This window comes from Xenopus tropicalis, chromosome 1 (genome assembly GCF_000004195.4).
Source record: "Xenopus tropicalis strain Nigerian chromosome 1, UCB_Xtro_10.0, whole genome shotgun sequence".
In the NCBI taxonomy this organism is placed as follows: domain Eukaryota; kingdom Metazoa; phylum Chordata; class Amphibia; order Anura; family Pipidae; genus Xenopus; species Xenopus tropicalis.
The window spans coordinates 98,416,932-98,489,020 of NC_030677.2; the positions used below are offsets into that span (position 1 = coordinate 98,416,932).

At 38.4% G+C, this 72,089-nt stretch overlaps 1 protein-coding gene across 1 annotated transcript; it reads right to left on the minus strand.

Annotated features, from left to right (window-relative positions):
- Positions 1-472: 472 nt before the first annotated feature.
- On the minus strand, positions 473-44,858 carry onecut3 (one cut homeobox 3). The gene is made up of 2 exons (XM_002938821.5): positions 43,347-44,858; positions 473-1,367 (listed from the first exon to the last, which is right to left on the minus strand). Exons 1-2 carry the CDS (start codon positions 44,371-44,373, stop codon positions 1,075-1,077), a joined length of 1,320 nt encoding a protein of 439 aa, XP_002938867.1. The 5' UTR covers positions 44,374-44,858; the 3' UTR covers positions 473-1,074.
- Positions 44,859-72,089: the final 27,231 nt, after the last annotated feature.

The window sequence follows — 72,089 nt, forward strand, 5'->3', positions numbered from 1 at the left end:
CGCCCTAAAGTAAATTGAAGCCATTTTTTAAAACATACAACAGTGATGGTACAGTTATATATATATATATATTTACCCGCATCATTTTGATAAAGTTCATTAACCTCTTGACCACCATCACCTTCCCATTTTAGACAGATTTGAATGTTCTGCCTCCTACAACTAAAATGGGGCAGGTATGTTTTGAAATGTTGTCTTCTTCGGGAACAAAGAATCCTAAAGAGCTCTCCAGTATTAATGAGGTTCAAAAGAGTATGAAGTCTTTTTTTTACATGTCACACTTAGGAGACACCTTGGAAATGTTAGTTTATCTTTGGTATAGTACCATCTCCTATAGACAGCATTAAGGCAGTTGTTATTGGCACTAAAAACTGACCATCCTATTGGAATAAACTCCACTAGTTGTTTCCCCTTCAAACTTGCACAAAGTCTGTTTTGTTGATAATGTACATGATATTTTCTTTTTTTGTCAAATACTTTAATAATGAAATAGTGTTTAAACAAATTCCTCTGTTGTAGATCTGTGTTGTGATGCTTTCTGAGGTGGTTTGAAGTACTATGGATCTAAATTATAGCAGTTTGGCCACTTTCTCCATAAAAATTAACTTAAAAGTCAATAACAGGAAGCTTGTCTTATCCGGTTAAAATGTGCTTGTAGAATCTCTAGTTTTAGCTGTCCTCTTATTATTTATTGTTCAATTTCCTTATAGATCGTAGACGACTAATACTTTTTTATATTTATAAAGTATAAGGAAGTCATGACAGCCACTTTTGTTAATGAAAATTATGAATGAATTTTCTGTTTTAAAAATTGCATATTTTGAGTCCAGCACATTTTTTCCACCATAATTCATAATGTTGTATTGATTCTCTCCATTTTACAACTCCCTTAACCTTATTTTATAGGGAGCTATGTTGCGCCTTGATTTTGTCTTCTGCAGCAGTTTTATTTCCTTTCCTTTTTAAGTAGATGTTCTTTGGTTCTTTCTTTAGAGGAATTATTTACTGTTTTATTTGTTATTTTCTCAAAGTTTTGTCTGATGCAACTGGGGATTTCCTAGAAAAGATGACAACTCATGCTTTGGAGAAAGTGCTTGTGGATGCAGAAGGTATTCCAGGATTTGACCCTGGGTCTTCTTGCCACCGGTTCATGCACCTTCGACGTGCATTCATGAAGAAGTTACTGACCGTGTTAAGCTCCAGGCCTAGCTGCTGAGAGATGGTAATCTGCATTTCTTTGGATGGACGCTTATTTTCTTTGAAAATCGCAATCAGGGTCCGTCTCTGAAGGTCGGTGAAGACCAGCCTTTGCTTTTTTGGCTGAAGGTTGCGGTCCTTTTGCTGTTCTTGTTCTTTGCGTTTACAAGCTATAGCAATAAGAGATAAATAAGAAGTTCTGTTAGATTTACAAAGTAAACTTATCCCGTTATAAAGCACCATACACAAGATTTTTGAAGGTGGTAAGGCTTATTTATGGACTTTGAACAAAAATGCCCCAGTGCAGTAACCAATAGCAACCAGTAGTTAAATAGCTCTGATCATTTTAAGCCGCATGGAATAATGAAAGAAGATACCTGATTTGGAGCAAATCTGCACAGTGTTAATATCAGAGTCCCAGCTATTTTTGTATAGAAAATCAAGTTGTATTAATTTTTTAGTAGAGGTAAATGCCTACTGTATTTTAAACAACAGAAGAACACTGTCAGGTGAAAACAATTATTCTGCAAGAATAAATTTCAGCTTCCTAACTGGGATTCTTTATATTCCTGAATGTATATACATAAAAGGAAAAGAAAGAGAAAGAATCCCCTGCATCACTGGAGCTACACTGAAACGAGGAAATAAGATACAAAAGCCTTTATTGAATCATCATACAAAACCATAAAAACATACCTTCAAAATAGAACACACAGTGCAAAATATGGATTCTATTGTTACTCAGGAAAAATCATGGGGCCTAATGACCTGAAGCATAGGGAAGCAGGGCATGACAGGGCAAGGAGGGCAGCCCCCCTTCCCCCCCCCTTTTATACTGTTTCAGATGGCAAGCCAATGGGTGATCAGGAAGATTCCCTGGCAAAGGGGATGGTCTAACAACGGACGCCATCTTACCTCAGTTGGATCCAGACTCATTGGTGTTTTTAAAATTAATGATTGTATAAATACAGATGCACTGCTTAACCTACACTATTCAGTATTACTTAAACTAGGCCAGTGCTGTCCAACTTCTGTGGTGCTGAGGGCCGGAATTTCTCTAGCATACATGGTGGAGGGCCGATAATGGAAGCCAGTTTTGACCACTTCCCCTTTTTAAACCACACCCACTTCAAACCACACCTATTTCATCACAATGGTGGTAGTGCAGCAAAAACCCAAATGCTTGGTCCTCACTATGGGGATATCAACCGTTATTCATATATGAAATAATTATATTTTGTCATATTAAGACACACACTTAAATCCATATGCCGCCACCTCCTCCTCACCTGTGGATAGCACAGCAACCCCAGCACATAATTACACACCTTAGGGGGCGATTTAATGGCTATTTCCAACTGCTAACAAAACAAACCCCTGCCAGGTTCACCTCCCACAGGCAGCATAGGGCAGGTAGAGTATGGCACACGCAGGCAGCACTCTGCCTGGCCTATGCTGCCTGTGTGTGCCAACTCTGCCTGGCCTATGATGCCTGTGTGTGCCATACTCTGCATGCCCTATGCTACCTATGTGCCATACTTCACCTGGCTTATGTTGCCTGTGTGCCATACTCTGCCTTCCCTATGCAGCCTAGCAGCACACAGGCAGCATAGGCCAGGCAGTACATACAATGTCTGAGGTGTGAACAGGTGAACAATGTGGGTGATTACAGCCTGAACCTGAGGTGTCAACACTGCAGGGGGTGGACAATGCAGAAACTAAAAGGTCTGAACAACACAGGGGATTACATTTTTAAACAATACAGGGGGATTACAGCCTGAGTACTGATACCATTTAAAGCTTACACAAAGGTAAGCCATCAAAGCAGCCAGACAGGTGGGGGACCACACAGAGGGGAGTCAGTTGGATAGCACTGAACTAGGCAGTCTGTTGGGCTATTTAATCAATTTTAACCAAACTGACCAACCATCTTTCTATTTTACCAGTTGGGAAGAAAGATAGGCCAATGTGTGATCCCATCAGTACGTCAGTGAGTTCTTCAGTGATACCTCACAAGTAAGACCCACCTATACCCTCTTTTCTCCAGCTCTGCTGAATGAGAGGATCAGAGCAATTTGACAATCACAAGAAAATCAAACAGTTATATGTAGAAACCAAATGATAATTATTCAACAGCATAAGCCTCTAAAGCCATTGTGTGGTTAACATTATGAGGCTGAACAAGTGTTTTCAGTGGTTTTTAAGGAATATTTTTATGAACACTCTGTCCCCATTCTTGCTCAGTTTTATCATGCACTAGCAAAATATGAAGGTAACACAATTTTGACTGCACTTCATATGGTTTCCCCCCTCCTGCTTTGCATATCCTAGTGAGAGATGTAAGATGCCATAAACATTGCTCTTTTTGAAAGCAAAATAAAAGCTAGAACACACAAGCAAAAGGCTCCTTTGTTGATCAGTCATTGTTTCTGCATTTTGCTGACAATGCACAACCTAGTTCTCCCTCGATCCGTCTTATTACTGCTGCATGCAAAGAAAATCAATCAAAACTCCGGCCACATATACTTACAGCTGAATGTGAAACTTTCACATGTATATACTATTTACAAGAGAAAAGAACAACCTTAATAGAAATAGCCTTTAAAGGGCCTGTAGGACAAAAAAAGAAAGAATATCGTATGCATTTACTGTAAATATAATTTACTGGTGACCTTTACTGGTTGAAGTGGTGTATTAGCTTATGGAGCTTCTACTGTGTATGCCCAGGGGCTAAAATTCAACCTCAAACAGTGTGAAGTGCCCTACACTCCAGCCAGTTCTCACTTGCATATCTAAATTATGCACAAGCTAAAAGGCATGAGCAGGGAAACATACTTACCTTCTTCTGCCCTTATGAACACATTGCTGCTGAATAAAAGCAGCACAGTATTCATGGGCCAACACAGGTCTGTCATGTATAGGACAGGGCACCATGTTGGATTGCACCTGTGTTTTGCATGTTGCGCCCTGCCTGCCCCGCAGGTGTCCAGTAAAAGCTTCTGCTTCCTTCTTATTGGTTGCAAACTTTAATTACATCTCCCCAATAGTGTCTACATGGAACCATTAACATAGATACAGTAAGCCAAGGTTCCACAAGATCTCAGCAAACCAGGCATGTTTTATTATCATCATTGTGCTGTATCTTTTACATCAGTTTATTAGCACACCTTTCAAGTTCCAAGTGAATGTTGTCAGAAAAGTACAATGGTACAATGGTACAAACTTGTTCATTTACCACACATACTTTAACCACTTGGTTGCTGAGATCTTTCTATAGTTCTATGTTCAGCCTATCTGCAAGTTAATTGCACAAATTGGGCATTGCCAGCTTATATCTGCGTTACCATGCCTATAACCAATCTTTTAAAAAATAGTTTGGTAGCTGGTAATTTTAAATCCTTAACAGAAAAACTGTTTTGTGTTCACAATAGCTGATGACAATACAGTGTGTTAAATAAGCAACCGAGCTCCCATCCTCTGTGACAAAAGGATTTTAATTTACCACGGCTTATTACACAGTTGTGCACTTATTTAAGAGTTCTTGAAAATAGAAGTCAACGATTCGTGAAGATGAAGAGCTCCTTCACAGTAATAGGTAAGTAAATGGTCCTGTAACTCCCATAGACAAATTGGACCACCCATAGAGAGATCTCTGGGCCATTTTAAAATGACCTGATGCCTTTGTATACTGTCCCTTGCCGATTCTTGATGTCATTTTTATATTCACAAGCCCTCCTTTTATTCTGTTTATTAAACCTTTGCAATTGTCCTCCTCCATTTGTCTGTAATATAACCTGCAATTTTCAACACATTTTAGTTAAATGCAAGTTATTTGCTGAAAATACAAAAGGCTTCACAACAATTCTGACAAAAGATTATCTGCTGCCCTTAAGTGGGTCGTTTAACCACTCCAGCCTATTCATAAGGACATATACACAAAGAGGTGTTTTCCTTCCAAGGATTCTATCCAGGCCCTCATTTATTTGCCTTTTAAATATATTGATTTTGTTTTTATTTCTTCCAGTGCACAGGGTTGGATTCTTCATTCTGCCTTATTTCAGTGCAGCCAAGTCATTTTGATATTTTGGGTAAGGGAGGAAAATTATATCTAAATGTGCAAGGAATAATAATTTTTTTCTTGCATATACAATCAAATATTTTTATGAAAAAGTGTATTCTTTTCCACTGTAAAGAATCAATTAAACACTGTCAGAGGCCACCAGACTACCACTATATCATTCCTACACACCACCACCAACTACCACCCCTCACACACAATTATACTGAATATTTTTGGCAGGTATGCATATACTTCTTTATCACAGTTACTGGGCATACTTTTCTGCTGGGGAACATAGCACTGCAGTGATATTTTTTTTTTCAGAGGGCAATTTATTATCATGGAAGCTCCCCATTATCTGCATAAAACAGCTCTGCTCCCATCTCGCCTTACTTTGACTTTAGATCCTAAGGATTTTCTTCATGCTGCCTCAAGTGTCTTTGTGCTGCTTGCACAGGTACATTTGTTTGCGAAATAGTTTTCAACATCTTCCACTCCCGAAAAGGAATTTGAAAAGGACTTTTATGATCCAGCTTTTTATGTTTGGGTGACAGGACCTCTTTAAAGCAAGGAGGGTGATTTATCAATGTTTGAGTTTGATTTTTTTTCACAATTCGGGTTTTTTTTTCTCTAAAAAAGATTGATCTCAAATTAAGGTTCAAAAACTCATATGTCTGGTATATATTAATTGCAAAAAACTCGAATGTAAAAATTTGCTATCTAAAAGTTAATAAAGGAAGTAGTCAGGCATAGGAACCAGGTGCTCAAACATCAGCTAAAAACTCACATTCGATTTATTTGAAGTAAATCAGAACCAGCAAGACTGATATAGCGACTTGTTAGTTTGCCCCAAAACAGTGTTTCTGTTGTATATTTATACTTCATGGCTAAGTTTGATAAAGTTTATGTCTTTACTTGTCAATAGGAGGTATGTGTATGCTAGGGCATTCGCAAAGTTACTCAATTAACATACAAGAATTAGAGAGTTAATGTAGTTCTTATGGGCATTTTTTGAAAGATGTGTTGCATCACTTCTTCTAAGAGACAGATCCAGCTGTACTGTCTATTCCCATAGGATCGTCTCCGCTGAATGAAGTCTTTGTTGTCATTATTTTTTGCCTGAATATGAATTAATCAGTGGCAGCAATATACCATTCATTACAACAAGACAATAGTCATATACCTACAAGGATTGACATGCTGATTGCTACCTTTAGGCAGATCATACTATATTTTAGCTTTAGGGAAAACTAAAACACAATTTACAGTATACATAAATGTTTTAATATTTATGTTTGTATTCATAATATGTTCGTTCTATTTTAATAAAGCATAATAATTCATATTTTTTTATGACTGAGTGGAAATGATCTTCTTTTGAACATGTAACCTCTTTATAAAATGGGTTCTGCAACATCCTGCAAGAGCCCCAGTGTTGGTTGGCTAGGAGCTAAGTGGACTTAGTATTGTTTGCTGTTGGTCAACAATGGCCAGTGAAATTTTTCAGCTAGCATTTATTATTATTGCTGTTTACAATTAAAACAATTCCTCAGCTCTACCTATGACAGCCTGCAAAATAATCTTGTTTTTTCAAATTGTTCTGAGCCTTATGCAGTTGGACAATGGGTATAAAGGTTACATACCCCCAGATTGCAGGCAGAAGAAGTTTGTCTGAGTGGGCAAAGTGTGCTAAGGGGGCATATGTTTTAATGCCTGGTCAGAAGCAGGTTTTACAGGGCTCCCTTGCATCATTTCATATGTTGTGCCTTGCACCTAGCACATCATTTACATTGATGGGTACAACAGATTTCAACACTAACTACTCAGTCAGTGCTCTATAATTATTATAAAATAAATATACACTAAGCTCTGCTAATAAAAAGTGGTTGTGCTTCATTTATGGTCTGTAAGTTTTATAATAAAAATGAAATAGCACTTTGCCTTGGTTGACTGACAATATTTAGTACAGTACTATTTAATATTGGTGATGCGCTTATCACGTCCAAAGAAAAAATGTAAATGCAATATTACAGCTTTCAAATGCTGATGTTGATATTGCAGCTTGGGTATTTTTTGTTGGAAAAAAGACCCTCTGCATCAACAATTTATTTTTCTTTCCTTCTCTACAACTCATTGACTACAGCAAGGGCTTTATATCTCTAGAGAATGATTTTCAAATGATGGCGAAGAATTTGCCTGCTATGCAACTGTGGCGTCTTCCTAAAGATCCATTTTATCGACAGGCTCTTGCACCCACTCAGCCATGTGTGTGACAATAGATTTTTCTGTCCTACTCAACTGGTTCGTATACAAAAGTTCTCAGATTTCCTGCTGGGGACTGCTTTTGGTCTATGACATAACTCATTGTGTGCAGACAACCCTGAGATTTAATACAGTGTTCTCCACTCATCCTTTTCATGTATGCCTTGCTCTATATGCAAGACTTCCAGTCAACCTTCTTGAGGAAAATCAATAATACAGTTCTTGAAAGAGCCGTTTATATTCATTTGGGAAAAAAATAATGCACAAAACTATAAATAAACCTGTGGAGCACCCAGGTTTACCAAATATCTACACAATAAATGCACAATGTTGCTTTATATATGTACTGCGTGTGTGTTGGCATGTGTGCATCTATATATCTATATATAATGTCCAATTTTGGTTGCACACGAAATGCATACAGTATTAGCTGGGTTCCAGCGTAGAACTACACTTCACAACCCCAAGTGACAGCACTAACAAACGTTGCAGGTGCTCTAGACAGGGTAATGTTGGGAATTTAAATTCACTGCATGCAAGAACCCCAATATATCATAAGTTTCAACCTATCCACACACCTATGCTATCTATGTGGACTCAACTCAATAGTGTGGTAGCCTCGGCCCTACATGACCACAGCCTAGGATGTACTACTACTTGCATCCAGTTCACTGGGCACAACTGTAGGAACACTAGACATACTGCCAGGTCCACAGAGGTAGTAGCTCCAGGTTTCCCCAGTACAGTATGCACTGATCACAATTCCCAAGACCCTTTATGAATTACATATATATATGTGCACACTTGATCTATTTGCACACTCCATTGCATCCATTTTTGAGCAACCTTATTTTGGGTTGCTTTTTATACAGTGGCATAACTATAGGCAAAGCAGACTGGCCTGCAGTTGTAGAAACTATAGTACTCAACAACCCACCCTGCTTACAACACATGTTCTTCAGCTGCTCTCCTACCTAAAAGCTAGTGGGCTTGAGCAGGTGGGGAGCCAAGTATGTGAGTGGGGCAGTCAGCCAGTTATGGGGGACGGGTTTCTTTTGCTGTGCGTGCTGAGCCCCTCAGCTCATTAGATAGATACTTTTGGTAACTTAGCTAAGAAAATATGTTTAGGTTCTAACACAAAGAACGCTTGTCTCTTAACGTTGATATAATTGTGATCTCAGTTCAATACAGCTAACCATATCCTACTAATAAAAACCTTTATAAGTTGCCTTAGCTATCATTATTCTAACTCACTTTAAACAATATGCATTTACTGAACAGAATGTGTAAATATATCACTAGCTAAAGCCATCTTTACACCTTATTATTCCAGTACTCCACAATCTTCTTTTGAATGGGATCAATACCTAACCATTGTTACTGCATGATTAATAGAAATATTTTCACAAAGGGAGTGTCTTGCTTGGCACCTGATTTAGGGACCGAGAATTTCCAGTGGGTTCAATTTATTAGTTACTGGTTTGAGAATCTGTAGCTTCCTGTGGAATAAAGATAAAGACACACATAACTTGCAATCAAAATCATAATCATACAAATATAGAAGTCATTTCTTTGGGGCAGGAACCTCTTGTCTTTTAATGTTTAGGATTTCATCTTGGATGTAACTGTATTTTTATTCTTTAATTATATGTACGTATGTATGCATATTTTATTTATTTAGCACTACTTAACACGCAGTGCTGTACAACAATAAATGAATACAGCAGTGGGTCATTACAATAATAGATAAATAAATAGATAAAAAGTACAAGGATGAATACAAATAAAAAAAGCACAGTTGCAAATAAGTTGCGTGTTTTTTGGTTAGATATTTTATAATTGCATTGGTCCTGGTCTGTTTTGTTACTGTAGTGTTTTCATGTACAATGCTGAAAAATACTGCATATACAAGTAGTGCTATGCAGTACATATAAAAACATACATATAAGTAAACATAAAAGATCTAACTGCAAACATTTGCTCTTGCAACTAAACTTTATGGATTCAAATCAGTGGCAAAATAATCCTATTGGGTTTATTCATGTTTACATTTGTTTAGTAGGCTAAAGTATGGTGGTTCAAAATATTCAAAGATCTCTTATCCAGAAACCCCTATGTCCCAAGCATTCTGGATAACAGATCCAATACCTAGGAGAGATTTTAAAAGGAGAAGTTGAGATAATTTCTAAAGCATTATAGCTAGAAAACAAAAGCTGTGCTAAATTTAAGAGAGCTACCACTTTGCTGCCATTTGTCAGTAACAGAATCGATATGTTCAGAATAAATTCTCTATGCCAGCACAACTATTGGAATGGGTGCCTGTTTCATTATGACAGCAGTGTACAGAAACAGCTAAGTGCACTGCCCATCTGCCAGTAATAAGCATCTAAAAACCTTTTGTTTATACCTAACATTTCCCTTGTACATTATAGTTTAGGTTGGTTGCTGTTTAAATTTAAATGAAAATAGTGCAAAACATGTTGTTAAAATTCATACCCACCGAAATAGAGATGTTGTTTTGGCACAAGAGCGTGATCCAGCCCAACATGGGTATGGTTAGGAAATGAAAGAATACTGCAATATACTTCACTATGAATACTGTATATATAGTGGCATATACATCATAATGTGTTTGAGAGTAGGGACCAAATAGAGGGGGTGTCATTGTAAAGCACCCTGAAAAATGAATACTAAAATGACTACCAAATTCCATGAATATTTTAAACCCTCAACAACTTTACAGTTTAGCTTTTTGTACTTTTAAATAAAGGTGTTTCATGGTTTCTTTATTCTGTATTTGCAAAAGGTGCCTACTCGAAATTTGACATATATATATTAAGAGCAAGGGTAATAATACAGGTATGGGATCCATTATCCGGAAACCCGGTATCCAGAAAGCTCCGAATTACAGAAAGCCCGCCTCCCTTAGACTCCATTTTAATCAAATAATTTAGGTTTTAAAACTGATTTCCTTTCTGTCTGTAGTAATAAAACAGTACCTTGTACTTGATCCCAACTAAGATAGAATTAATCCTTATTGGAGGCAAAACAATACTGTTGTGTTTAATTAATGTTTTATTGATTTTTTAGTAGACTTAAGGCATGAAGAGTCAAATTAAGGAAAGACCCCATATCCGGAATGCCCTTGGTCTCGAGCATTCTGGATAATAGGTCCTATACCTGTAACATAATTCCACCATATAATATACGTAATAACAGTTAGTACCTGCATACCCATTTTAAACCCCCAGTGAAAGCAATTCTTAATACTATCCCCAACAAATTATTCAGTAAAAGAAATAGCACATTATACAGTCAGAGCAACAGGTGATAGAATCCAAAGCTATATAATGAGTGCGGTGAGTAATGCAATAGCAAGACCGAGCACATAATAAAGTAAAAGCAATTAGGAATGTCATCCCAAGTTTATTATAGAACGAGCGAAATAGAAAATGGCATAACCATACAATGGCAGCAGCTGGCTAGGCACCCCAAGAACAATGAATGCAGTAAACTGACCTAAGCAATTTAAAAACTTTGAAGAAGTGGGCATAGCAACCCAAAGTAAATTATATTATGAGAAGCAGCCCATTATAGAGTGAAAGGCAGTGGATACTGGCAATACAAGCAAATGATACACTGAGAGCATTTACATGACAACACATTATACAATCAGAAACAGTGAGACAGGCTCTAAAAGCCCAAGAACATTATATGCAGTGAAAGGCAGTGTGAACTTGTACCCAAGCACATTACACTTTAAAAATCAGTGGCACCCCTGCAGGCACATTATACAGAAAGAGTAACACTACAGAAGGAAACTTGGCAGTCTATTGTACACCACAGCTTTCTAAGTATGTAAATCACTTTATGCCAATTTAACATCAGATGTAATGGGAAACCATCCATCACAATTCTCGCCATTTTGTCTAAGGGACTGATTTATACATATATATAACAGTAAATATTTGACAAGTGGCACAACCTGTAAAATTATCACAAGTTTATTGCGAACACATTGTATAAAATATCCAATGTTAAGGACCTTTTTTCAACAGTCATTTCCTTGAGAAAGGTCCCGTTGAGGACCGAAACGTTGGATTTTTTATGTGTTCGCAATAAACTTGTGATAATTTTACAGGGTGTGCCAGTCGTCAAATATTTACTGTTAAATAATCAACTTTGTCTGTGCACCCTGCGAGATATAACATTTTTGCATCAGAGTGCAGACACTGCAAGGACTGGTATATATATATATATATATATACACACACACACAGGCATTTGCAGAGATAATTAAAAAGATTACATTTTGATGATCTGCAAGTAAGTCACCAAAGTAAAAGGATAGCAAACATTGTAGAGTATATAACAGAGAAGGTTTCTAATTTCTTAAAATCAAATTCTCTGAAATCTGAAACTGGAAATATGAAACTGTGATCTCTTTCCAACATATGTCAGCAGGGTAAAGGCAATAGAATGCAAGCAGGATTGGAAGACTTTATAAATAAAGATTAACGGCACAAAAAAAAAAAACCCATACAAAACAGTAATGAAACATACCATGAAAATGACCAGGGTGGATCTAAAACTCTTTTACATATTTTTTGGGGCTCTTCTCAGCTACCTGAAACTTAAACAGCAGCTCACCATATGCAGAGTATGGTCTATTGCCAACAACACTGTTTAGTGCAAAGTGGACTGAGCTGTTTATTTATTGGAAGGCTGCAGAAATAAACTATGACCATTAACATAAATAGAAGGAACTGCAGTGGGAATCCAGTTTAACCACTGAACTTCTGGAAACATCAGTATCAGGGTAGAAAGCTGTAATGATTTGTGAGACAACCAACCAGTATTTCTGTGACTGTGCCAAACTGTAGAAACCCAGAGCAAAACACTATTAATTAAATCATGGATCAATACTATTTTATTATTTACAAACAGCTGAGACTGTAGGCTACGCATTAAAAATGAGAGTTATTAGTTTACTGAAACTCTGCAAGGCTGACAGTGTCACATGTACGGCTGCTTAAATGTTCTGGTAGGCTTTACAGGTCTGTATTAAGTGTATCTGTATAAAACAGTGCATCCACACACATGTGCATTCAATTCTGTAAATATTTTCTGCAGTTTTAAATCATTCGGTTTTCATGGAACATGCTGGGTATTTAGTAAACTTGTCTAGTTTTAGTAATTTAGTAATAACTGTAAGGTGTAACTATTTAGGGTGTAATCACAGGGGCCCAAGAAAGCAAACAAACTTTCCCATTACAGGTTTAGGTAAATTTAATTAAAGGTTCAAAAGGTAATGATACATGGAGGTGTTTGGGATGAAGGTAGGGAAAAGGCTTGAGATTAAACTGATAATGATATGGATGGGGGAATTAACGGCAGCAAAAGGAAGACCAGGTCCAAATCTTGCAGTGGGACCAATGGGCATTAATTGTGCCACTGTACCAAATTAACAAAAGCAGCACACAACTGGGTTACCTTATGTAGCGCTACTTAGAAAACAATGCTCTGCATTTGCATCATAATCATTCCCTTTGCAGGGCTAGCTTTCTTCTCAGCTGCTCAGAGAGATTTTTTTTTCAGCTGTGAACTTGTTACCATGGTGAAAGGTTTGCAAAAAAATCAATAAATATATTACATTTTTATTAATGCAACCAATCTGCAGTTTACTGATATCTGCAAATTTTTCCCACATGGCAGCTAATAACAGTGTTATCTTTACACCCAGACCTGAAGCTGATTAGGGGAATCCCAAAGTTGAGATTAGAGATTTATTAATCTGATTTAGAAATGCGTGGGGGGAATTAACATTTTAGAGGCTGGTCAGGCTAAAGGTTCTAGGATACAAACATTTGTACTAATTACAGTACAAGGTAGATGCAGAGAGCAACCTCCCTCAAGAGATGAAAATCATCTATCTACTTTAACAGCTTATTATTAATGCCAACAATACCTCTATGCCAGTTGTGGCCTTCATGATATTTAAATGACCCAGTTTCCAATGCGCAGTTATATGTTCCAAATTGCAATTAGTCATTTGTAAAGGGGAACTGACTAATTTGTGATGTGCAGCATTAAAATTTAGTACACTGGGCTTAATATAATATGATTTATTTCTGATAAAGATACAGGTTTTGTAGAGGAATGCTTATCAATCACATAATCGTAACCAGGTGTCTTTCTCTTTTCTGCCTTTATGAACAGTGTGTTCATATAATATATGTCTGAAAATGAGAAATTTCTCTGCAGAAGTGTCTTGGTTGAGTCTCTGGCAGAAGGAGGGAGGGGACGAGAGAAACACAGAGAGGAGCAAGGAGAATCAATATTGCCTAGGCCTGTCAATTTTATTGATACCCCCTGGAGAAGCGTTAACTACATGTTTGATATTACTGGCACACTGGTCTGATAATTACGTGTCTTGGGGTTGTTAAGACTTGGCCAGAGATAATGAGATATGGGGAGTCAGCCGCTCACACAGGGAGGAAGCTGTTATGGAGGCGGAGAGATTTTAGCTTTATTTCTGTGCTAGTATTCATCTTACAGCCTTCTTTATCTTCCACTCAAGTCACCGGCAGAAGCAGCTCCAGCATTTCCCGGCAAGACTTTATAAAAATGAATGGCTCAAGAGGCCTTCTGAGATGAAGAAGTCTCTACAATTCCCATAACTTCCCTTTCAGGTACATCAGAGTACTGGAGATTATCTATGAAAAATAAAGTGATGCTAACATAACAAACCTTTTAAGAGCCATCTACCTGTACTGGGAATACCCACTAAAAATGCACTGTTCTCCTGAGAGCATCTTGGATGTAGTTACCGAAAAACACTGCGGCTCGTAAATTATGTGCTGTAGAAGCACAGGTCAAAGTGGTATGGCTTTCTTTAGGTGAAAAGCTTTCCCCACACTTTGTAACCTTCCATAGCAGATTCCAATTCAGCGCAGAAAAGAAAAGCAAGCTGCTGCCCACTGCCTAAAAAGAAGGCATTTTCCTTGGCAATCCAAAATTAGGTGAGGTATGGGGTGTAGTTCCATATTAAGGAGGAAATGGGTTTTGCATGCCTTTAAAATGCTGCCTCTTTGTTATCCAACAATTAGTTTGTTTACCAATGGTAAAAATAATATCAACAGGTGTATGAAGTTTTTCATTCAGGTAATGACATACAGTATCTGGTAATTCTGCATTTAGAACAACGTATCTAAGAGGGTTCTGTGGAAGTTTTTTTCAGGCAGGTGCTAGCTGAGGTGTAAAATGCTGTAATGTTGAAAATACATTTTCTCTTTCACATCTGTTATGCATTCTGATAAGGATCCAAATTCGAATAAAAATATTGGTATTGTTTCTTGTTGATATATAAAATATAACAGCAGTTTACTGTGCATACTTTTGTATATTTATTATTAATTATCTGTTAATGAGTGGGGAAGGTAAGTGGGGAGGATCACTTCACTCTCAATACAGTACGGCATTGCATGTCTGTGCTTTTTTGGGTGTAGTAGTTTCTACTTGGTACTCTGACAAATTGCAGGGGCTTATGGGAGAGTTACAAGCAAATTTTAGTGTGTGCCCCTTAGTGCTTATTTACAGCAATAGCAGTTGTTGCTTTCTGCACGAAACACTGGACTGAAACCCGGCACCTGTGGATAAAGCAGAGTCTCCTGCTCCTACGTTTGAATAACCCGTAAGTTAGGGGCAGGAGGGACAGTCGCCTGCCTCTTTAGAATGGAGCTCTGCCTAATGCAAGCAGCACTCAATTATATGCACACACCACAGGTCTTTGTGGTCTGAAACATAGTACAGAGGTCTGTGGCTATTGCACAATGCCCTAGGGCCTAGGCAGTGGACAAAGTGTAAAAAAAGGACAATTTTAGCCTTCTTTTGCACTTTGCAAAACTGTACTGTATGTTAACATTCATGGAAATGCATGCCCAATGCAAATATTTGGTTTAAGAGTTAAAATTTGCTAGAAAACATTAGAAAAATGTTGCCTCAATCACCCAATAATAAAAGAACAACAAGGGACTTATGGAAAACATAAACTTATTTTGAAATGTTCTGGGGAGTGGTTGGGAGCACCCTATTTTATCATCCCGTGTCTGCGGTGCTTCAAATAAAAAATAAGATGCTAACTCATATTCATGTAGTAGATATTATCATGATGAGATATTATGTTAAAAACCAATAAATGGATGTGATAACAGGGATGATATTGATGCAAAACTCACAATTGCCTGCATTTAATAAAAAAATTAATACCAATTAACACAATTGGCTAGAATGTAATTACATTTTTATCTCTGAAATCATCAAGGCAATACTGCTAGAAAACAATGCATGCCTTTTTACCAAGGATGGGATACCACTTTACAGTCATTTCATTTTCAAGATTATGGTGAGTAATATCAAATATGTGAAAATTGAACTTTTATGAATCAAGGTTGCTATCTGCATTTTGGCTTGCATTTTCATTTCTAGTTTATGTTTATTTCGACCCAAGGATTAATTATATTGCTTTTTGCAACCATATTTTTATCAGGCTTGTAATAGCTAACTCTAGTATAGACAATAATTTAAGTGCATATTTTCATTTTAATAGCTGCTAGGAAAAATCTAATGTAGTTATCTTGCACTGCCTAAAACCTGAATACAGAGGCAAAACAACTTTCTTGTGCTACCTTTAAATTTAACCATAAGGATAGTTTTAAGATGTAGCAAATTCATTGTTTGATAATAAGGTAGTTATACTAAAGTGGGATAATGATCTCACCAGAAACCTCTAAATATGCACTTTATTCAATGCACAATAGGTTCTTTGGAAGGGCTGATCCTATAGGGGCAGATTTATCAAATGCATAAAAAATCACCCACAGTCTTTACATTCCTATGGGATTTTTAGAAGCCTATTTATCAGTGGTTAAAAAACTCACCATTTGATAAATACACCCTAAAAAGCCCATAGGAATGAATAAAACTTGCTTTTTTACATATTTAGCTCTAAACTCTAAACATTTTGGTAAATCTGTAGGTGATTTGGAATGGCCAGGAATGGATTCATGGGGAATTTCCGTGTTTTGCCACTGGAAGACTTTTCCGCGAAATGAATGCAAAAATTTGCCGTTTCACAAATTTTTTGATAGTTTTGTGAATTTTTTTTCAAAGCAAAATGGTACAGATTCACTTATAACTATAAATCAGCCTTATAATGTCCATTTACATGGAATACCCTTGAGACCAAACCTAAACCAATAGGTTTTAAGCACAGTCAGGGCAGTATGCTAATTGGATTTGCAAATGCAGCCAATTTTTGCCCTCATTGGTGTTCATCAGTGCAATGTAGGGATTTACTATATGTATAGCCAGGGAAGTGAATGCACTAGAAAAGCTATTTGGATGAAGTACGACATCCTCATTTGTCGAAACTCCTTATGAATTTCTACTCTTCACTTAGGAAAGCTGCTCATTGCAGTGTCCACATTGATTAGAATGTCTGCCTATAGTTCCCTGTGGGTATCATGAAAAAAGGAATAATATATATAATAATAAATATATATAATCACAGACAAAGAGAGGATAAAACTTAAATCGGCTAGAACACTACCCAGTAACTATCCCATCCCAAATTCAGGAAAAGATAAGTTACACAACTTAGTAACCCATTTAAGAGGATCATGAATTGTCATAAATAGGGCTTGGGCTGAATATACTTTATGCCTATTAAAAAAATATATACTTTTTTGGGATTTTTTGCAATAAAAAGTAAAATGAAACTAAAATAAAGTCACATTCTTTTTCCTGTCCTTATGAGCAAGGACATAACAAATCAGCAGTCCACTGAGAAGCCTCTATGTAATGGGCTGCTTTTTATCTCACAGCCTGACAGGCTGCAGGGGGGTTATTTATACAGAGGGCTTCTCAGTGGACTGCTGAGTTGTTTTGACCTTGCTCGTAGGGACTAGTTGTAGAATTTAGTTTCATAAATAGATTTTGCACTGTTTTGTGCAAAAAATAACAATAACAATCAGCACCAGCCCTATTCTTTGTTGGAAATGGGAATATACTGTCCCTTTCAGTGCTTTTCCTTTACTTTGCATTTTCTTTGATACAGGGTGAAGTAATGTTAAATTCAAAGGCAGAGTCAGTTTAGCTGTAACCTGTTGCCATACCAATCACAAAAATACTAAAATATATATATATACCCTAGGAGGTGCAGAACTACTTCTGTGATCTAGTCTCTGATGACACTTGAAGTATGAAGTATGAAGTATTTTGTAATTACTGATTCATTCAACTTATATCTTAAAACTTTAAATAGGCTATGTTGCCTTCCACTGCATCAACTAGATACAAAAAAATAATTAAATAGTTGACTTGTTAACTATGGTATTTTCAGTTGTAACTACTATCGAAACTATACTAACGGTGTATAGACTTTATTCATTGTTTGCTGGCTTTCTCAGGCTGACCAATCAAATACTATAATAACTAAAATAGTAATGTAATTATAGATGAGAGAGAAAGACTGAACTAACCACATTAGGTTAAACATGTACAGGGGTATTTCTGGCCCAAGAGCCACCCTGAAGTGGCTGCTGCAATGCCTCCCCTCGCTCCCTGTGTTTTCTTGTGCAGGAGGGGGTCCAGGAGGGGCCACATAACTAGCAATTGTGCGCTTTGCGCTAGCAGGGCTGAATTTCTGGTTTAAAAGCCAGGAATTTGGCTCTTAAAGCTGCCAGGAACAACTGCATTAGATACTATTTTAATTTGTATTTAACCAAGATATGAATGAGAAAACATTATCCTTAGTAGAAATATAGTTTCTATAAAAATCCTACTTGTAGCATCTTGATACTTCTAAGTAAATAATTATTTTAAACGTGCAGGCATTTTCCTTCCTATCTCCCTTTCTCTCTAAATTATGAAGTCCAATAATGCATAATATAATGCAGTCCAATAATGTTGGTGTGTCATAACTGCACTTTATAGCCATGTTGGTCTGCCAGTGTCCTCCTATGTAGACATTCAAAAGTCATAGAAGAAGCGCCTCCTCCTAGTTCGGTTAAGACTAATGGCATTCCAAAATTGTAAGGAACTGCTTACAGGTTACATAAAACAAAGGCGGAGAAAAAGGTAATTGTCTCCCATACAGCCTGTGGTTTCAACCCAGACACAAGCTGTAATTACATGAGCTAGAAAAAGACACGGTAAGAGTACAGTTTCATGATATCTGGTGTAACCTTATCAGCTTAGAGACTATCTAGATGACTAAAGGCTCATTATAGTGCAGGAGTAATGAATATTCTGTAAATTACATCCTATAAATATTATGCAGTTGTAACTGTGCATCTATTCTGGTGAAATGTTGGACTGTATATACAGTATAAACTGTTGGGTCTGTATTTGTCAAGGTAAAGTGATGTGGGAAGAGATGGCACTGTATAAATAATGCTAATAAATTAAAATAAGATACATGTGATTTTTTTTTCACCTAATTGCAGGGAAAAGCCTCTGTATAATGGGCTGCAAAATATATTGTTCATATATAAAAAAGGATGATAATAAAAGTAAATAATAATAATCAGCAGCAGCATAGCACCAATATGCCCTTAATCCACCCTGGCCACACACAGTTATACTCAGTTAAGCACCTCTTCACCAAAATACTGCTCAGGTTATTACAATGTACTGACAGTCCATTTTGTGGTTGTTGCCAAGGCCTGTCCAAACAAGTTTGGGTTTAATCTAGATATTTACGTGATTGAACCCTTTGTGAAAAAACTTGAATTTAAAAAAAAAAAAACAACAGAATTTTTTAAGCTTTCTTCTGTGCATACATATACAAAGCATGTTTACAATTTGTTTTTTACCATGTCCATCTGGTGGTTTTTCTATGTTGACTGTCAATTATATACTGAACTGACTGTTACCCCTGTAAAAATCTCTTTATAGTGTATGGCCACCTTTAGGGCTCTGGCACACGGGGAGATTAGTCGCCCGCGACAAATCTCCCTGTTTGCGACTAATCTCCTCGAAATACCATCCCACTGGTGAAAATGTAAATCGCCGGTGGAATGGCATACGCGCCGCCACGATTTCCCTGAAATCCTCGAAGTTTCCGCTCAAGAGCAACTAATCTCCCCGTGTGCCAGAGCCCTTAGGGGGTTACCCACAGGACATTAGCATTCATAAAATGTACCACGTTTTTACTCGTCTGCCACAAAAAGTGACATGATTGCTCAAAGAATAAATAATATTCATGTTTGATATAAGGGTCATTAAAGGTTAGCAAACTGTTTCCTGTTCACTAACATATAAATTAAAGTGCTTTTCTCTAACGAAAAGGGAGCCAGAGGTGACTGAGTCATGACCTCCAACTCAATGAATCTATACATTTATTGTTTGTTTGGTGTTTGCTTGCATTTTACTTTTAAAGCAACTGGAGCCAGAGGTTATTTTATTCTTTCATGATCTCCCAGTAATTAATTGTTGGTACATTTGCTACCAAGGCTGTCACCATTTAGAAAAAACTTAAGAGAGCCTCATATACTAGGATGTAAATACTGCAACCTGCAAGAGACGTTACATATATGATAGAAAATCATATGCATACAAGAACTGAAATATAATATGGTCAATAAATTTGCAGGAAATCTTACTGGAAACCACTGAGAAAATCCATAATATGTCTATTTACATTAAAATATGTACTAATACATTTTCCTGGCAGCACATCATGCAAAAATAGATGTTGCATACACAAGCTGACTGGGTTTAATACAAAGTACTGGAAAACTGCTGAACAAAGAGCTAAATAATTTAAATACCGCAAATAAAAATTGAAGACCAACTGCAAACTGTCTCAGAATATCACTCCACACATCAAACTAAATGTTAATTTAAAGGTGAAAAACCCCTTTAAGTCTATTTTAAAATATAAACAATGCAATTAGTCCTTCAATGTTTGAAGTCATTAAGTTGAATTACGGCACCATCGTGCCTTCACCATGACTATCTATGACTAGATAGATAGATATTAGATAGATAACTAGATAGAAGATAGATAAATGATAGATAGATAGTCAGATATCAGATAGATAGACAGACAGACAGACAGACAGACAGACAGATAGATAGATAGATAGATAGATAGATAGATAGATAGATACAGTAGATAGTCAGATAACAGATAGATAGATAGATAGATAGATAGATAAATGATAGATAGATAGATAGTCAGATAACAGATAGATAGATAGATAGATAGATAGATAGATAAATGATAGATAGATAGATAGTCAGATAGATAGATAGATAGATAGATAGATAACAGATAGATATTAGATAGATAACATAGAAAGAAGATAGACAGATAAATGATAGATAGATAGATAGATAGATAGATAGATAGATATTAAAGTGCCCTTGTAGAGTGAGTGATTACTATCATTAATTCAAGTGATTTCTGACAGCTTCACCTTTCAGTGTGAAACTGCTCTGTCTGTGGGTAGAAGACAGATGATCAATGTTATCCAAGATATAGGCAGATTTTAAACAACTGGCGATACATTTTATCCATCAGAGCAAGCTAACTCTAGCTAATGTATTCAAAACAGTTGCTAAATATAGTGATCCAGTTTGAGGAAAAAATGGATTTTAGTCCTATCCTGCTAAAAATAAAATCTTTAACAATATGTGTTTTTTAATTGTTGTTTAGCAATTAATGGCAGGTAAAGTTAAGCTTAACAGCCTTTAACAACATATCAGCCTATGTATCCTATCAGTAAACGTGTCACCATTGGGAATAAGAATCATGCACTCCAGCTCTTTTATATAGCTTTTACCTCTCGAATGTATGTTGTGAGGCACCACTCGTGCTTTGGTTCCTGGAGTTTTAGCATTTTATTTAGCAATGCCATACCAAGTGGTGTTATGAAAAGAGGACTAGGTTCTAGCTGTCTTTATAGAGTTTTTTTTTTTTTTTACATTGTTCTTTTCAGCCAATCTATATGGAACAAGAAGTGGAGTTTTCTATTTGCTAGTTCTATTGACAACATACGGCCCACAAGCCATTGCTACAGAATAGATTTCCTGACTGTATTTGGAAGTGTCTCTGATAGGGCTCTGTCTGTTCTATATGACTGAGTATGATTTTTTTGTTTATTAATGGAGAAGGAAAGGTAAAAACTAAGTAAGCTTTATCAGAAAGGTCTATAAAAATTCAGCTTTAAGCAAAAGAAGCAGGATTTCTTGTCTTTGTTTTCCTCTGCCAGCGTCTGTGTAGCTCTCTCCTCTCTACCCTCTCCTTCTCCCCCCTCTCTCAAGAATGCTAGGAACTCCCCCCCCCCTTAGGGATGTGTGATCTGAGCCAATCAGCAGGAAGCTTCTTCATAGACCTACTAACTTTGCATGTACACCGATCTTGGTCTCGGTGCAGGAGCAAGGCATTATGGGAACTTTCTTTACAGAGCTCAGCATTTTTTTTCCTATGAGGCTTCTGATCATCTGAACAGGAGAAATATGGGGAGACTTAAGGGCACTATTGAGAGAACTGAAGGTATGCCTGCATCTTGAGATTAACTCTTTATTAGCCTTTCCTTCTCCTTTAAAGATGAATTTTTCAAAAACCAATATTTTCCTATAAAGCATTCCAAATACAGTTTTACCATTTCCCGGTAGTGTATGTGCAAGTCCACTGCAATGTACTAAATGAGCCCTTAGGGTTTGTCATTTTAAACATATTGCTGAGGCTAATAAACCCACTTTGTGTCTTCTTTTGTGGTTTAGATGTCATTTGGGTAACATGTAGATACTGATGCTAACAAAAGTATTTTGTATAAAATTTTAAATCTACTTGTAAGTGCATACCTGCAGCTAAATTTCCACGAATAATGAACTTTTTTTGTATCAAAGGGGATCATTTACTCTAACAACATAACTCTTATTTAAGATTAGGTTGTTGAGTGCATAACTTAAGAGTCACTTACAAACACAACTGTGTATGTAAGCTGCTAAAACTGATAGAAATGTTGCACTTCTTGACACCAGTGGCATTCATTAAAGGTATTTAGTCTGAACCTGCTCCTGTATGGCTGCACTAAGTGCCATTGACCCTGGACGTGGTTGTAATTCCAAGGTTCCCATAGCATGTTGTGTCAATGAGTAAAACAGACTTGTACTACAAGAATCATGTGTCATGCTATTGTTATGTTGTTTGCTAAAAATGACGCAATCGCCACTTTTACAATTTTGACCACAACTTTTGCTCGATTCTCAAAAACGTAAACTTGAGATTCTGTCCATTTTAGCGCATCAGCTCAGGTGCAAATAAGCACACAGATACAATGGCGCTGGAATTGTGGGAAATTGTTGCATTGAGGGTAAAAAACATTTTATTTACAAAAATTGCACTTTACACACTACATTGTGTTTGTAAACTACCCTCCCAATGTCTTTTTATATGAATATGCGCAGGAAACAGGTTTCTTTCCAAAATAGAACAACATCATAATTCTGCCATCCGTCTATACATGTATATCTCTTAGGTAGCACTCCTTATTGCATGCATTATAAGTTCCTTCCTTAGACTGCATATGCCATTGAGGCAGGGACTAATGTGAATTATAATGTAATGTCTTTGAAGTATATACGTAAAAATATAAACCATCGTGTAATTTGGAGCTTTTGGATAAAGTTTTTGGAATCCAAAACCTGTGCCTGCAGCAATAGCCACTAACCAACACATCAACAATCAATAATTTACCAAGTCTAATAGCTGCGCAGAATAAGCGAGAAAGAAAAGTATTATAAAATAACTGTTGTTCAACCAAATATTGTTTATTTTATTTTTACATGACGGAAATCAATAGCCACGTGTTTCCAGGTTACTTCCTCTGGTGCATCTACTGCTTTTACTGTTACACTGTTATTCTATGAAACAACAAACATATAGAATGTTCCTACTGCAAAAGAATCTGTTATCGAATTGATTCCCAATGGAAGACTATAGTTTTTACTGCCTGTGGTATTCAATCAAATAACCTCAATGCCTAGTTTATACAGGAAAATGGGTTTGATTCATATTATCATTATCAGTTTTGAATTACAGTGAAACCTCTTTTTTACATACCCTGATTTTAAGTTTTCCCAGATTTTACACCATTTTGTGGATGTCCTGAAATAATTTAAAATGGGGGTTCTACTGTAAATTATTCTGCAGTGCTTTACAGAGATTTTTTTTACTATTTACATGATTCCCTGCCCAAGTGGAGCATAGGTCCCTGTCACATTCACACATAGTAGGCTTAATCAGGAGCCACACTTTTTGGAGTGTTGAAGGAAAATCAGGAAGACATGGGAAAAAATGACAAATTCTCTTCTGCTACTGCTGCTGCTCAAGATGGAATTGGATAGGAGTCAAGGAAGTTTTGGGGCAGGAGGGATGTGTGTTTAACCTGGGCCTCAATATGAATGTGCATCTCATACAAAAGACTAGCTGAAGTAGGGGGATCTCGGTTTTATTGTTTGTATTTTTTTTCTACACATAGGGGCAAATTTATTAAATGTGAGTTTAGAGTTTAATACATAAAAACTCACCCACATTCTATTCATTCCTATGGGAATGTAATAAGCGTATTTATCAATTGGTGAACTCTAATTTTCAACCATTAATAAATTTGCTTCTAAAAATCCCATAGGAATTAATAAAATGGGGGTAAATTTTTATGTATTAAGGTCTAAACTCACATTTTAATAAATCTGCCTCTAAGTGCCTCTTCCTCTAATCTTGCCCTGCAAGAAGGATCCTAAAGGGGAACTTTTTTGAAAATAAACATTTAGGGACAGATCAAAGTGTAAAATAGAGCTCACCACAGAAAAATTCACCCACTCACAATTTATTCCTTTGGGATTTTTATGAATGGGTAAAAATTAAAGTTCTTGAGTTGGTAAATGTACTTTTAAAAATTAATTAATTATATAGATTAAATAGAAAGTTGGTGAAATGTTGATATGATGAGCTCTAGCTCTCACCCTTTGATAAGTCTGCCCCTTAATATAAGCTTCATCTCAAAAAAATAAAATACTTTCTGAAACTAGGATGTTACTCTTCACTGTTCCTCTCAGCATCTGTATCTCTTGATTCTCTCTTCATGCAGGGGTCAGAGACAGACTTTGATTGACAGTAAGGTTTAATTCCTTTTACCTAGAAGATGTTCAAAATTAGCAGAAATACTTTTTTTCTCTTGATGCAGGTATGTGCCAGAATCGGTTATGTTGTCATTTGTTTTTGCTGGAGTCAGTTATCTATGTGAGATCTAACACATGTTCTAGAAGGGGAAACCCCCCTAAAAAATGTATTAGACCTACCTGATCAAAATCTGACCCTGCATAAAGAGAGACAGATTGTTGAGGAAGGTATAGTAAAGAGAACTTGAATTTGTTAGAAACGGGACGGCATTTCTAATTTATTATTTTTAGAAATATTCCTATTTCCATGAGATGATGTTTATATTAAATTTCAATTTTTGGTATAGTTCCCCTTTAAGAATATCTGCATGACAGCACCCAAAAATCCACAGTAATGAGAGATAAATATTAACAATGCTAGTCAAGTTGATGCTTTCTTTTTTTGTGTGTTACATTTTTGAAGATTGACAACAGACAACTAGGTACATGGATGGACCCCAGTGATTTAATTTGGCATGAAGAGTGTTTAGCTGAAGTAAATCATGTAGGCACTGAATCCCTGTCTCAGGTCATTCATAGCATCTTAATGATTTAAGGGAGAGAATAGTGCAGACCAACTTGTGGAGATATACTTATTCTATTTATACATTATAGAACAGTGTGTACTGTATACGCAAGTTGGGTCTGCTACCAAAACATGACTGTTTTACACTTGTACAACACTGAATAAGGCAAACTTTTACACAGTTTCTAATTCTGCATTGCTCACTTTTAGCACTCAGCCAGAGGTGCCCTGTCTCACTTAAATGCAAGTTTCCAAATCTTCCAGGTATGTTGGGTTAGTGCCCTCTTAGTTTAATTGCTATTTTATATAAATAGGAATCACCTCAGCAATTTTGCCAATGTCTGAAGCTTCATGTCTGCTACACAGTGATCAAAAATAGTCAAGTGGATAATAATATTGCAAGACAAGTGTACTCAGATCAATAACTCTCCTTCTAAACGTCCACTCCCTCTCATTTTTTCTTTTCTGTCTTTTCTCTTTTCATGCTCATTTTCTGCAGCTTGATATTCATAAGAAAGCTAATTTTTAAGTTTGTGCCAAACGCAACTTAAAAAATCACAATTTGCTATATTTTTACCCACAGTGGAACATTCTTACTAGGGGGCAAAACTTGTTCTTATTTAATAAATAGGGTGTAAACTGTACTGTTATTGATGTGGAAGTTCCAGAAGAGGCAGCATTGTGTGCATTTAACTTGCACTGAGAGCTATACTTACCATCTGTCCAGATCAGGGATATAGTACAAGACTCCTATTGTGGCAGAGTGCATGTTTATAGAGCACAGCAGACACAACTGACAGCATTAGTACAAAGGAGTGCATATATAAGGGAAAGCACTTTAATGGAAGGCATTTTGTTGATTGGATAAATTCTACACCCATTTAAAAACCAAGTGCTGCATCTATTACCTTAGTGGACTAGTGACCTGTGCATAGCAGCATTTTCACAACAGAATTTCTTAACCTATCTTCCCAGTTATGTCACTTTCTTACAGATGGCACACTGACAGTTTGTTTTACAGTGTCACGGTCACTAGTAAGGCTGCAAGCCTATCTTATTTCTCTGCTGAATCTGCCTGAACCCTAGTGCAAGAGAATTCTGTAGGTCTTTAATGAGTCAACTGGATAGGTCTATCAATCGCCCACTTCCCTCCTCCCCACCACCCTTATTTTGATGTACTGCACATCCTTAGCTGCTGTGTAATAACATTTTTCAAGAGGTGGTTGGGGAGTTGAGTTTGCTTGATCACAGTTGAGGCTGGGGCCATGCTGGTTTGTGAGTGAGGACAGAGAGGGGGTGGGCTCCTGTTTCTGCATTGCTTTGGCAGAAATCAATACAGATTCAGTTCAAACCAGCTATAGATCAGGTCTCTGAGCAGCTGGCTGTATATAACACAAACAGCAGAAAATAAATCAGAGATCAACATATCCAGGCTTGGCAAAACACTTTCCACTCACCCTTACTTGACAAACCTTGCACATAGTTTTCAGTGGGTGTAAACCAGATAAGCAATGGGCGAGACCTTAAAATAATTTGGTTCATTTCTATATAATAGCCCCTGGCAAATAACTGTTTTACAGGCACTGCCCTGTCAAGCAGTACAGAAAAGGAGTTAATAAATATTTGTATTCCATTGCACTGCAAAATATACATCATTTATCCACACACGCATATATATATATATATATATATATATATATATATATATATATATGTATATACACACACACATTTTTACAGCTTCCCTTGTGTAGAATATTTTATTACATTTATATATTTTATACTACTGTGGCAGTGTTGTTAACAGTATTAATCAGGCATCTTATTAAATAGAGCTTATAGTTTATGTTTCTGGACCCTAAAATCCAGGGGAATTAAATAAGTTGCTCAAAATTTGTGTTTTAAGGTTATAAAGAAACCTTACATAAACCTAGAATTATTTTAGTATCACTGCATTTTTTCATAGCAAAATAACACAGCAGTGTTTTCTTATTGATTTTTCTGCATGAGCAATGGCCTGGCTGCTTTATGTTAAAATATGAAACAGAAAGTAAAATACGATTATTTAAAAAAAAATCCTCTACACAATTTAACTTAATAAGCAACAACAAACATTGGTCATTTAAGTAAACTGCTTTTTTTTAAAATAATCATGCTATTTAAATCTATATAGGTTTAATATGAAAGAGCATAAATATGGGAAATATTGTTTAAAACCTAATTAACGTTCAAATACATTTATTTCAGTATCTCTAATACTGTAACTGTCAAAATATAATATACTATTAATAGTGATGATTTAATCTGTCCCATTTTGCTTTGGCAAACAATTTTCCAAATGGTCCACTAAATCCACTAAGTCCACTAAATGCATCTTTTTTTTGCAGCCTCTTTCTGTGTGTCATGTTTTTGCCTTTTCTGAGCAAATGCATTGGAGACAATGGGCATTTTTTTACTTTTTTAATTTGTTTTCTTAAATGTAAATATGTAAATAATATTAATTTTTAATTAATAATTGATTTAGAATTCACCTTAAACTAATGGAAAATAAGCTATTTGCCTTAATCTAAAAATTCCAAAAAACAGCTATTCACATTCGACTACCACACAGCAGTCACTCCCTATCAATTATGAGAGGTCCTTGCATTCTCTGTCTGTATTACAACACCACATTGAAATAAAAGTAAAATATTGTGTGGTGTTTTATTCTCTTTTATACCAAGGGAAAATACAACGGTACTATCGGTATTCATTCATTAATACTGTTTTAAAACATCATTAGGGCAGCCCATACTGCAAAACAATTTTAGTTTTGCAAAGGCCTCAGCACATTCCTCAGGAAAGCAAACGCCTCCCCATTTTCAGATACTTTATGATTGACTCTATGCTGCATTAAATATGCAATTTTGAGAATCATATTAAAGAAAGAGGCAGGATAAAACTGTATGCAAAACCCAAATTTCAGTATTTTATGTACTGTATTGCTTTTAGCATTTTCCTATAAGTCAAATTTAGTTGCAGAATTAACTCTGTATCTGTGGAATATGTAAAAACATGCAAACTTTATCTTAAGAGAAAATGAAAAGGGCATTGCTAATAAAGAGTAAATCAAATACCATGTTAAAAAAAAATATATATAGTAAAAAATAAAGCAAGAGATCATTGTAATCAGGGCCAGGAAAGGAAGATAGCAGAGGTTTCAAAACTGTTCTCCTGTTTACACAACAGAGAAACCAATTAATGGACAAATCCCTCATTAGGGTTTAGATGAGGGCAGGGAGGTTGTGGAAGGCCCAGCTGGTAAATGTTGTGGTGGCAAACTTACAGTAATCTCCAGAGCAACATACAGAGTATGTATGTATGTATATATATCTAGACAGAGAGAGAGGAAGACAAAAAGCACTGCATTGCACAGGTTCAGTTGAAGCCTATTTATATGAGTACTCATGCTCTCTCTAGTTGCCTTAAGGGGTAGATGAATTAGATGATTTAAACCTTCCCATAAGTTCTCAACAGAGCGACTTATGATACAGTTCTTGCAAAACGAAGAACTTTTTATTATTTTCACTTTTTCTTTGGATAACATCTGAAAGTAGCCTGACTCTTTAGAATTTTTCATACTCATAAAGTATAGCTCTTGGCTATGTTAGTGAATACTTTTCCATAAAAGTTATTTATTGATTTCCAAAATGACTTCTTTACTGGACACCCCTGAAACAGGTGCTTAAAGGTCCATTTTGCTTCCAGCCTTCTGTTCGTGCATCTGTGCAGCCCTGTGGTATTCACATCAGTTTAGGTAATAAAAAGACTGGCTAAGGAACCATATAAAGATATCTCCCTTCAATGCAAAAACAGCTCTAGTTAGACCTGCTAAAATCCCACATTATAATGAATAATAAAATGCTTATAGCATGTTGTGCTTAATGTTCACAGCATGTGCAAAAAACCCATCCAGCTCAGTCCAAGCTTGTGCATTCTTACACAGACAATCTCGCAAACATTCATTTAACTACCATATTGATAACTGGATAAATCTATCCTTTATAATACACAGGATTTCTTTTAAAAATATTTAGTACACAAATTAAGGACAAGTAGGTCACTGGGCCCCAAGCAATAGTAGGGTCACATTACACAGGTTCCAAACTCCACATCTAAAAGCAAAAGGATACTGATATTTTACCATAGATTACGGTAAAGCAGTTAACAGATTACAGGAGGGTGCTATATTTTAAAGGGGGGCCTGAATTAAAACAAATCAGGATGGCAAAATGCATCTTCATTCATAACACTCATAAATATTATTAAGAAGGCTTTACTAAAGGCATGGAAATGTAAGAAGAGCAGTTATTAACTGAAAGGATGAGCTCAGATAACACTATTTAATCCTGAATCCTTAAACTATAGGGACCTTCTAACTCAAAGCCTGAGGAACACTTGGGTGATGCACAGCTCACGATTTCCGAGAAAGCACAGGCCAGATTCTTTTTATCTGCATAGTATGGTGCACGCTGTGTGTGATGCATTTTATGTCTTGCGTGGAAAATGCAAATCAAATGATGGGAAGAAGATCCCCTGGGAGCGACTGCGGTATAGAAGTTCTGCTCAGAGGCAACTGAGCTTTCTGGAAATCCTGTAAAACTTTCCGCTCAGGGAATAGCAATGGAAGACATTTCAAGGTTATGGACAATCGGTAGAATCAGGGAGAAGGAATAGAATCGGGGTTAAAAATGAGCCTAGGAAAGGTAATTGATTTTCTTTTTCTTTATATATTTTTAGATAAATTCAGTGGCATTATTCTCCAGTAGACTGGGAAATCTTTTTTTTAACCCTTTTAACACACACCAGGCATGTGATTATTATTATAATCTTAGAATTATCTTTTTAGTATAAGTATTATCTTTGCTTTATTGTTTCTGAAGCAAGAATTATTTTTTTCCTAGGAATTATACCTTTTTGTGTATTTTACTTAAACTGTAATGTATACCTTATTTGACATTGTTGTTTATACTTTTGGCCGCAGTTGATTCTGCGTTTTTAGAATGTAGGGAACAAATGACATTAAAACAGACAAGACTGCATATTTATTTTTCAGTATCTCAAAAGTAAGTATAATTATTTTGGCTACTATTCTCCCATTACGGCCTATTATTCAGTATGTTTCTGTTTTCCCTCTTAGTCAATGCTACTGGGACACTGTGTCATGCAATCATCGCACAATGAACTGGAAGAGCAGGAACATCTGCTTAGACCTGAACAAAGAAGTATTGGATGGCAGGAGTATAATGTCATGCCTTGTAGACCCCTGCACATTTGAAGAAGCAGGTTGTGAGGCAGGACCATGTGGCTCTTTGCACTCTTACTCTCCCTTGATATTACTCTCACCCAAGTCAACAGAAGGAACTGCCCCTAGGCATTCCAACTTCCCCAGTCTAAAAAGGCAAACAGATTGTAAGCCATTCAGTAAAAAAGTTTTTTTTTTATCACTGACATTGACATGGCTCTCAAATTATATTACCTGCTAAAGATTATGGAGTTGTACTATTACATGATAAAAATCTTCTCATACCTCATACTTTAAACAGGAAGCATTAAGACTTTCTGGTTTTCTGGGTTTGAGCCCCTATTTCAGGTCAACATATATTTATGCCCCCCAACCCTGTAGGTCAAAACAAAGCACTATATAAAATATGGTGACTACTGTGACCTTGCTATCTAGAAATATCTAGAAACACAAAATAGCATTAATCCATCTATTAATGCCATGCAAGATGGACACCCTATTATTATTAAATAATAATCACCTTTATATTAACTTTCAGTATGTTATAGAAGGGCCTGTTTTGCAACTTTGCAAGTGGTTGCCATTACTTGTATTTTATAATTTTTTGCGCTTCTCTTCTGACTTTTTCCAGCTTCCAATTGGGGGTCACTGACCCCAGCAGCCAAAAAACTATTGAGCTGTGAGGCTACAATTTCATTGCTGTTATTACTTTTTATTACTTATATTATTATTCAGGCCCTTTCCTATTTATATTCCCATCTCTTCTACAAACCACACCCTGCGTGCTAGGCTAAATAAAACCCTAGCAACCAGATTACTGGTGAAATACCAAACTAGGGAGCTCCTGAACAAAAGTCTGAATAACTGAAAGACCATACAAAATAAAAAATGAAGACCAATTGCAAATGATCTTAGAATATAAATATCTATGTGCTACTAAAAAGGTGAACAACCCCTTTAAAGGAGAAGGAAAGCCATTTTGGCATTTTACTTCCAATAGATTCGCCACATTAGTGCCACCTAGAACGCTATATTTATTCAGCAGAAAGCTTTACTATACCTGAGTAAAGAGCCCTAGAAGCTATCTCTGACAGAAGCTGCCATTTTAGCTTGGTCTTGGTAGCTTCCTGCTGCAGTTATAGCTGTTGGAAGCTCAGATCACACATTTCTAAGGGTGGGGGAAATGAGTTCTTATGCATTCTTATGGGAAGGGGGAGCAGGAGAAGGGAGGGGGAGATGGAGAGATCTGAGCAGACTCAGGTCCCAAACCTGAATGAGCCCTAAAAGAGAGATAGTCTGATACCGAACAACATGTTCCCAAGAAAGGAGACAAGAAATCCTGTGTTTCTTTTGATAGAGGACTCAGTGCAGCTTTTCTATGAGTGCTTATGGCTGTATTTACATAGACCTTTCTGATAAAGCTTACTTAAATTTCACCCCCCACTGCTGCTCTCTACATTTGGAATGCCATCCCTGAATTCCTCTGGAAAGAATTCTCCTTCAATCTCTTCAGAACTAAACTCAAAGACTCCCTCTTGTAACCCTCGAATAGAATCTGAACTGGAACTGGCAGTGCCACCCACTGTTACCTGCAGCACTAAACACCCTCCCAGTTAGACTGGCATCCTCTTAGTCACTTAGCTCTGTGCAATCCTTCATGCAACTGTACTTTTTATTTATTTGTATACATTATTGTACTCTGTATTTATGTATTTATTTCTGTAATGACAACTACTTGTTTATTGATGTATTGTTCTGCTGTACTGTGCTGCATATATAAGTAGCTCTATATAAATGAAAAAATACATTCATACTTTCATATAAATAAACTGATACTGTTACACTTTTCTTGTAATAGTAGAGCCCATCTTACAGCTTTACAGAGATGTGCTAGCTATGAAGGGAAATCCAGTTCTACAGTTACACTGAGCTAGGGCAGTGTAAGCAGTGCTGTTGCAATGTGACAATGCAACATTACTTCAGGTGGTACTTTACAAGGGGCAGCAAAAAACCCTGGAACTTTTAGAGGCACCATTTTGGTTCTTTCTATCGCAGAAAGCATCACTGCAGGAGCAGCAGATCTTGAAGAACCACTGTGCATGATCCTTCTATAAGCTTCTATTGGCTCTATTTAGTCCCTGACTATTGAAAGACTGTGCTGACCCATTGGTTAACACCATAACCACAACTCTGTGTTCACCAAAGTTAAATACTGTCAGTGTGTAAGTGTGAGAACCTATAAGTAACACTGGGCAGGTCTGCTAATCATAATGACATGTTTCATGTTTCTGTTATATTTCTGTTATATTATAGGAATGTGTCAGTATCGCTTTAATTTTAATCATCTAAAAAATATCTGGTGAAGCAGTCTCCAGTTAAGGGATGTAACAAATGTGCATTGTAACTTCATAAGGCTCATTTACTCAAGCAGAGCTGTATGCTAAAGTCTGGAACATGTTGCCATGTTTTTACCCACAAAACAGCATTTTACTCTGAATTTAAGGCTGAGTGCAATTCAGCTTATGCCAGATTTAATCATGTTGGTGCAATACCCTTTGGTATGGTGGTCAGAGTGTGCAGTGGGAATGAATGTATTTCCAAACAATTCCATTGGCACAAGTACTTAACAGAATGCCATTTGACTGGTGTATTACTGTGCCAGTATATATTAGCTGAAATGCTAGATACCAGGGGTTTATGGAACCCAGTAGAGATGTTTTGCACCAACAATAATTTTTGATAGCTTAGTTACCAACCATCAAATACAAGGTACAGTTTTATTATTACAGAGCAAAAGCAAATTATAACAAATAAGACTAGTTTGCTTCAACAGAGTTATATGAAAAAAGACATTCCCATATTTGGAGCTTTCTGGATAAGGGGTTTCCATATAATAGATCCCATACTTTCACGTGTATGGGGGTGATTTAATAGCATTCAAATGTAAAACTTCACCATCTAAAACAATCCAACACCATCTAAAACAATCCAACAACACATTTTTAGTGCAGGCAAGGGAGCAATAGCTGAACTGGGAAATCAGTTGCATAATGTGGATATTTCTCTGCTTAACTGCCAAGAAGAAGTTAAAATGTACAAGACAAGTTTGTATTTATGCACCATATAGTAGCTAAAATATTATTTTATTAGAACCACACTTTCTAACATGCCTCTTTAAAAAGGTACAGTAAGAAATAAAACACAGATGAAATCTCTGTTGCAAATAATACAAAAAGGTGCATAGTTATACAACCTGTGTATATATTTGAATATTGTGCAAAAACGATTGTAAAATACATAATATGTTTATAAAACTCTATGAACACCATGCATCGTGATCATAGAAATAATTACTTACAAAACAAGTTTTTTCCTGCTTTTTTTAAACCAAACACCCAAGTTTTACTCTTGGCTATGTATTTGCATAAAACCACTACACAGCTATATACAACCATGTCATATTACAGGGCGTACTGTTGGAAAAAGTAGTGATGTACAGTGTATTTCCATGCAGGTTTTTGTAAATATGCTCCCTGATTAATGTGTTTCTGTGTGTGTGTATGTATAAGTGTGTATGTAGGGTTGGTGCTGGAGGGTATTCTTTATTTACATTACAACTGCTGGCAATCTGGTGTTTATTTCTGTTATGTAACTTAATATTTTCTCCCAGCATATGAAATATTTCCTCCTTTTTTAAAAGGTATTTTGTCACCTGATTGATTCATAAAATATTAACATAATCATTTGTTTATATACATTTCCAACAAATTAAGCAGTGATTTGTAGAGGATACTTAATCATTCGCATCAGTACCTGCCTTCTGCCCCCAATGGATTTTAAAATCTAATTCCCTTCTACAGACACACAAATTCAATTTCATCAGAAGTCAGTTAACTTACCAGTGGGCTGTTAGATATCAGCAGGGTAAGCTAAAGAAACCCACTGGAAAACAGAGATATACTTTAAACCTTATGCAGATATTGAACACTGAGATATAAAAGTGAGGCAAAGATATATATATGGGAATGTTTCATATGCATTTATCCCCCCCTGTTGCTGTTTATTTTCACTTATATTAAACATGGCTCTGTGCCCCTTACACTAGCTCAGGGGTGGGCAAACTACGGCCCGCAGGCCACGTCCGGCCCCTTGGCCGGAATTAAACAGACGAAGGGGGCGTAACACTGGCCTGGCCCTGCCCGCCCTGGCCCGGTCTGGCCCAGGGGTGAGTAAATGTGGCCCGTGAGCCAAACAGTTTGCCCACCCCTGCACTAGCTATATGTGAGGAATGGTCTCTGTAGTATCTGCAATGTACTTTTAAGGCACAGAGGCAGGCCGGGTAAGAAGGCATAAATAGGAAGTACTAGCGTGATAGAGTAAGCAGAGGAAGGAATGGGAATTGTACAAGGAATAAAGTTGACTCTCCAATGCAAGCTGTGTGTGTAATTTATGCATTAAAAGGACATGTAAACCCCACACACAAAAATGTTATCAGGGAACAGCCTTTTTGAAATCTTTCAATACCTGCCACTCTGGTTGTCCAGAGGTTAAAGGAACAGTAACACCAAAAAATGAAAGTGTATAAAAGTAATTACAATATAATGTACTGTTGCCCTGCATTGCTACAACTGGTGTGTTTGCCTCAGAAAGACTACTATAGTTTATATAAGTAAGCTGCTGTGTAGCCATGGGGGCAGCCATTCAAAGGAGAAAAGACACAGGTTACTTAGCAGATAACAGATAAAACACCCATTATATGGGGTTTATCTACTAGTTATCTGCTATGTAACCTGTGCCTTTTCTCCTTTTTTCCAGCTTGAATGGCTGCCCCCGTGGCTACACAGCAGCTTATTTATATAGTAGCTTTTCTGTAGCAAAAACACCAGTTTTTTGCAGAGCAACAGCACGTTATATTTTAATTACTTTAAAACACTTTAATTTTTTGATGTTACTGTTCCTTTAATAGTAAGGCTGCAGTGTCCCCTTTATCACTTAGATTTTCCTTCTCCTCCTGTAACTCACTCCCCCCCCCTCAGAATTGCTTTGACTTCTGGCTTGTGGGCATGCTCAATTGTTCTAAGCTCAGATTACTAAACACACCCTCCAGTCTAGCAGACAGTCAAGAGATGGCATTGCTGGTTCCCATAGAAACTCAGCTCTAGTTGTCTGCTTCAATTTTTTTCTCCTAACTTTCTCTCCTGAGCTCAGCTCAAGCAAAGCAGAACTTTATCAGACAGTTCTGCCAATGTCAGGCTGTATGAAATGTATGCTAAATATGGGTCTTTGTTTGCAGACTTAAATGTATCTGATTATGTATCAGAGGAAAAATGGCCTGTAGGTGAAAGCTGCTATTTGCTTTTAGAAAATGTGATGGTGCTAGAAAACAGAGAGGATATATGCAGTACAAATAATGCCATTTGGGTGGGGGAGACGTGCCCAACTGATATACATTGTAGGCAAATGTAGGCTTTACATGTCCTTTAAGCACACACTGACTGATGCAGACATAACAGTTTCTAGCCAGTGAATTTAGGTCATAGACATTGACCATTATTGGAAATTAAAGAAGTAGCTCACTGTTAATAATTCAACTTTTAGTATGATGTAGGCAGTGATATTCTGAGACAATTTGCAATTAGTCTTTTTTTTATTTTTGTTTTATTAGTTAGCTTGTTGTTCAGCAACTCTCCAGTTTGGAATTTTGGTAGCCACCTGGTTGCTATGGGGCAACTTACCCTGGCAACCAGCTAGTGGATGAGAGACTGGACAATGAATAGAAGAGGACACAAATAGAAAGAGAAGTAATGAAAATGAGCAATAACAATACAAAACAACAGAGTAGTTATTTTTGGGCTTTTAGTGTCACTTAACACCATTTGAAAACTGGAAAGAGAAAAAAGAAGAGAAAGGCAAATATTCCAAAACCTATAAAAATGCAGACCAATTGAAAAATGCTAAAAATAGGATATTCTGTGACACACTACAAGGAAACGCAACTAATCATTTTCAAAATGCTTGAACCTGTCATTACAACATCATCCAAGGGTGGGGGGAGGAGCCAAATGTTGCAGAGGAGACACCCAACGCTGACCCACTTACCCACACTAACATCTTCATCTGAATTTCATACCACATTTTTCAGGGAACTAAAGATTACTGGACTGAGACAATATGAGAGACAAGGTTCTATCTGCAGGGTTGCTTGGCAGACACACTCAGGATCAGGAGTTGGGAGGGTTCAATAATCCAAGAGAACCTCAGAGTAGTTGTGTGGTTCTTCCAGACTGAGAGGAGCCAATTAAGATAAGTTTGTGTCATATGTCTCATATGGATCTATCCTAATATACTCCTAACTGAGTTTTTCAGAGCAAGTTTCTTTGGGTAGAGACCTGGAACGTTGTGGAGGGATTCTCTATCCTGCCTTGGGAACCCCACAACGTCCTCTAACATGAACAGGATTTCACAGATGGAGAGAGGGGAGTATGGACTACCCCCCCCCTCCCAGGAATGGGTAACATTGCCAGCATTGTAACACAACCTCTGCTGCAAGAAAATGTCATCTGCATGAAAAACATGACCATGTGAAAACTTTTATGTGACTTTAACATATTTAAATTAAAGAGGAAAGATATGTTAAATTAGATAAATATCTGCCCCTAGTCTCATGTCCCTAAATAAATCTTCCTGTTGATATTACAAATTAATGATATATTTAACATATTTTGGTAGAATAACCCAATAAATGAAAAATCATGCTGCAATGTTTGTATTCTCCTTACCAATCTAGTTGAAACATTTTCCTACCTGCTTTCAAGCAGAATTAGAAATCTCTACTTCTTTTCATGAGGTTGGTAAGAGCTGTTTTCTATACAACAGATGGAGTAGCCAGGGATAACCCCCAACCCCTCCCCCCCTTAAAGGATACATTATCATAGGCTTGCCCCCCATTCCCACTGTTTGCTCCCCCAGGTCTGAAAACATTACCTTAATGAAAATCTGCTATTTTTGTGCAAGACACATAAATGTGTACAGCGAACATGTAAAGCTACTTACATAAGCATAAAATCTTCCTATATTGTCAATATTATAACAATGACACAAAAAGTTATAGGACACAGGTTTATTGCTGTTCTATGAATAATATCCCAATGGAATATTCTTTATAGTGCTACTTTTGTAATTCCTTTACAAGAAATGGAAATAATAATTATAAATAATAATGTTGCACTGCATTGAGTCCTGTTTTTTATTCTAGACTATCCAAAACTATAAAAATAAGTAGAATGTAGAAATTAAAGAATTGACTAGATTATAATCTGGAGTATGCATGGATATATTTGCTGGGCCGATGTCTACCATATAACCTGGGCATATATGGCAGGTCGGGGGTTCGTTTGACAGACTAGTCTGTAACCCACTGGGTTAGTAGATGATCTGCCTATGTTCAGTGTCGGTGAGTGAATAGCGTATAGACACATAGAAGAGGAACCTCTAAATTTTCACCACCCTGTATGAATCCGATTTGCTTCTTTTTGTATCTATTGTGTCCAGTGTAAATATCTATTTATAACGAGACGCAAATTACACTTAATAAAAGTAATGAAAATTCATGTATGCTGGAATTAAATATAGCTTTTAAAAAATATGGATTATTATTAAACAACTTGTGTCGCCTACTAAATGTAATGATAATATCACCGATTCAGTGTATGTGCCTGTTTTCTCTGCTGAAAATATAAAGTGAAAAAGTCTACGCGCATTTAAATGCAATAACTAAGAATAAAGCAGTATTTTGCAGGTGCCACTAAAAACAATTACATTTTAACAATGGTACCCCAAAAATACTCGGTCCCCCAGCAGTGTCCGGAGGCTTCCAACAAGCCCACAAGGACTGGCAGTAATGTGTCCAATTTGTGTTGTGCATTTGTAAGATTACAATTAGACTTGGCCGCTAAATACATGGGGTGCTGCTCCTTATAACATACATTTAAAAAAAAAATATCGCAGTCCCTGTGCCAATTAGAGCAGCGCTATCACAATAACAGCGCAGCCCCTCCACCCAAATTAAACGCAGTTCTGCCCCTACATTAGTCTGGGCCTCTGAAGGATATTTGCGGTTTGGTTCATGCTTAGTGAATAACAGTAGCTGCGTGTATTTAAAGCGAAACGCTCATTTTTGAGAGAAGGGAAATACCTAAATCAGGCACGTCCAACCCATATGCTTCAAGCTGTTGTAGAACTACAAGTCCCAGGCTGTGGCGGAAATACTGAGAAATGCAGTTTTACTGCAGCTGGAGGCTTGAGACTGGACTTCCCTGGTGTTTGCACTGAAAATGTCCAACAAACGATCGACAATATATGCCCTGTGTACTTGTATCTGCGTCCCCCAGGGGGGCCCTCTGATAATGGGGGCCCAGGGCCAATGCCCTTTCTGACCTACCCTAAAACGACTCTATACACACACTAACATGCTGTTTTGCTTCACTTCAGACTTGCAATCTAAACAATATTTGAAGAAGCCACAGATGAAATCGATTCTCCTGACTGAGATGAATTAGGGTTAGTAATTCGAATTTATTGATCCAGCTTCTTGCATCCCCCCAAACACACACACACGCCAGATCCACCCAATATAATTACCAGTTTAAATGTAATCAGAGAACTGCATATGCATGAATGTGTGCAGCTTGAATTGTAGTCGTGAAAGTATATACACGTCAGTGTATCTGTATGTGTACGTATATACACACATATATTCCAACACAGTTGTGTTTGGTGATCGAAAGAGGAAAGGTAGAGTTGTTTTAAATCAAATATAGTGTTAGATGTCATTAGATGTATGCCATACTTTCTGATCAAAAATGCATCTAAAGTCATTTTAAACACATAGTTTCATACATATAAATTTTAGGTATTGTTCACAAGTAGGTCTAAATGTGTGTAATAATGTAGAAATATTTGGCAAATCCTACCGGTAGCTTAATATGGAATCTATAAAGGAAGCTTGTTAAAGTACTTGAAATACAAAAAGTATATTTGTGTCGTAAATGTGAATATTTCAACATAAGTCTGAACGTTCCCACTTTCTTCATTTGCATCAATCCAGCAAATCCATCCCTAACCCAAAGGCTTTTGCTGCACCATCCCCGCTCCCTGGTATGGTTAATAATTCATCTGCGGTTTATACCTTTGTTTTTATGAAGCATTGATTAATATATTAACAGGGCATATTAAACATGCATGAAAAGAAATGCAGCTAAATTCATTAGGACAGCAACCCCAGAAGTGATTAAATGAATTAAATGAATTTGTGCATGGTCAATAAGATCAGCACAACCCGTGTTTCACTGTATAGTTGTACTGCATTAATATAAAGTAGTAATATATAAAGTACACATAGATATACACACACACACATATATATATATATATATATATATATATATATATATATATATATATATATATATATATATATATATATATATATATATATATATATATATATATATATATATATACTGTGTATATATATATTTGTACTTATATGCCGCTGTGCGATTCTACAGTTCGCTGTACTGTTTCAGGGAAAGTCATTATTTTTATATTTGTGACCAAGATATAAAACTGAAACTGCTCAATTAGATTGAACTAGAAAGGTACTTAAAGAGCCAATTGTGGCAGTGTTTAAATCTTTATTTACCAGAACCTTGTAAAGCCAGAACAATTTGCATTCTATTAACTGCTTTTCAATAGGGCATTGACTGGAACTAAAGGATGCCACTATCCTGCCCTAATTACAGCCATCTGAATTACACTAAGTGCATACGAATAGGCACTTCGCACTCAGGGCCTCTCCTTATACTGGGAGAACTGGGTTCTGTGAATATTGGGGCTTCTACTATACTAGGAAGGGAGGCCTATATGTACTGTATATTGTTGGGGTGAAAATACCTAAAAGGCATGGGGTAGGAAAGAATGGCCAAAAGGGGTAATGGGGGAGGCAAGACAGAAACCACAAGAGGGATTGGGTGGGACCAGAGGATCCAAATTGCGATTCAATTAAATCCCTGCGGACCATTTCTGTACCTATAAGATATGTACTGTGAATTAGAATTGAGATTTCAAAATATATTGATAGAATAATTTATATATTCAATGACTGAACTGATATATATTATATATATATATATATATATATATATATATATATATATATATATATATATATATATATATATATATATATATATATATATATATATATATATATATATATATTCAATGACTGAAATACATTGGTTAATCAGACGTGTAGCTGCACAAGTGGGACAATACTCTGTAATGATGTTTGTTGTGTAAATTCAGATGCTCAAATGGGATCGGACAACAGCTATGGAGCACAGGCACCTCTGCTGATGGATAGCACATGCACAGAGTGGAGCACGCCATTATCGGCTTGCACTGAGCTCGTACTATCAATGCAAATAATTCCCTCACTGACCACTAGTCTTGGCCTTCCTGCTTCTTTCCAATGCGCGAAAGTGCCCAGTACCGACGCTGGTTCCGCACACTGGGCGCACTGTAATGGGCATTACGCTGGGCAAAAGATGAAAGTGAATGATCTGTTCAGTGCTGGTCTGTATGAGAAATGGCAAATTGTATTTCAACGCAGTCGAAAAGAAATATCAATACTATCGTTTTATGATATGGTTTCCTGTAAAATGAGTGTGGCATTGGCAAGTGATCCAAGATTTGTGGTAGATGCCAGTTGGCTAGGAAGGTGGTAGGTATAAAGACCTATTCAAAATTGGGTGGGGGATATTACCCCAATATTGGCAATGGTTGGTTCGTTGGCACAGGGGAAAAGAGATTCCCCAGTGGCTCTGTCTGTGTGCTATAGATAATTGATTGGATCTGCCATTTGCGAAATGAAGAGGCCTCGGAGAGATCGATAGGCCGAGAGGCAGCTGGATGAGGATATAGTGAACAGTTTCTCTGCTCCTGATAACAGCTACATCCATCCTTATTATTTTGGACTTGGTTTTCTGCACTAGTACCTGTCTGTATACCTTCCCTCACGTTGCGACGCCCCTTTCTATATGTGCCCCATACTGAATTACATTAACCCAAAGAGAGCATTTATTCAAACAAATCTGACGCAATTCTATGGCAAATCATTTATTGCTCGAAAGCATTAGAGACTTTACTCCATGGGCACCACTCCAAGGTTAGCCTCCAGGTTCTATCCTCTCTAGAATTCATTGCGTTTTTTTCAAATCTGCCTGAATGTGATGAACGTGGCCTAAGCCTATTTTCGTATATGGCGTACATTATATTAGCACTGACACCCCTCACCCCACGACGCCCATTCTCCAATACTGATATGCCCAAACAGGTTTTATTTATTTGGAAGATGGGAACCATGCTGACATAATTTTAATGTTTATGAAACAATTTTCCATGTGAACTTTCCCTGCCTTGGCACTCCAATACATTCTCACAAGTGTGCCCCAGTGCTTGCTTTGTACCTAAAGGATTTCTTATACTATGCTTTCTAATGCTGGCCTGTACCCTCAGACACTCTGTACTCTCAGACATCCACCAGTGAATGCTATGTACCCTCAATTATCCACACTATGAGCCCACGCCACCAGTGTTTGTCATGCCCATTCAGACTTCGAAGACACTCTGTGTACCCTGTATTCATTAGCCTCGATCTCTCCATACTATGCACCCCAATACATATACCCATAAAGTCTTCCTTTCGACTTAGACTTAAATATCATTATTGAAAATCTGTTTCGTGCAATGTTGTACCCGGCCCCTGGCAACAAGGCTTTCCCACGCTACGCACCCTGTGTGCCAATCACACTCGCCTTCCCAACACTATATAGCTCCAACCTTCTTACCCCAAGGCCTATCTTGCACCCTCGAACCACTCCATGTACCCATGTGCATGTGTTGCGCAATAATTAATACCCCAACATCAATAGTCTCAGACTATAATAAGCTATTTTTTTGCCAATATACTATTTTTATACAGGGCCTTAGAGAAAGAGATACCAAAAGTTACTTTAAAATATACATTAATGGATACATTCTAAGTACATAATTTGGCGCATATTTTATGGGAGCACTATACCCAGTAAATAAATACCAGCCTTTCCAGTAACTTCTTTTTAAAAGTGAGGACTAAAACTGGCTATTAGTCAAGATTTAGACCCGTGCAAGCATTCCATGGGAAAGGCTACAGCACAGGTGGTAAACCAGGCCAGACCATTCCCATGTGTTATTTCCAAGTCATGGCAATGCCGCACAATGTGTAGCGCAAGTATTAGCGGAGTTAACTTTGGGGGTGCGTCTCTTTTTCCCGGCATCATCAGCACGACTTGACCACTAAAGTGCCACTGGCTAGAAACCTGACGCAGAATGTAATAGTAATTTAGAACAAAACATACCCCTGTCTCTTCATTAAACAATAGAGAAGCTTTGGCTAGCCCTGATATCCACAAAGCAACTGACATGTTGTGGTGACCTCAAAGAAATTATGTGTTATCCGATAATATAATGGCATATTAAGATGATTGTCAACTCACAAGAGGATCCCGATTTAAACCCTATCATTTTCCACACCCTGAAACTCTGAAGCAGTTGTTGACCCGAAGGGAAGAGTCCAGCAATGTAGGATCTCTTAGTTTTGTGGAAGCGCATTGCACAGGACTAAAACATGGCACATCTTATGGCAAACAGCTGCTTTTGTATATATAAAATGATGTTCTTACCTGCCAGCCTGAGAGCAGACATTCTCTGAAACTCAGGCTCTTGGAGCCACTTCCACATTCTCCTAAAGGTCTCTCGCCCAGACTTAAGCTTACTCCAAGGTTTTGGATTCCTCAAGAGATCGGACAGGGTTCCCTGTGACCTGCACAAGATCCTCTGGGCAAAGATGGCTTGTGGGATGCTGTATCGCTTCAGTTCGGCGGTGATCCGCTGAGCCACCTCTTTGGTATTAATTTCCTCTACTTGACCATTGCCTCCAGCCTGAGAACCAGAGGTGGACGCCTGCCTTTCTCTATCACCCAGGAGGGAGCCATTGGATGAGACGTGGTGGTGGCCATGTGGGTGCATTCCATTTAAAGGTGGCATCATGCCAGCACCTGGGCCACCCAAGCCCCTGGTCAGGTGGTCTTCACTCCTGGAAAGCATGGCAGCATGGGAGTCGAAGCTGTTGGGTGATAACATTTTTTCATTACTCAGGTGTCCTCCTGGGCCATAGGGGCCCAGGGACTGTTGTGAGTTGTGCAAAGTGCCCAGGCCATTGGAAAGCGGAGACAGCGGTTGCCCCATTGTTGTCATGTCCTTTGGATAGTGGCCATAGAGGTTTCCCATTGATGCCAGCCCTCTCTCATCCCTCATTAAGGTGAAACTGCCGCTCACGTTGCCGGCGAGTCTCTGGTGGTGATGATGATGGTGGTGGTGATGGTGCGGATGGTGGAATTTGTCAGATACCGTGGATATGGGCGGCAGGTGCTGGAGAGGGGTTAGAGTGGTGTAGGTGCTGCTAAGGCTCATCCCTGATGGGGATTCACAGGACATGTTCATGGCTGGATGCAATGGGCCGCCGAGATGCTCAGATCTGTATTCCCCTCCGTCCAGGATGGAAGTCATGCTGGTTACCATAGCAGGCCGGCCATGGGACACCAGGTTCCTGTGGGATGGCTGCCTGCTGTGCGAGGAGCTCATTATCTCCCCAGCCTGAGAGTGGGTCACACTGTGTAGGTTCCCTAAATTCTCCATTGTGAGCTCCATCTTCCTCACCAGATTCCGTGTATTGCCCCCCTCCTCCTCCTCTCCTTTCTTCTCCTTTTGCTTTCCAGGCTAATTCAGATTCAAAGCTTTGCCATCGATTACCTTCCCCTATGCAGTCAATCCTGCATGACTTGATGAGCTCTCCCTTCTCCCTCTCTCTTCCCCCTCCTTCCCCTTGGATACAATAGCTGTGCGTGACTCCTGGCTGGAGGTCCCCTCTCTCCTCCACAAGTGATGCTCCTGGCTCTGTGCTGAGGCTGCTGCTGCTGCTGAAAAGCTGCAGATAATGTTAGAGCTCAGACCTCCTGCAGCCTCAGTCTCACAGCCAGCACTGCCTGACGTCAGCATCCCCAGCTCATCGATAAGCACCTTTCCCTGGGCTGCTCCTCTTGGCTCTCCTCTCCCTGTCCCAGCAAGGCAACAGCCACCTTCATCAGGGCTCAGGGACTCTTCTGCCTCACCAGTGTTAGACTGACCATACATGTACCTCTACTTCTATATAGTAATAATCCTCTCAACTGTGATTGTATTTGCCCCCCTCCTCCTCCTCCGCTGCAGGAAATATGAATGGGAAAGGGAGGCTACATTAGACATACTGCGGGACACCACGGTTGTAAAGGCTGCTGTCAGGCATCTGCCTCTTTTTCCTAATGCATTACTGAGACTGGGGTGGAGGTGGAATGTTTATTCTGCTTCAGAAATTATGTTTATGCTGTCAGCTTGCAACAATAAGAGTAAGGAGATACCCTGATCATGTTCCAGCCCCAAAGTAACTAACCTGCAAATGGGCCACAAACTGAAGGATGGAGAGGGTTAGCCTTGAACTGTGGACGGCAGAAATATAACCGTGTTGTGCAGCGTGAATTGTCACTATCTAAATTATTTTGACTATAATTACTGCTTGTATTATTATGGTCTGGAGGGATGGGGTTACACCAACAGTGTTAATAAAACACCCAGGGCACTTTCACTTTGGTGTAACTTCCTGCAAACCCCTTCCCTCTGTGTTATATGTTGTTAAGGCATATTTGCAGATGAATGAATGTGCGTGTATATATATATGTGTGTGTGTGTGTACGTATGATATGCAGATAGATATTTAGATAGATATGTTTAATCAACCCATGCATGTTACTAAGTATTATGTTTTATTAAGCAACATGTTCTCAGCGGTAGGTGCTTCAAGCAGGAGATACAGTTACATATTTCTTTCTTATTTTGTAGCACAGGATTCATAGACACTGACTTTCTCTTTCTTATAGTTTTCAGTAACCCTATTTACCCTACAAACAGACAACTGTCACAGCAAACGATCCATACACAGATGGAGACTGATAGATGTAGATAGATGATAGATAGATAGATAGATAGATGATAGATAGATAGATAGATAGATAGATGATAGATAGATAGATAGATAGATAGATAGACATATAAACAATTTATTTTACTCCACTCTTTACAGTTGGTCAAATGCTAATCCATTATGTGCTAAATTCTTTCAAAATACACTGCTCTTAAATTTGCTTTTGTTATTAAGTGGACAGAGAAACAGATGGATAGATAGATAAGATGATAGATAGATAGATAGATAGATAGATAGATAGATAGATAGATAGATAGATAGATAGATAGATAGATAGTACATGGAGAAGTAGATGATAGATGGTAGATGGAGAAATAGATGATTGATAGACAGACAGACAGACAGATAGATATAGATAAATAGATAGATAGATAGATAGATAGATAGATAATAGATGAAAGATAGATAGATAGATAGATAGATAGATGATAGATAGATAGATAGATAGATAGATAGATAGATAGATAGATAGATAAATAGATAGATAGATGATAGATAGATAGATAGATAGATAGATAGATAGATAAATAGATAGATAGATGATAGATAGTACATGGAGAAGTAGATGATAGATGGTACATGAAGAAATAGATGATTGATAGACAGACAGACAGACAGACAGATAGATATAGATAAATAGATAGATAGATAGATAGATAGATAGATAGATAGATAGATAATAGACACTGAGAGGAATATAAAGAATTTTCACACAGTTTATGGCTGCTATGTGAGAAAAATGTATATCATATGGCACTCACAGACAAAGGGAAGCGCCACGGATATTCCCTGCGTTTTGGTACGCCATCACCTCCTTTTGAGATCACAACTAATATTCAAACTGATATTGAAAGGCTTCCAATAATTTCTGTGGGCCTCTTTTCTAAGTCATTTAGGTCAATAGAAATCCAGGCTGAAGAGTTGCATTGAGCTGGATAAAATCTATAACTTGCCATTTTAAAGCACCAGGCTGCTCAGAAGCTCCAGCTTTAGCAGGGCCTATCAATATTGCAAAAATGTATAGTCTTAATGTCCAAAACACAACTTCATCTTCTAATAAAGTTAGTTTATAAAACTGCAATTCCCTGCCCACCCACACACACCTGCAAATAAAATAAAGCGAGGAGACTGAATTATTGTACATTTTAATAGGCTGTATTAGACTTTCTTACCTATTGGCAAATAATTTATAGTGGGAACGGAAATATTTACATTTCCACATCTGTATGACACTTAATTGCACCCATCTTTTTTGTTATAGTGCTATAATCTGCCCCTATTTACATTTCTAATTCAAAACTATAGACATTATGAATTTCAGTTGAAGCTGTATTGCTTGTTCCGGTTACAGGCCACACAAAGCATATATAATGCACAATTGGCACAGAGGACAGTGGAAAAGTATTAACATTAAAAAACATCTTTGATTACTCTCTATAAATGCACATTCTACAGAGATACATCTAATCCTGCCCAGTCCTAGATTTTGCAGCATTTATCTGGAAAGCCTGATTGGTATTGAGAAACATTTCAAAATGTATATCCTTGAAGATTCAGCGTGTTATCATCTAAAAGCCTGATTCTAGATGCATGTATCCTCAGAATATAGCTATATTGTTCACTCTGCATCTCCATCTATCAGCCCGATCAATAGGATTGGGTGTAGCAGTACTAACCTCTGGCTTGTGCTCCTTGGCAAACACTAAACAATTAGAAACAACAAACAGGTGCAGTACAAGATGGCCCTTTTAAAAGGACAAAACAGCTGGGATCCCAGGTGGGATTTTAGGATTTTGAGGGATTACTAAAAGGTAGCAAAAAAGAGGACCTAGGGGAATAAAACAACAGTATCTTGTACGTCCAGCCCAGAGTAATCCCGGCCTTACATCGAGGAGAATAAACAGAAGCAGATCTCCGGGCTCTTGGGAAACTTTCCTATTTAGCTTTGCGCAGAAAAGATAATTAAAATCTATAGCACTTTCATTTATTTTCTGGGAAAAACTCACACCCCACATTTGTGAAGCGCACTCAAAATACTTTAGAAAAGAGTAACGCAAAATATGCTCTCCTCTCACGCATATGTACAGATCATAAGAAAACCAATGCGCACTTGCGCTAAATTCCACTTCCAGACATACTTGGCTTTTTACTCACACAGCACATACTTGTTTATATGATACAGGCGCAAACAGATCAACAAAAATGTACTGGCGCCTATTCATACTTACTATGAAAATGTAGAACTGCTAATCATAAGTATGCTTTCTGTAAATCAGATATATACATACACAAGGTCTGCGAAACGACTATAATATCTTTTATAATGTGTTGTATTAAATAGTTTGTATGGCTCTGCACGGATAGATTAGATAAATAGATGATGATGATAGATGATAGGTAGGTAGATAGATAGATAGATAGATAGATAGATAGATGATAGATAGATAGATAGATAGATAGATAGATAGATAGATGATGATAGATAGATAGATAGATAGATAGATAGATAGATAGATAGATAGATAGATAGATAGATAGATAGATATAGATAAAGACTGGTATATACAGGATTAATATACATATAACAATTTATTTTGCTTCACTCTTTGCACTTTGTCAGATGCTAATCCATTATTTGCCAAGCTCTGCTAAAATGCACTGTGCTCTTAATTTTGCTCCAGGACTGTTATTAATTGAACATCCCTACTGGAGCCTGGAAAGAGGTCTTTTTAGTAATTAGTAAAATATAATTGAGCAATGCTAGCATGAGTTCCTATTCTGAGACACCCCATTGCTCCTTGTTAATCGATAAAATATCATTAAGCAAAAGGCAGGGAGGGAAATGTGCTGATCTACATAGTGGGGAGACGTGCCTGAGAAGCAATTGCAGGGGATGGTGGGGGGCGGGGGCAGGTGTAAGACTGGGGGTGAAAGAGAAATTGGAGGCTATGAAAATCAAGAGAACTGAATGTATTGGGAAATATAAAGAGAATACACTATGGAGGTAGGAAGCAGACTGTGAGATGACAAAATACTACAAAAACAGCCAATGGCAAGAAAAGGACGGTGCTATTCCATAATAAAAAAACAACTACCAGCTCAGCACCCACCTCTGCTATTACAAAAGAGCCAAACAAAGGATGTACTGTGGCTAATTAAGTAGGGCTGCGTTTTCACTGTAACCATAGTGTGTATATAAAAATAACCCAAATGGCAGATGTTATTTTCTCTAAAGACTGCAGAGTAGAACTGCTATTTTAATGCTTCTGTCCTCTTACAGTATCTGACAGTGCTAAATTAAGCTCTAAACCATGTTGCCTCCTAGTTTTGCTGGTACTAAATAACAGTTGAGATTAATGGTTCTGAAGCTTAAATTTGCCTGATTCAATGTGTTTAAATCCTATGGATGGAAGCAAATGGTGTTGATGTTATGAAGATAGATATTAGAGCAATATAGTCAGGCGCTTCAGCTATCTCATCAGAACCCCATTAGAGCACCTATTTGACTAAATAAAAGTCCTGCGGGGCTTCGGCCTGTTAACAGTCCACTTGTTATACCACAACAGGCAGTGTATGTATTAAGGTGTGTATGGGGGGGGGGGAGGTATTTTCTCTAGCTTTTTGCAGATAAACTAAACTTTCAAACCAGTTACATGTCAATATAGCAACATAAATCATTGAATTCTTATGGAACTTAAATCCTGGGTTACAAAAAAATAATCACTGCATTACTGATCTGCACAATTCTAAAAACCGTCTCAACATGTAATCCATGTTTGCATTTCGTTTAAATATCCCTTGTAGTATTTCCCACCCCTCTGTCAATTTCTTAATCAGTTTGATTTCAGAAAAGTCAATTCACTTGATAACCTAACAATTCAAAGTCCCGTTTCCAGGTGGCTTTACACACAAGGGTTCCCTTGTACATGGAAATATTATAAATAAAACATATCAACAAATTCTTTATTGCTTCAGAGAGGTTTAATATGCAATAAGTTTATGTTGCTAAAAAGCAATCTGTTTACCATTTGCTAGCGTGAATATTCCCCAAGCACTTCCCTCCATTGCAGACCGAAGAAGTGATTATTTTTCCCTAACCCAATAGCAGACATCACTCATCCCTAAAGCACCAATCTGCAGGAGAAGTCGATTCTGCTTGTGCTTATACTCGTTCTAAATTCTATTTGTTTAAAGACTTTTAAATGCATTTTGGTGCAGTGTTAGAAATCCTTGTTGGATATTAAACAAAAACATCAAACATGAATTCGTCTTTGGAATCTGAGCACCCATACTTTGCTCATCCATTTACTTCCTCTGTCCCCTTCAGATATTTTCAGTTTTTATTGAAAAAAAAATCATTCTGGATTCGTAGATCCTAATCCCAGTGTATTGAAGAGCTGCCTATCTAATTGTCCACTACCTTTCTAGTAATTTAATTTAACTCTCTCATAGCTTGCGATTCCATGATTTAGTTGTTACTGTACATATCCAAGCCTCGGATGGGATGTAGATGTGTAGCTGATCCCTTTCTAAAGGAATAATGCGAACATTTACTTAAAGGCAAGTTGTGTAGGTTTGATAGAAATTATTCACGTTAATATAAGTTCAACTACATCATGCAACATTATAACAGCAGAATATTGTTCTGCTGTTTTGCGCCTGCTAAAATGTTCTTTATTACGTTAATGCTGTGGAATATAAAGATCAATTTGTACAAAATAATAATAAAGTGAATAGATGCTTATTGTTTTGTTTTATAACTTAATGATTAACCATTGTATTTTAAGTTAGATTTCCTTTTGTCACCATATTTCCTTGTTCTAACGTGAGAGTATCCTTACTGTACATAAATATATATTCTCTTTTAAAGCTAATGTTAAGTTAGCGATCTCCAACAATTTGTATCCAGTCCAAGTAAATATTTGAAAACTTACCAACCTTGTTGAGAGGATCGCCGAACCAATGCAAAACTGAAGTAATTTCTCATACAAAATTTGCCTTACTTTAGTGTATTAGTGCAAGACAAAGGGCGAGGAAAATCGCCTTTTCCTATTTGTGGCCCCAAGTTCTTTTTTTTTTTTTTCGAACGAGAGCAAGACAAAAGGAAAATTGTTGGGAGGTTTAAAAAAAATCAATGGTAGACTTTGCGACCTGATTTAATTTGCAATTTATTAGAAAAGTTAACAAAAGCACACCTCTTATTGTGAACTTTAAACCGCCAGGCTTCCTGTTTCATTTGTACAAGTACTGAACCTGCAGGTCTGGAAAACCAGGTTCAGGTATACTGTGACTGAAATATATATGTATACATATATATATATGAAATATATATATTTATATCTATTTATATGCATTCTCACAAAATGGCCCCATTCTTGTATATATTTTTAATACATATAATATAAACGCGCGGGAAATAAACTACTTGAAATACAAACAGCCTTAAGCACTGTTTAAAGTTACTAATTATATTATTATAAATTTAAGTGCACCTATGATCTAATTCATTTTCTATTACATATCAGTTTAACTGTCTGCCTATCCATCCATCTGTCCAGCCAGCCACATACACTGACGGGTGGATAACAGCAAAAAGAAAAGTGTGGGGCTTATATATAGACAAACAGATGGCATTTAATTTGCGCGTACCTGAACAATCATTTTGCGTATGGGACAACACATATATTTATCTTTGCTTAATTTCACGCAAACAAGGGAGATGCTCCTCATCAAACATAGCGCAGAAGCCCGAGATGGCATTAAATTGTAGTCCTTGGCTGTTACCCTCAAAACCTTGTCATATTAATGTGTTGTATGTGAAGCTGGGTTAAAAGGAATATTAAGAGCAATTGATGCTGGCAGCTCAATACAGTTTAGCCTGGTTGGAGTTGTCAGCCTGGAGATTTGCTTCTGAGCCAGCACATTTATGGCGGTAACACAACTCCGACGGTGCCGTTTAACTCTTTACATCCCTGAGCACTATCTTCTAATAAACCTGTAGTTCTTGGGGCCATCACACTCTAACTTGGTCACACATGTTGCTGTCCAGAAATGCTTATATTTCGTTCACCTGACAGTCTTAATTGGTTTTCTAATTCCTCTTAGCTTCATATTAATTGTGTTGGCCTGTCTCACCTTCACTTCCACTGGAGAGCAAATGCTGTAATGTTCCCTGTGTATTCTGGCCAAAGCTTGGTGTGAGTTAAAGAACAGCTTTTCAATCACTAGTCACACTGTATATCAAAAGAGTGGTCAATCTATATCTAGCCGTCTTTCTATCTATCTGTCTGCCTGTCCATCTATCTCTCTCTGCCTGGCCTGAGATATCTGTAAAATGCCCACTTTCAGGGGAAAATAACGCTCTGACGTTTTGGGGAACAATTCAATATCATTGGAAAACCTATTGATTTTGGATGGGAGGTGTGTTTATCTAAGAGTAGAGGTGGAATAAATTAACTGATTTAGTGTCAGGGGAAAAAAAATCCAAATCCTTTTGCTTTCAAAGGTACTTAACCCTTTAAGGCAGTAAGTGATACACACTGAGGAGATGCTTCGAATGGGCATATTGTTTCAAGCTACAACTTTCTCTATATCCCACTAAAAGAAAATATACATACATCTTTTCTTTAAAACATAAATAGTTAGTGGCCGTGTTCCAAGTGCTACAGCAGAGGCGAAGGATGTCACAATTCAGTAGAATGTAAAAGCATTCCCTACTTTCTCATGTGTTACTAGTAAATCCTACACTTATTCCAGGATTTGCTCCAAATGCCCAGAGTGCCCAGAGCAATTGCAGTGTTTGACCACACTATCAAATACTAACAGCTGGACAGGAGAATGTAATGTATTTACTCAGGTATCAAATCTTTATTTATTCCTATTGACAAACGTGAACGTAAGTCTCTATTAGTGTATTCCAGTGGCTGCTCCTGATTTATGGACAGACAAAGCGAAAAGCCTTCACTTCCTAAAAGGTTTTAATGTTCCGTGTGACCCTGACAAAACGGGTATAGAGCGATCCTGAAAAAGGTGTCAGGAAAGGGAGATTTATGGGTGGGTGATGTGCACTGATTCTGCTGTACAACTGAGCTGCACCAGGAGGGGTGGGTGTTAAACACGCAGCTCAGTCTGTTGTGACACATTTGGTGCAATTTATCACTAGTGGGACATTATATAGCGATCTAAAACTGCACTCTGCTGCTAATAATGGCACACAACTCATTCCATCTCCATGCATTTTGTCTTTATGTAATAAAGATCCTACTGGAGTGTAAGGTAATAATAAATTGTCTGGCAAAACTTATGCCAATGAGAAGGAGATAGCAGACTAATTGTATGTGCCCTCTATAGCGAGAGAGATGGGAATCATAAGGGTTTCAGAATGGATGAGTTCTGTAACTACACATTGAGTAAAGTGGCTAATTAACAGAGGAATGATGAGAGAAAGGGGACCAATTACCAAATCCCATTCAGTCTTCTTGCTATGTCAGCAATTAAATATTGGGGACTAATATATAAACATTCTGCATCCATTTTCTTTAGTACCCTTCTGCTCAACACACACTGAGGTAGAAATCTGAGATGCAGCTATTCAGATAGTCATCAGAGCAAGATTTCAACCTGTTAAGTATATGTGGCAGCACCCCTTACCCACTTAAGTCACACCCCATCATGCCAGAACCCTGTCCATGATCCACCTTAGTCCTGAACACTCTCCAGCAAGCTCTGCCCTTTCCTATCCCATGAATTGGGTTTTTCCTTTACTTTGGGTACCCTTTTAGAGTGATCACTTAGATCACTTGAAAATGAAGGGACATGTCTTAAAAATTAGGCTGAACTGGTTGCAGTTTATTTTAAATGCAATTTGTGCTGTCCTGCAACATGTATTTATTAGACATGTCCCTGAATTTTCAAGTGATCTGGTCACCCTACCCTTGGTAGCCCCTAACCCCCCCAATGGTGCCTCTCAGTACAGTATTCATTCTATTATAATTAATAATTAATATAATAATCTATTATAATTATTAGATAAGCTAATTTGTTGTACTGCTCACCTCCCTTACCCACAACATATAAAAAATGTGTTTATATATATATATATATATATAGTACACAGGGAGGAGCACACCCTATAAGTCCAAATGCCCTTGGTGCGGGTCAAAAACAAAAATATAATAGAAAGAGTGCCGCACACACAGGGACTTGATACAAAAGAAAAAGTGTTTTTATTGAAAAAATTGAAAAAAAAATAGTTTTATGCCACTTGTATACTGTGTGACACTTCTTTCTCTGTATTGCTATAGCTTCTGAAGGCTCATTAACAACTGTGACATAGATTTTACTGATCCATAGATTTTACTGATCTGAAGAAAGTTGATACCAGAGGACATGGTTGACCATGAAAGAAATGTCAGGTGCCTGTTACAGTTTCCCTTGCACTGGGGCAGTGCTTTGCAGTAGCCCATTGAACCTAATAAAGAACCTGGACACAGGGCTACCTGTAAGTGTAAAAAATAGGTAAATATTTTTCTTATGTAACTCTAGTGTAACATGCCTTTTAGGGGTGCAAACCTCTTATTGGAGCAGAGTATATAGATCAATAAACATATGGGGCCTAATTTTCTCTTACTAAAGCAGAACATATAGATCTATACACATGGGGGGCCAGTTCAGGAAAGAGTGGTGACAAGTGCCTGCCTGCTTATCGCACAGAATTGTTAGTCATTATCTCTGAGAAAAAGCTTAACTTGCAATTCACTAAATCAAGCATTATACAAGCATGCAAGGAAAATGAAAATAGAACGTGAAGGGGATGTAGTGAGCATTACGTGTGTATGTATGGGTTGTGGTGCAATATAAAATTACTAATATCGCTAATCTATTGCATCATTAGATATAGAATTTTTCATGTTCTTCCATTGGAAACCCACAAAGCAATGTTTCTGCCCACAATGCATTGTAAGGTACCAGTCATTTTGAATGTCAGTGGCAATAATGCTTAAAATAAGCATTATTTGTGTTGACTATAACATAAAACAGGATTAATTATAATTATAACTTATAATTCTATAGTGTTAGATAGTAGTTGAAGTTAAAATAGAAACATTTTAACAATTTGCTAAATCCAGTGGTGTAACTACCATAAACATTACACATTAACACATTAACACCACTGTCAAAACCTGTCACTTTTTCTTACGCAATATTGCCAAAATTCATCCCTTTCTTTCTACTGCAACAGCTAAGCTGCTCATGCATGCTCTCATCCTGTCACGACTGGACTACTGCAACCTGCTATTAACCGGCCTCCCTAACTCCCATCTTTCCCCCCTACAGTCTATATTAAACACTGCTGCCAGAACTCTCCTCCTCTCATCCAGGAGAGTTCAGGCCCTTCCCCTGCTAAAGGCCTTATCGTGGCTTCCTATTAAACATAGAATTTCTTACAAACTTCTTCTCCTAACCTTCAAAGCCCTCCATTCCTCTGCTCCTCACTACATCTCGTCCCTTGTGTCTCCTTATGTTCCCGGCCGACTCCTTCGTTCCTCGCAGAGCAATCGCTTGGTTGCGCCCCCCACTTCTACTGCGGTTTCCCGCCTTAAACCTTTCTGCCTGGCTGCCCCCTACATTTGGAATGCCCTCCCTGATTTCCTCAGGAGAGAATCCTCCCCCAGTCTTTTTAAAACTAAGGTTAAAGACTACCTTATGGAGCACTCGCCCAGCACCTAATCTGGGAACTAGCACTTATATTGTAGTGTTACCCACTGTGACCTACAGCACTTATATTTGCCTATTTGTGTCTGTTAGTTACCCTCCCATATAGATTGTAAGCTCTACGGGGCAGGGACCTCCTTCCTCTTGTGTCCTCGACTCTTAACTTATTGCAACTGTATTTATCTGTATTTATTATTATACTTTGTATTTATCTATTATCTTATTAACCCCCTGTCTGTATTAATGTATTCTACTGTACAGCGCTGCGTACATAAGTAGCGCTTTATAAATAAAGATATACATACATACATACATACATACATACATACATACATACATAAATCAGGGGCCCTGGACAACAGGGTCTGACTGCCTCCCACAAAAAAGTGAATGGACAGGCACTTGGGAAGGAAATGGGGTGTGTGCTGAACTCTTCCAAAGATGTTTGCAGTGTGTGGGGATTTTCTGCAGTTAATGGTTAAACACAACCTCACACTCAGTACATAAAGGATACTGTTTGATACAAAGAGCAGATTTGGTATCACAAAGGGGTTTGGGTCCAAAAAAAATGCCACCTACTAGTCCCTGGATAAACATTATATTAAATGTCACTGACCTGTCCCTGGGTTAACATTGTACTAAAAGTATTACTACTAGGGCTAATGTCCCACTAATTGATATAATCATCTGAGATAGATCTCTGCTAACGCAGGTGAATAATCTCTCAGAAATGCCTTCCCACTGGCAACAATATGGTGGTGGAATGGCCTACACATCGCTTCAGTTTGCTGATGTCTCCTGCATGCAACTTTGTGCAACTTTAGAAAACTGAGGTGATGCATAGGACTTTCCAATAGCGATTGCCTTTGTTGCCGGTATAAAGGCATTTCAGAGAGATTAGTTACCAGCGGAAGCAGAGATCTATTGTGGGCGACTAAAAAAAATGCTCACAAACATTATTTTTTATTTTAAAAGAACTGTAAAATTGTTACTAAAAAGTGAGAAAATTAAAGAATCCATGGGTTAATACTTACACCCCATATTTACTGTCTCACAGAAAATATAAAATCTGTGGCTTAGCACCTAAGATGATATTTACCACCCTTTAGCATCTTGGCCACAATGCTGTGAGGCCCAGTCTATGGTCACCCCCATAATGATAATTTCTGCATGTTCTGACAAAGCAACTCCACATTTCACAGCACAGTAGCCCTAGTATTTCATGTCCCCTCAGCCTTATATGGCTCTGTAACTTCCAGTGCCCTGAGAATAGAAGAGCTTTATTTAGCCCTTTAGCAGAGTGGCCATACCCTTCCCCTTTAGCACAGTGTCTCTAGTATTTCATAACACAGCAGTCTCAAAATTTCATGACACAGAGGCCCCAGCATTTTCTGACATAGTGGCCCAGGCCCCATTGATATATAATACAATAAACCCAGTGGCCCAGACTCCAAGCAGTATTTAGTACAGTAGCCTCAGAATTTTATGGCACAATGGCCCAGGCCTCCGGCAACATATGACAATGGTTCAAGCAATATATGACACTCTGGACCCAGAATGTAATAAAACAGTGAACGCCGCATTTCATAACACAGTGCCGCCCACATTTCAGTGACTCCATGACACAGTGGCCTCAGAAGTATGCAGTTTAATGACTAGCATTTCAAAACAGAAATAATTTAGCATTTTAGAAAACAGCGCTTCCCAGCAATCCTCTTCATCCCCTCACTGCTTGTGTACCAGATCTATTTTTTTTATAATATTTGAGCCTCTCTTACAGTAGAGTGTGTGATCAGATTAGAACATTACACTTTTTGATCTCACACTCTCCTATGTTCAGTGACAGAAACACACAGATAAGCTCACCATGGTGGAATTATTTAGATGGTTACATTATATTTTTAGTATGTGGTAGTGTGAGAGTGCTGATAGCACTTACATAGTTATCACATTGTATATTGGGCACCTACAATTGTTTGAGTTCTGTGCCATCACTTGCCACCAATTGATAAAGGTGTGTATCCCATTATTAAAGGAACAGTAACACCAAAAAATGAAAGTGTATAAAAGTAATTACAATATAACGTACTGTTGCCCTGCACTGGTACAACTGGTGTGTTTGCCTCAGAAAGACTACTATAGTTTATATAAGTAAGCTGCTGTGTAGCCATGGGGGCAGCCATTCAAAGGAGAAAAGGCACAGGTTACTTAGCAGATAACAGACAAACCCCCATTATATGGGGCTTATCTACTAGTTATCTGCTATGTAACCTGTGCCTTTTCTCCTTTTTTCCAGCTTGAATGGCTGCCCCCGGGGCTACACAGCAGCTGATTTATATAGTACCTTTTCTGAAGCAAAAACACCAGTTTTTTTTGCACAGGAACAACACATTATATATAATAACTTTAATTTTTTGATGTTACTGTTCCTTTAAGACAGTTCTGTCCACTGGCGGCCCGCGACCCCCCTCTGTGTGGCCCCCCACCTGTCTGGCTGCTTTGATGGCTTACCTTTGTGTAAACTTCAAATGGTATGAGTACTGAGATTAACTGCCCCCCTGCATTGGTCACATCTCATATTCAGGCTGTAATCTCTCTGTATTGTTTAAACATGTAATCCCCTGTACTGTTCACACCTTTTAGTTTCTGCATTGTTCACCCCCTGCAGTGTTCACACCTCAGGCTCAGGCTGTAATCACCCACATTGGTTACCTTTTCACACCTCAGACCAGCCAGCATTGTGTCACTGTATGTATTACCTGCCCTATGCTGCCTGTGTGTATGACACACAGGCAGGGTAGGGCAGGCAGAGTATGGCACACACAGGCAGGGTAGGGCAGGCAGAGTATGGCACATAGGAAGCATAGGGCAGGCAGAGTATGGCACACACAGACAGAAGGGCAGGCAGAGTATGGCACACACAGGCAGCATGGGGCAGGCAGAGTATGGCACACACAGGCAACAAAGGGCAGGCAGAGTACTGCCTGTGTGTGCCATACTCTTCCTGCCCTATGCTGCCTATGTGTGCCATACTTTAGCTGCCCTATGCTGTCTATGTGTGCCATACTCTGCGTGCCGTATACTACCGGTGGGAGGTGAACCTGGCAGGGGTTTATTCTGGGAGTTAGTTGGATATAGCCATTAAATAGTCCCTATGGTGTGTAATTATGTGCTGGGGGTTGCTGTGCTACCCACAGGGGAGGAAGAGGCATACAGATTTAATGGTGTGTCTTAATATGATATAATATAATTCTTTCACATTTGAATGAAGTCTGATATCCCTGCAGTGAGCACCAACCATTTGGGTTTTTGCTGCACTACCATTATTAATGTGGGCATGGTCTTAAAAGCTCTTGTGATAACATGGGTGTGGTTTGAAGTGGGTGTGGTTTAAAGGGGGTGTGGTCAAAGCCGGCTTTCATTAGCGGCCCTCCACTATGTATGCTAGAGAAATTCCGTCCCTCGGCACCACGGAAGTTGGACAGCACTGCTTTAAGACATACTGCACTATATGACTATTGTTCTGTGCTTGCTTTATGTGTTTTTTGTACTGCATTTAGTGAAACTGGGCCAGTATGTATGTGTGAAATGATGGCTACTACTCCTAAATGCATTTTAAAATGAGTTTTATGGTAAAAACCCTGGAATGTCCAGGCATTTATTTGGTGCTCATATACATAAAATCCTGAGTTATCAGGAAATACTTTCAATTTGTTAAACATTTCTGTTGGCAATTATTACTTGATGTGATAACAATCCCAATAATTACTGTTATTGCCACAAAAGTGATATTGTCACTTATAAGTTTCCAGATCAGTTATAAATTTAGAGACACGTCTAGAAAATCTAGCTAAAAGGGCTGCGCTGACTGAATATAACCAAAATGCAGCCCTGCAACATGCATTTTTTATAGCTGTCCATAACATTTCAACTCATCTGGTAACCTTAATCTATTTATCTATAGCTGCTGTAGGGTTACCAGATGGCATAAAAATTTAGGGCCAAGTCTAAAAAAATCCAGCAAGCAGGGCTGAACTGCTTGTAGTTTATTTCAAATACAACAATGCTGTCCTGCAACATGTATTTATTAGACATGTCCCTGGATTTTCAAGTCATCTGGTCACCCTATGCTGCTGGAGAAATGCTAAGCAAATTATTAAAAAAACATACAAAGATGAAAAATAAAAACCAACTGCAAATTGTCTCAGAATAAATCACAATAAATTGCAATTTAAAGGCAAACTGCACCTCAATAATATTTAGGCTAATGCCAGATGGGGCTGGTTCTTGGCCTGTGGATAAACACAGGCTGAGAATTAGCCCCTAAACTGGAATCAGCCTTTCTGTGTGCCGGCACCCATAGCCATTGCTTAGGAGCACGTGAATTTTATGGCCAAAAAGGCTAATGTGTAGGGGCTGATTCTTCACCTCTTGTATCAGTTATTGATTGCTTTATATGTTACTCTGTATGTCCAATGTATGTAACCCACCTATTGTACAGCGCTGTGGAATATGTTGGCGCTTTATAAATAAATGTTAATGTAATGTAATGGCCCACGGATAAATGCAGGCCAAGAATCAGAACAATCTGACAGCCCATGTGGCATGTTGAAATAAAAATAAAATAAAGTCACAGATAATGGGAATTTTAAACTTCAGTGCTAATATGTGTGTCAACTCCACTTAACAGTACCCAAGGCATAAGATGTATAGAAAAAAAAGTATTATTAGTAAATTAATCAATACTTCCTCATTTTTAAGGACCAGTAAAATTACCTCTCAGAAAAATGTGAAAGTATTATCCTTTAGTAAATCAATCATCGGTGTTATTATAAGAAGAATTTCTGCAGTTATCAGTGCGATAGAAATCTACAATTCTACAAAAAAATCTCAATTAAAAACACATTTAATAACGTGATGTTGTCTAAATGACTAAAGGTTGATCGTATCTGATTTTCTGGTAGTAATGATATTAACTTTTACTGGATCTTAAAGAGGGTCAATTTGTTTCAATGGTTGGTAAAACATATGCAGTAATAAAGCCTGGTTGTGCATTTAAATTGGTAACAAGTGCCTGCAATGTGTTCAGTACAACAGTGACCGGCATTATTTCTGCTTTGTCATACAGAATATAAAAACGTTTCTATTTTTGAAATTATCATTAGTTTTGTTGTTTTTTTTGTTATTTTGAAAGCTGAGCAGTCTTTTTTAATGTTTTTCTTTCCTTGTAAAGGATCTCCTTAGGAGGTTCTTGTCCTTATTTCCTGGCCATCCCCTCCGTAGCATCTTAACACTTGGGTAGCCCTCTTAGCGCAGCGATGACAGAAGGAAAAAACAGCATAAAATCCCCTCCCTTGGTCCATTCCATGTCTTTTTTTCCTTCTGTCAGCGCAGAAGTTGATTTACCGGGTGGGGAGTTCTCTCTTCACTCTCTCTCTCCCCATCCGATGCCGCGCTGCTCAGCCTCCAGAGTGAGTGTCTCAGCGCTGGTGGTGGTGTCTCGGGCTGTGGCCCCCCCTAAGGATCAGTTGTTGGGGTTTTTCCCCCACCCATTACCTGTCCTCGGCAGTGAAGGTGTGTGGCGCTTTTCTCTGACGTCAGTGGAAGCTGTATTGCTCGTCAGACGCCGCTACTCGTGGGGAAGTTGTTGCAGTCGTCCTGCCTGTGTCTCCTGTATCTTGCCACCTCTCAAGGTAAAAAAAAAAAAAAAAAAAAAAGCAGAGAGTAGAATTTTATGCTGGGTGGCGATTTATTTTGTTTGTTCTGTTTCAGTATGTCGCAGACCCCTGAACATTCGGATACTCCGGCTACAGAGTTTAAGTCCTGCCTCACTTGTTATGAACCTGCGCTTAAAGGCAAGAAGTTTTGTAAGGATTGCATTCTCCAATTCCTTGCCCCAGCTGCTGAATCTGCTAAGCATTCTGGAAGTGCTTTTTTATCTGTTGACCCAGAGCCAGAGGATTCGGCTAAGGAAGAGGCTTGTCCTAAGGACTTATTAGCTTGGATCAAAGATGCTGTTGCGGAGGGAGTAAAACATGCTTCAGAGAGGAAGCGTCCTAGACCCTCCACTAGCAAACAAGTTGAGGACTGCAGTTCATCCTCTTCCGCCAAGGATGATATGGAGGGATATTCTTCTTCTTCTGATGAGGATGAGGAATCGTTCGGATTCGACTTTAAACTTGTGTCTCCGCTTATTAAAGCTGTTAGACAGACCCTTTCAATTCAGGATTCCTCTGCAAGCTCTTCATCAGTCCTTATCAGTAAAAAGAAGAAGGCAAGTTTCCCTCTGCATGATGAGATTAAAGCCCTTATTGAGTCTGAGTGGGAAAAGACTGCAAAGAAGATCCCTACAGAATCTAAGTTCTCTAAACTCTATCCTTTCCCTGAGGAAGTTTCTGCTAAGTGGGATAGATTGCCAGTTGTCGATGCCCCAGTGGCAAGGCTCTCAAGGAAAACTGCCCTCCCGATTGACGATGTATCTTCTCTTAAACATCCGATGGATCGTCGCATGGAGACTGATCTGAGGAGGCTTTTTCTGGCCGCAGGTGCTTTGTATAGACCCACTGTGGCTCAAATTTCTGTGGCTAAGGCCATGACAATATGGGTAGAGAACTTAGAGCAAGCTGTTAATTCTAAGGCTTCACGAGATTCATTAAGGGAGATCCTGGCTGACCTGAAGGTAGCTGCGGGTTTTTCTCTAGAAGCAGCTATCGATTCCACTAAACTAGTGGCACGCACTACAGCCTTATCCATTTCAACGAGAAGAGCCTTATGGCTAAAAGGTTGGTATGCTGACACAGCCTCTAAGAATACCTTATGCAAACTGCCTTATGAAGGAGATAGACTTTTTGGCAAGTCACTAGACGACATTATATCCAAATCCTCAGGTGGTAAGTCTTCCTTCTTGCCTCAAAATAAACGTTTTAAGGAGACGTTTAGAAGGTCCCAGTCTGAGAGATACTTCACTAGACGTCGTGAGGAAAGTAGAGGCTTCAGGCAAGGCAAGGAGTCCTTTCGTGGCCAAAATTGGCGTTCTGCCCAGTCCTCCTTGTTCCAGAATCGTAAAACCAGATTCATCAGGTCACCTAAGCCCCAGCCCAAGTCAGCATGAGATGGAGCCTGTCCAGGTTCCTCAAGTTGGGGCACGTCTTCTACAGTTCAGAGAGGCCTGGGCAGGAATTACTCACGACTCCTGGGTGTTAGACATTATACTCAGGGGTTACAAAATAGAATTTTTCAAAAGGCCAAGTCAAACCTTCTTTTGTCAAACAAGGATCCCTATACAAGCAGAGGGCCAGCTAGCAATGGACGAGTATATTCAGCAGCTTCTCACAAAGGGAGCAGTAGTGCCAGTTCCATCTCGCTCCAGAAGAAAGGGGTTCTATTCCCCACTATTCCTTGTTACAAAGAGCTCAGGAGAGCTGCGTCCGATTTTAGATTTGCGAAGGCTGAACAGATCGATAAAGGTCCAGCCGTTCAAGATGGAGTCTATAGCTACCATCAGGCCAATGATCAGCTCGGGCGATTGGCTAATAACTATAGACTTAAAGGACGCCTATCTTCATGTCCCCGTGGCAGTGGAGCATCAGTCCTTTCTAAGATTCGCCTGGAGAGACCTTCATCTTCAATTCGTCTGTTTGCCCTTTGGCCTTTCCACATCTCCCCAAACCTTCTCCAAGGTCCTTGTGGTAGTCATAGCTTGGCTCAGGCGTGCCGGTCTGGAGATCTTTCATTACCTAGACGACCTTCTAGTGGTCTCCAGGACCATGGCACAAGCTGTGGTAGATCGAGATCGGGCTCTGTCCAAGCTCAAGGAGGTCGGTTGGATCATCAATGTTGCCAAGAGTCAACTACAGCCGACCCAGGCCCTGGTCTTTCTGGGGGCTTACATAGATACGAAGGACAACAGTTTGAGCCTGTCTCAAGATCGGATCTTAAAGGTCACAACAGAAGCATCCAGGCTATGTCAGTTTTCCCGAATTACAGCGCGCCACATGATGAGACTGTTAGGGATGATGGCCTCCTGTATTGGGCTAGTAAAATGGGCCAGATGGAAGATGAGGCCACTCCAACATGTATTTCTGTCCCATTGGAACAAAGAACTAGAGAATTGGTCTCAAATCCTTCCTCTTCCAGCTGTAGTCAGGAGCTCCCTCTCCTGGTGGCGGGACGAAGTAAATCTAAAAAACGGGTTTCCTCTTCGAGATCCTTGCTGGGTAGAACTCTTCACAGACGCTTCAGCAGAAGGTTGGGGAGCTCATTGTCTTGGGCATTCGGCTCAAGGATCCTGGGGTACAAAATTGGGACACATCCCCTCAAATATCATCGAGCTAAGAGCAGTCAACAGAGCTCTGGATGCTTTCTCAGATCTCGTACAGGGGTCTTGTGTAAAGGTGAGATCGGACAATATTTCCACCGTCTCATATATAAGAAAGCAAGGGGGTACCAAGAGTGTGACTCTTCTTCAGGAACTAGAACCCATCATGGACTGGGCAAGAGAACATCTACAAGATCTAACGGCCGTTCATATCCCTGGAAGAGAAAATCAAGCAGCAGACTTTCTTTCTCGAAGGTCACTAGATTATACGGAATGGGAGCTCAGTCAGGAGGTGTTTCTGACGATAACTCAGAAATGGGGGACCCCGGCCATAGATCTGATGGCGACCCCCCAGAATGCCAAAGTGGCCCGGTTTTACTCGAGATTTCATCACCCTCAGTCAGAAGCAGTGGATGCCTTAGCCCAGAGCTGGGAAGAGGGGCTCCTCTATGTATTCCCTCCTCTTCCCATGATTTCTCTTATTCTTCGGAAAATAATGGTGTCCAGGGCAACAGTGATAGCCATCCTCCCAGATTGGCCCCGGCGGCCATGGTATCCCCTCCTCAGGAGGCTTTCGGTGGAGAAACCTCTTCAGCTCCCCAGCAGGCAGGATGTTCTCAGGCAAGGGCCAGTTTTCCACCCCTTTCCCCAGCATCTGAACCTCAAGGCATGGAGATTGAGAGGAGAAGGCTTATAGATTTAGGGTTTACGGAGGAAGTTATTGCTACTCTCCTTAGAGCCAGGAAGGCCTCTACTACCTCTCAATATTGCAAGATTTGGGACCGCTTCCAAGCATGGGCTAGAGAGAGAAGTCTCGAATTCCAGGAGCCTTCTACAGCCACAGTGTTGGAATTCTTGCAGGCGGGCCTAGACAGGGGTCTGTCGTGGAGTTCTCTAAGAGTTCAAATTTCTGCCCTGTCTGCCATCCTAAATATCAAATGGGCTGAGAATCCCTTAGTTGTCCGATTTCTAGCAGCTGTGAAGCGAATTCGTCCACCCATTAGGTCCCATGCTCCTCCTTGGGACCTTCCATTAGTTTTGAAGGCCTTGTCTATGAAGCCTTTTGCTCCGATGGAAGATATTTCTATATGGCATCTGACACTCAAAACAGTTCTGTTAGTGGCAGTCACCTCGGCAAGGAGAATCAGTGAATTAAGAGCCTTATCGTCTGAACCTCCCTTCACAGTTTTCTATCCAGAGAAGGTTGTTCTGCGGACCATGCCTAACTTTCTACCCAAGGTAGTTTCTACCTTCCACCTGAATGAGCCTATAGTACTTCCTTCCTTCCATCCAGTTTCATCCACAGAAATGGAAACTCCGAAGAAGAACTTAGATGTCAGGAATTGCCTTGAAACCTACATTCTCAGAACACAACCCTTTAGAAAGTCTTCTAACCTCTTTGTCATGCCGGGAGGAATAAATAAGGGTCAGACTGCCTCGGTTAGGACCATTGGAAGATGGATCGTGATGGCCATAACTACAGCATACAGAGAGCAGGCGCTTCCGTTACCTAGTGGGGTCAAGGCACACTCGACCAGAGGATTGGCAGCATCCTGGGCGGCAGAAGCACAGGCAGCGCCAGAATCGATTTGTAAGGCTGCGACTTGGAAATCCACTAATACTTTTATATTATAAATTAGATGTTTCTGCTCAAAATGATTCTTTATTTGGCCTCAAGGTTTTGCAGGCCGTGTCTCACTGTGATTAAAGTTTTCTGTTCAGCATATTAATGTGTTCCCTTCCCTTTTTTTTTTGGTATTGCTCGGGTACTTACCCAAGTGTTAAGATGCTACGGAGGGGATGGCCAGGAAAGGAGAAAATTGTTTCATACTTACCGTAATTTTCTTTTCCTGGCCATCTCCCGTAGTAGCATCTTCCCTCCCTATTAATCATTTTTGAGTTGTATATTCCAGAAGCTTGTTACTAGACATGGAATGGACCAAGGGAGGGGATTTTATGCTGTTTTTTCCTTCTGTCATCGCTGCGCTAAGAGGGCTACCCAAGTGTTAAGATGCTACTACGGGAGATGGCCAGGAAAAGAAAATTACGGTAAGTATGAAACAATTTTCTCCTATTGCTACAAAATGTTTTTTTTTATTCAGTGTGCTCCATTGTGAGTAGATAATGTGGATTCATTCTGTGATTACCAAGATACTACTACCTTAAAAATCCCTAGCTCTAAAATGTTTTGTTTTGCGCTAGTGGGTCCGATTCACCAAAATGCTGGTAGATGTATATAGCAATATTTTATATTTTGAACTACTATTAGTAAGATGATATTTACTTTTATTTACCTTCATAAATGCCTTTTCTTTATATTTTTGGTGTACTGTGTTAGAAGATGCTACAGAACTAGCCCCTAGCTGTCAATGTACAGTTGGTTAAGGGAGTGTCTTTACTGTGTTAATATTGTATTTATATTTTATATTCACCTTTATGTTTTTTAACTATTTCTGAGTGCCCATTTTATAATTTACTTGATAACAATTGTTTTTTTCACCAGATACAAGTGTTTTATTTTAAAAGGAGAACTAATGCTTAACTAAAGATGTAGACTAGAAATGCCACACATTTTGCATCGGGTTTCTGTACCAGCCCAACTCCTAATATACTGTATATATAAAATAAACGTGTCTCACTATAAGGCTGATTAGTAAATAATACATATTATTAGTACATGGCAGCTCTAATAATCTGCCCTTATATCTTCCTCTTATATGACAACCTCATTTTCTGCTAATTTCCTAATTTGTGACAATGCCTTAGCTTAGCTTCTCAGAGAACACAGAGCATGTGAGTGTCACTGACCCTTCTAACAAAATCCAAGATGGGGAGCTCCTATAACAACTTTGAAGGCCTGAATAATTACAGTATAAAGATGCTGAATATTTAGGCTGGCCACTCATGCAATATATTATATTTAGTATATAAAATATGTCAATTTATTCATGTTTATTTTTATTGTTTACTTTTCTTTTAAAAAGGTTGTTCACCTTTAACTTTTAGTATGATGTAGCCAGCAATATTCTGAGACAATTTGCAGCAGCTCTTCATTTTTTATTCTTATTGGTTTTGAATTATTAAAGGGATAATGTCATGATTTTTATGGTATACGTTTTATTTCAAAATTACACTGCTTACATAGCAAATAATTCACTCTACCATTTAAATTTTTATTCTTGAACCAACACATTTTTTTTTATTTTTTAGTTGTAATATGTAGGCAGCCATCTCAGTGCATTGTGAGTCTGAGCTTTCAGAAGGAGCCAGCACTACACATTAGAACTGCTTTCAGATAACCTATTGTTTCTCCTACTCCCATGTAACTGGAGGAGTTGCCAGCCAGATTTGGATATTTTACTACTGAGTGCTATTCTCATATCTACTGGGTAGATTAGAGAGCGCTGAAATAAATAATAAAAGCGCGGAGGGACAGTGGAACCAGCTGTGGCCCAGTTCCCTCCGTGCTTGTAAGGGGTTAACTTACCAGTGCAGTCAGGAAAGGGCAGCCCCCCCTTGCTCGCTCCTTCTCCCTCCTCTGTGCCTGCATTCCCGCCCTGCTGCTGCCACTCTGCTTCCTGGATTCCACCGAGCGGCATCCCCCTCCCACCCTCCCTGTTTAAGCACACTCTGTTTATAAAAATTTAAAAAAAAAAATTTTTTTTAAAAATCATCATATCAATATAAATTTGAGAAATTTGTGAAAAGCATTGAGGTCAATTGGCGTTTTTTTCTAGGTGACGTTTTCCATTCTGTACTACAGTTTTCTTGTGGCTGTTGGAGTCTATGGGCATTTATTTGTGGCCAAACCTGGTGAAAAATTTCGCTCCATATTAAGTAAAACTTTTTTTTCTAAACATGCCCCTTTCCTCTGAAATAATAAAACAGTACGTTGTACTTGATTCTAACTAAGCTTTATGAATCCATATTGGTGGTAAATCAGTTATCTTCAGTTTATTTAATGTTTTAAATGTTTTTTAAGTAGATTTAAGGTATCGATATTACAGAAAAAAAACCTGTATCTTTATTTTACTCTGCCCATTAGTCAGTAGACTTAAGAGTATTGGATAAGACTACATTTACATTCTTTCCACATTGCTTTCACTTTTTTTTTTGTTTTGGAACTTATTGGAGCACAAATCCAAGTAAATTTTATGAAAGAGCTGAGCTGAATATCCAGGGTACTCAGCCTTACCTTTGTGCATACTAATTATGTGTCTCACGCTTCAGTTTCCTTCCAGAAAGTTTGCTACATACATCTGCAGTAGCCATATCGGCATTATCTTTAAACTCCAATAAGCACTTTATTGAGCTCTAAATACGCCTTGTACTTCAGGTTTTAAAATATAAAGATTTGTTCTAACAACACTTCCTACAAATAGATTATTGTATAATGAAGTCGGCAGCAAAACAATTATCTATCTATATTTCTGTTTATACTTGTTATCTATTTATTTTTCTATCAATAGCATTCTGTCTATATCTGTCTTTCAATCTACCTGTTAGCTGCAATACGCACAGCAAGGGAAATATGCAAAATGTAAGATTATATGAAATTGCTCTTATGCAGTTGTATTTCAGACATAGCCTGCTGTGCTTCTAGGTATAAATATATAATTAGTGCAGATGCTGGATGTGCAGAAGAGTAAGACCTCAAGGGCAAAGGGCCATATATCACAGTAGAAGAGCAGGTGCTGAAATGTATAGAAAGTCAAGTCATGGAGCCCAGCTAATCTGCTGTTCAATATAATTGCCCATTATTAAAGGGTGGTATGAATGAAAAACAAAGGCCAATTACAATCTGAAAGTGAGATAAAATATTAAACAATATATTATAGGGGAATGCCATGACAAAAAAGTTTTGCATAATAAAATAAAACATTTGAAACCAGTTTCCAATGTATTCATTTCCAGTGGCTTCATAGTTATTTGTAAATGTAATTGCTATTAAAATCATTATTGTCTCTCCCTTACTACAGTATTTTCTGCACTGCTGTTTTAATGCAATGTAAGAGAAGTTTTCTTATTGACCTTTAACGAAGCATTAAAGGCATAGGCACAAGTCTTGACTAGAGGAGATCTGGCTACTACTACATTGTTTAATATTTTTATTGTTAAGATTTCAAGAGTCAAAAACAGCAGTACATAAAGGGACAAACTAAAACTGCTATCAAATTGCAGTTATTAACAAATAACTTTACACTTTACTGGATGCTTTCTGTCATTCTGCAGAAAAAAAAAAGAAAGAAAAACCACCCTGCCCTGAATCATCATTGCACTAAGAGTTATTTCTGTAATTTCCTGTGCTGTTTCTGCTACAGTCTCCTTGCCCAAGCATTGTGCCCTTTGCAGTTTGGATCAGATGGAGATTTTAGCCTTTCTCTGGATTAGCTGGCAGTTAGTCAGGTTTCACTTGGTGAAAAGGTTGAACACATTTACTATGCATTTATGGAAAGAAGATATTCAGCCCACCAGAATATTCTTATATTTTTATGCACTCTAGACAGGTTTTGCATGGGCTATTACAAATGCTTTTGAAAATCAACATTATGAAACCTAGAATAGCAACTAGTGTCTGATAGGACATCAGCAGGCGGGTCCTTCAATCTACAGCTTTTTAAATCTCCTAGCCTTAAAGGGGACCTGTCACTCACACATAAAAAGCTGTATAATAAAAGACCTTTAAAAATGAAACATGAAACCCAAATGATTTTATAATGAAATCATCCATACCTGTTATAAATATATTTAAGCATCTGAGCTCTCAATCATATATTGTCTGCCCCTCCTTTATGTCATAGAGGCGGGCAGGCAATATATGATTGATAGCTCAGATTTGTTATTACAATTACTTTATATATCCATTCTGTACTTCCTAGATAAGAAAAGTATCTCAAATTTTTTTTTAGGGTGACATTTTGCAGTTGCAGCATTATAAGGGCTGTGGTACACGCTGAGATTAGTCGCCCGCGACTAATCTCCCCGATATGACATCCCACTGGTGAGAATGTAAATTGCCGGTGGGATGGCATACGCAGCGCAGCGATTTCCCCCAAATCGCAGAAGTTTCCTCTCACGGCAACTTCCGTGATTTCTGGCAATCGCTGCGTATGCCATCCCACCGGCAATTTACATACTCGCCGGTGGGATGGTATTTCGGGGAGATTAATCACCGGTGACAAGGGAGATTTGTTGCGGTCGACTAGTCTCCCCGTCTGCCACAGCCCTTAAAAGGTGTGCAAAAAGCAGGTAGTGGTGTGTCTGGGAAACAGATAATGGGCTAAATGTAATAATAATAGGAAATGTAATAGGTTGTAATAACTGTGCCTAACTGTATTTCCAGCATATGCTAGAAGAACCAAATTGTTAAAAAAGCAGGATTTATTTTTTACTATTTATTTATTTTGTACTGCATCATGGGAAGAAAAAAACAGAAATCATAGGGGTGGATTTATCAAAATGTCAGAGTACAGCTCACCACAGAAAAAAATCACTTTTAGTGGGTGAAAGTTAGAGTTCACCTTTTATAGTTACATAGTTACATAGGGTTGAAAAAAGAGTCCATCAAGTTCAACCAGGGGCGGGCCAAGCCGTCCGGGCGCCCTAGGCAACCCGGTCGGCCACCTCGCCCGCCCCACCCCCTCCGTTGGCGCGCATGCGCAGTTGGGGGGGTGCGATGCCGTGGGTCATTGCCCCCGCCACTTGTCATTAGCGGCGGGGGCAATGGCAAAGTAGGGGAACTAGGGGTAGGCAGCAGAGGCTTCTGCCTGGCGCCCCCTAATCATTGCGCCCTAGGCAGCTGCCTCTTCTGCCTACCCCTAGTTCTGGCCCTGAGTTCAACCCATCCAAGTAAACCCAGCACACACAACCCACACTTACCAATCTATACACTCACATACATAAACTATATATACAACCACTAGTACTAACTGTAGATATTAGTATCACAATAGCCTTGGATATTCTGATTGATCAAGAACTCATCCAGGCCCCTCTTAAAGGCATTAACAGAATCTGCCATTACCAAATCACTAGGAAGGGCATTCCACAACCTCACTGACCTCACCGTGAAAAACCACCTACGCTGCTTCAAATGGAAGCTCTGTTCCTCTAATCTAAAGGGGTGACCTCTGGTGCGTTGATTGAACATCCCCCAACTGCCTATAATCCCCTCTAATCATGTCCCCTGGCAAGCACCTTTTTTCAGAGAAAACAACCCCAACCTTGACAGTCTCACCTCATAGTTTAAATCTTCCATTCCGCTTTACCAGTTTAGTTGCACGTCCTGCACTCTCTCTAGCTCATTAATATCCTTCTTAAGGACTTTTAATAAATATGCTTCTGTAAATTTAATCTAAACATTCTGATAAATCTACTGTGTCTTTTGACAAAGCCTTAGTTACACATGATTTTAAGGTAACCATTTCCTTCATAAACCAAAGTTTGCGACATTGCACAGTGTCATAAAGATCTATTATTCACATTAGTGATGTGTGGGCTGGCCCGATACCCGGTAGGACCCTCGGCACATGACTTTTGGGTTGCTTCCACCTGCTCTCCCCGTCCGCGACCTAACATTGCTGGCCTGCATCTTCCGGCTTCTGATTTTTTAGGTGTGCGCCTGCCACTCCCCGCCCCTTTTGTGACATCATTGCGGGGCGAGGGCGGGTGTATAAATACCGGGCAGAAGTAGGAGTGGGCGCTTTAGGGTCGGGTGTGGGACCAGTTTTTCTTGACCCGCACATCACTAATCCACATCCAGTCACTTACAACACAAGACTTTTGTGCCTCTGCATACACTTTTGTAATATGTTTGGACAATTTTACTTGTTTTGGAGAAGTTATGCTTAAAAATAAAAGAATACAGTTTAAATATTAATGTTGCTTGATGTTATTAATAGGGATGAAAGTATAGGAAAGTCTGTACTTTTTGTGGCAACCCTATTTATGACTATCCTTCTTTCCCCAGTTATTATCCCTTTATATACCTGTATATATATATGGGTGGGTAAAATGTGAGCTCAGGGCCAGTCCGACCCTGGTTGCATTTCAACAAGCAAAATAATACCCTGAGTGACTAGGAAAGAATTTTTAAACATGGGAAGATGTTCTGCTTTTAAACTATGTTGCTTGACAGTTCTTTTTTAGAATAGCTATATGTTAAGAGGAAAAAGTAAGGCATAAATCACCCAAGAAAACACTGCAAGGGAGGATGCAAATAAGAAAAAATTAAACACAGGTGTAGGATCCTTCATCCAGAAATCCATTATTCAGAAAGCTCTGAATTTCAGAAAGGCCACCTGCCATAGACTCCATTTT

Bases quoted from the DNA above. Each gene is read 5' to 3' on its own strand.
- onecut3 (XM_002938821.5), bottom strand. From the start codon at position 44,373: ATGGAGCTCACAATGGAGAATTTAGGGAACCTACACAGTGTGACCCAC. The intron at 1,368-43,346 runs GTAAGAACATCA...TTATTGCTATAG, and splicing joins GTCTGCTCTCAGGCTGGCAG to CTTGTAAACGCAAAGAACAA.